At 46.8% G+C, this 70,365-nt stretch overlaps 6 protein-coding genes, 2 long non-coding RNA genes and 1 pseudogene across 8 annotated transcripts; 4 read left to right on the top strand and 5 right to left on the bottom strand.

The window, feature by feature from the left end:
• The first annotated feature begins 10,223 nt into the window (after positions 1–10,223).
• On the top strand, positions 10,224–11,390 carry LOC120658916. The gene is made up of 2 exons (XR_005668881.1): positions 10,224–11,093; positions 11,166–11,390. It is a non-coding gene; the product is annotated as an uncharacterized LOC120658916 (long non-coding RNA).
• Positions 11,391–16,592: 5,202 nt separating this feature from the next.
• On the top strand, positions 16,593–21,003 carry LOC120661206. The gene is made up of 3 exons (XM_039939947.1): positions 16,593–18,107; positions 20,293–20,340; positions 20,679–21,003. The coding sequence occupies exon 1, from the start codon at positions 16,895–16,897 to the stop codon at positions 18,071–18,073; it is 1,179 nt and encodes a 392-aa protein (XP_039795881.1). The 5' UTR covers positions 16,593–16,894; the 3' UTR covers positions 18,074–18,107; positions 20,293–20,340; positions 20,679–21,003.
• A 1,455-nt stretch (positions 21,004–22,458) lies between these two features.
• LOC120658913 lies at positions 22,459–23,384 on the bottom strand. Its single transcript, XM_039937036.1, has one exon. The coding sequence runs from the start codon at positions 23,182–23,184 to the stop codon at positions 22,624–22,626; it is 561 nt and encodes a 186-aa protein (XP_039792970.1). The 5' UTR covers positions 23,185–23,384; the 3' UTR covers positions 22,459–22,623.
• An 18,540-nt stretch (positions 23,385–41,924) lies between these two features.
• On the top strand, positions 41,925–42,718 carry LOC120661205 (annotated as a pseudogene).
• A 3,890-nt stretch (positions 42,719–46,608) lies between these two features.
• On the bottom strand, positions 46,609–48,407 carry LOC120661204. Its single transcript, XM_039939946.1, has 2 exons — positions 47,918–48,407; positions 46,609–47,593 (listed from the first exon to the last, which is right to left on the bottom strand). Exon 2 carries the CDS (start codon positions 47,432–47,434, stop codon positions 46,772–46,774), a length of 663 nt encoding a protein of 220 aa, XP_039795880.1. The 5' UTR covers positions 47,435–47,593; positions 47,918–48,407; the 3' UTR covers positions 46,609–46,771.
• A 3,182-nt stretch (positions 48,408–51,589) lies between these two features.
• LOC120661202 lies at positions 51,590–52,609 on the bottom strand. Its single transcript, XM_039939945.1, has one exon. The coding sequence runs from the start codon at positions 52,531–52,533 to the stop codon at positions 51,865–51,867; it is 669 nt and encodes a 222-aa protein (XP_039795879.1). The 5' UTR covers positions 52,534–52,609; the 3' UTR covers positions 51,590–51,864.
• A 990-nt stretch (positions 52,610–53,599) lies between these two features.
• Positions 53,600–54,632, bottom strand: LOC120662756 (translation initiation factor IF-2-like). Its single transcript, XM_039941836.1, has 2 exons — positions 54,408–54,632; positions 53,600–53,953 (listed from the first exon to the last, which is right to left on the bottom strand). The coding sequence occupies exons 1-2, from the start codon at positions 54,630–54,632 to the stop codon at positions 53,600–53,602; spliced, it is 579 nt and encodes a 192-aa protein (XP_039797770.1).
• A 2,627-nt stretch (positions 54,633–57,259) lies between these two features.
• On the bottom strand, positions 57,260–58,131 carry LOC120661201. Its single transcript, XR_005669822.1, has 2 exons — positions 57,675–58,131; positions 57,260–57,542 (listed from the first exon to the last, which is right to left on the bottom strand). It is a non-coding gene; the product is annotated as an uncharacterized LOC120661201 (long non-coding RNA).
• Positions 58,129–62,589, top strand: LOC120662755. Its single transcript, XM_039941835.1, has 14 exons — positions 58,129–58,157; positions 58,710–58,879; positions 58,976–59,188; positions 59,274–59,410; positions 59,520–59,786; positions 59,957–60,120; positions 60,657–60,700; positions 60,801–60,869; positions 60,952–61,125; positions 61,205–61,341; positions 61,421–61,705; positions 61,875–62,023; positions 62,195–62,248; positions 62,348–62,589. The coding sequence occupies exons 1-14, from the start codon at positions 58,129–58,131 to the stop codon at positions 62,436–62,438; spliced, it is 1,983 nt and encodes a 660-aa protein (XP_039797769.1). The 3' UTR covers positions 62,439–62,589.
• The last annotated feature ends 7,776 nt before the right edge of the window (positions 62,590–70,365 follow it).

Below are 70,365 nucleotides of genomic sequence, written 5' to 3'. Positions count from 1 at the left end.
CAAGAGACCTTATAGGATGGCAGCCACCGAGTTGGCAGAATTAAAGAAGCAATTAGAGGAACTGCAACGAATTGGCTTCATCAGGCCAAGTTCGTCTCCTTGGGGAGCCCCGGTTTTGTTCGTCAAGAAGAAGGACGGAAGCATGAGGCTATGTGTAGATTACCGGGCACTAAACGAGGTCACTATCAAGAATAAGTACCCCCTTCCCAGGATCGATGATCTTTTTGATCAGTTAAAAGGAGCCAGGTACTTTTCCAAGATTGACCTAAGGTCCGGATATTTTCAGCTCAAGATTAGGGAAAGCGACATCCCGAAGACAGCCTTTGTCACCCGATACGGACAATTTGAGTTCACAGTAATGTCTTTTGGACTAACAAATGCACCTGCTTATTTCATGAACCTCATGAATAAAGTTTTTATGGACGAGCTAGATAAGTTTGTCGTAGTCTTCATTGACGACATACTTATTTACTCGAAGAGCATTCAGGAGCACGAGCAGCACCTGAGGGTAGTTTTGGAAAAACTGAGAGCGCATAGGCTATACGCCAAATTCAGCAAGTGTGAATTTTGGCTGGAGAAAGTAGCCTTCCTTGGTCACATTTTGACCGCAGAAGGAGTGGCAGTAGACCCCGAGAAGGTCGAAGCAGTATCCAACTGGCAGCCGCCGACCAATGTCAGTGAGATCAGAAGCTTTCTTGGATTAGCTGGTTATTATCGGAGATTCATTGAAGGATTTTCTAAAATAGCCCGACCCATGACGGAGCTGCTCAAGAAGGAGAAGAAATTCACCTGGACGGAGTCGTGTGAAAGAAGTTTCCAGGAGTTGAAGCGAAGATTGACGACAGCCCCAGTGCTAACCCTGCCGGATATTCATCGGGAGTTTGTCATCTATTGTGATGCGTCCCGACAAGGATTGGGTTGTGTGCTGATGCAAGATGGGAAAGTCGTTGCATATGCTTCCCGTCAGCTCAGGACTCATGAGCAAAATTACCCGACTCATGATTTGGAGCTTGCTGCCGTAGTGCACGCACTTAAGATCTGGAGGCACTATTTGATTGGAAATAAGTGCGAAATCTTTACCGATCATAAAAGTCTGAAGTATATCTTCACCCAACCAGACCTAAACCTGAGGCAGAGAAGATGGCTGGAATTAGTCAAAGATTATAATTTGGAAATTCATTACCACCCAGGTAAAGCTAATGTAGTAGCCGATGCCCTAAGTCGGAAATCCTATGGGCCCAAGAATGACCATTTACAAGAGGAAATGGCACGATTAAATGTGCACATTGTCCCTCGAGGTTCCAGCCAAGTGCTGAACGTTCAATCCACTCTAGAAGAAAGAATCAGGAAAGCCCAGAGATCGGACAAGGGACTGATGGAAATCCGGAGGCAAACCGGAGAAAATAAGGCCCCAGACTTTCGAGTTGATAATAAGGGAACGTTGTGGTATAAAGACAGAATTTGTGTGCCCCTGAAAGGAGATTTCAGGCAGATGATCATGGATGAAGCCCATAACTCGGCCTACTCAATTCACCCAGGATCCACCAAAATGTACATGGACATAAAACAGAAGTATTGGTGGAATGGGATGAAGGCAGATATTGCACGATTTGTCGCCCGTTGTGATACTTGCCAGAGAATCAAAGCTGAACACCAGAAGCCGGCGGGATTAATGCAACCCCTACCCATTCCGGTGTGGAAATGGGATGAAGTAGGAATGGACTTTGTGGTGGGCTTGCCCAGAACCCAGAAAGGACATGACTCCATATGGGTAATAGTGGATCGCCTTACTAAATCAGCTCACTTCATACCCGTACGGACCAACTATGACGGGGAGAAGCTAGCTAAGCTCTATATAGAGAACATAGTGAAATTGCATGGTGTGCCCAGCCGAATCGTCTCAGATAGAGGGACCCAGTTCACCTCTAGATTTTGGAAAAGTTTGCATAAAGCCATGGGCACCAAGCTGGACTTTAGTTCCGCTTATCACCCGCAGACTGATGGTCAGACAGAAAGGGTAAATCAGATTTTGGAAGATATGTTGAGGGCATGTGTCCTCACTTATGGCAAAGATTGGGAACAAAGCTTACCCTATGCCGAGTTCTCATACAACAACGGGTACCAAGCAAGTTTGGGCATGTCACCGTTTGAAGCTCTCTACGGAAGAAAATGCAGAACCCCTTTGATGTGGTCAGAAGTTGGAGAACGAGCCCTAGTCGGCCCCGCACTCATAAAAGAAGCCGAAGAAAGAGTCGCCGAGATTCGAGAAAAGCTAAAAGCAGCCCAGTCCCGACAAAAGAACTATGCGGACAAGAAAAGACGGGAAATAAGTTTCAACCCAGGAGATTTCGTGTATCTCAAGGTATCGCCTATTCGAGGGACCCGAAGATTCCAAGTACAAGGAAAATTGGCCCCTCGGTATATTGGACCATACCGAGTTCTGAAGAAGGTTGGAGCGGTGGCGTACCGTTTGGAGCTACCAGAAGAAATGTCGGATATCCACCCAGTATTCCATGTCTCGCAGTTGAGAAGGTGTTTAAGGATACCCGAAGTAGAGCATGTGCCGGTTGAAACGATAGATCTGCAGCCAGACCTGCGATATCAGGAAATACCGGTGAAGATCCTAGACACCGTCACCAGGAGGACCAGAAACTCCGAAGTACGAATTTGCAGAGTTCAGTGGAGCAGACACGGAGTAAAAGAAGCTACGTGGGAACGCGAAGATGCTCTGAAGAAGGAATTTCCCCACCTATTTAGGAACCAGTCGAATCTCGAGGACGAGATTCATTTTAAGTGGGGTAGGTTTGTAACATCCCGAAAATTGACTAAAATAAATCATACGCTAATGTTGTGTTTCGTCGTTGAGCTCGAGATCCTTCTAAAACCCTAAACCCAAATCCCGAGATAATTTCTCCTTCCCGAACACCCGTTGTCCCATCCTCCTCTCCGCGCGACGCGCGCGTGGCCGACCGGCCGTAGACCACGCCGCGAATCCCGCCTGTACTCGTCGCACGCGACCGCCGCGCGTGGCCGGCCGGGGGCGCATCGCGTCAGCGCGATTCCCGCCCCTCCCTCTCTCCATTTTCCTTCCTTTTTCTTTTCTTCTTTTCTCTTTATCTCTTTTTTCCCATTTTTTTTCTTTTTTTTTTTCCCTCTCCCTCTCTCTCCTTCCTCCCTTCTCCTCCCTTCTTCCCGAACGCGGCAGAGCACCGGCCCGGCCCCCCTTCCCCTGCTCCGCACGGCACGGACGCGCCACCACCCCCCCCCCCTCCGCGCTGGCCGCTCCCGAGCACGCCCCGCGCACCGCTCGCCGCGCACACCAGGCGCGCACCCCGGCCTGCCCTGCCCCGTTTCCCCTCGCGCTCGCGCCCCGCTCGGCCCGGCACCCAGCTCGCCGCGCACACCACCCCCGGGCAGTGCCCACACGAGCGCCCGTGCGCACGCACGCCCCCGGGACCCTGCTCTCGCGCGCACCGCTGCTGCCCCCTCCGCTCGCACTGCCGCTGCGTGCACACTCACGCGCCCGCCCGAGCCAGCCTTGCGCGCTCACGCCACGCCGCCGACCGCCGTTGACGCCGTACAGGCGGCGGCGACCTCGGCACAGTGACGCCTGCAGCGGTCGCCGCCTGCCTGAGGCGTCACGTCGCCTCGCCGAGCTCCGACCGCCGTTGACGCCGGCCCCCACCGCCATTATTTCGGCCACCGGCCTCCGCCGCATCCCGCCAAGCCGCCACCGCCTCTCCACGGCTATAAAAGCCTCCCCACCGGCGCCGCACCCTCGCACTCGAACCGCCCTGGCCACTACCACCTCCCCTCCCCAGCGCTAGCGCCGCCGCCCCGCTTCAGTAGCGCCGCCGCCGCCGGCCCGCGTCGCCCCGCCCCTGAGCGCCGCCCCGGCCCAAGGTGAGGCCGGGAATCAACCCCGCAGGGACCCCACCTCCTTTTCCCTCTACCCCGGGCCGCCGTCGAGGTCCAGGGCGGCCGAATCGGCCGCCGCCGGCGCGCCCCTACCCCTCCCCTGTTCTGCGTCGGGGGGGGAGGAGGAAGAAAGGGCATTTTGCCCATAACCCCCTCCATTTTTTCTTTAATCAGTAAAGAGGACCCCGCCCTTTTAGCCCTTTTTCAGTTAAACCCTCACCCTTTGTTATATTTCCAAAACAAACCCCACACCTTATAAACTTAATTACAAATAAAACCCTGACCCTTTTTAAATTAACCCAAGAAACTTCCAAACTATAAACCAAGCCCCTGCCTACTTAGTCGTATTTACAATTAGGTCCCTGGACCTCTGTTTAGGGCCTAAACGCTCCCCTGACCTATTATTTTATGTACCTAACGACCCCGGCTTAACCTAAAATTTTACCCCGCCTCTCCTAACTCAGTTTTGGCCATACCATTCAGAAACCATTCAAAAATAACGATATATGCTCTATATTTCATGTGTTCCCGTTTCGAGCTCAACGACAGATCTTTACTTTCTGTATTTTGATTGTGTGCCTGTTTGTGTGCGCTGTAGACCACGGAGTGAACGAAGGAGAACCCGTTGACGAGCAGTGCTGTGAGCAGGTGAACGAGGACCCGTTCCGCGACCCCGAGCCCGAAGGACAGGACTTCCCCGAAGGCTTTGAAGACGGCAAGTTCAATCCCATCCTTTGATGCATGTTTCTGTCCTAGTTTTTATAAACACAACCCAATGGCCTGTTTTATAAAGTTGCATATGTTTTACTTGCATGAAAACACGGTTGGATAGCCACCCCTTGACTTGTGATGACCATTCCTTGACCACCTAGATTAATGTCTGATTTTGCTTGGACGTTAATCGATATTAGAACGCTCAGGACTTTACTCATAATATGATTTATTTGATAAAGAAAATGTGTGCGTGTGGGAAGGGATAAAATGTGGATTTCGAAAGATGAGTATGGACGGGATGGACGGCATTTCTGTGTGATTTGCCGATTGGAGTGCTTGTGCCTGTGTGGCAGAGCAAGGAGGGAGATATCCATCTTGTCGCATGTAAGGACCGAGTTGGTGTGTCATCTCACCTAACTCCACTATCGTGCAGACCACTCGACCGTTGTATGGGCAACGGCGTAGCATAAATCCCACTAGTTGGTGTGATAGCCATCAGGAGAGCTGAGAGCAACGGGTGACTAAGGAAAAGGGATAAGCCCAGAGTGACTTATGCCCGATTATACCTAAATGAACGGTCGGTGACCCTTGGTGCATCCCGTGATGGCTAGTCAGGCTTAGCTATGGTGGGTAATGGCTATGTTGGGATCTACACCGACACGACGGTGTTCGAGTTGTGGTATCCTACTTGTGGGTAAAGTTGCACACCTCTGCAGAGTTAAGAATCTATTCGAATAGTCCGTGCCCACGGTATTGGGCGAGTTATGGTGTGGTCACATAACTAGTGTTTCTTTGGGATGGGCTGGTGTGAGTTGTTTTGGAATTGGTTCCGGCAGTTGTGCCGTGTGCTACGTCGGACGGGGAGTCCGGTAGCAGCTTTAAAACCTGAACTCTGTGTTAATGCCAAAAAAAAACTGATTTCTAAATGGTTTTCTATAAAATAAACCCCTGCATAAAGTATCGTTTTTCGGCAAATTAAACCGTAACCTTATCCTTGATTTACCTATGCATATTATTCTGTTATAACCCCCTCCGTGGGTGTGGTTGGACTTGCTGAGTACGTTTGTACTCACCCCACTCTTACTTTTTACAGAAGAAGACCCCGACTTCGTGCCAGACGACGCCGAGTAGGGTTATCGTTCTACACCCAACCTTGCCTGTGGTACCGGCCCTGTCGAGATGCCTCCGCTGTCGCAGCACTCTGAGCCTGAGTTAGATCCCGTGTTGGTAGCACTTTGGTGTATTGTCGTAGCTTGGTTAATCCTTGTTATCATCTGTATCGAATGTCCTCCAAGGTTTGTAAGGTTTTGAACCATCTGATGTAATAAATGTGGCATCAGCCTCCTGGGACTGATGTTTTGTATCACATTTAAGTCTTCTCTTATGAGGGGACGCTTCAAGAGAGGGGCCGGTAGAAGGGAATAGAGGACGAAAGAAATGAGAGGGAGAGGTGACAAGTGGGTGCAAGGGTAAATTGGTATTTTTGCCCCTCCTTTCAACTGAAAATAGTTAGTTTATTCAATGTAATGTGTTGCGGACCAACCAACTCTTTCACGATGTGTTGAAGACTAAATTAGCTTTTACAATGTGTGTGGTACAAAACCACAGTTTCACGGTGTGTCACACACAAATTTCCCCTAAATTATTGTAGACTGGTGCTTCCTTTAGGTAATGGCAGGGCTAGCTGCAGGGCGGAAGTCAAACTTTGCAGGGAAAATATTCATTATGTTCGTAGGCTAATTTGAGGAGAAAATAAATTGATATATAAATTTTTCTGTACCATAGAAAAGAATTAATTATCAAGCAATCACTTACAAGGTCAGAGAAAACTAGAATGGCTTCCCCAAAAGCGGTATCAACAGTAGGTTGCTGCAACTAAACCAAGTGAGGGAACATATGTTAAAACCATAGAATCATATGACAACAGAAATGAGATATATATATATATATATATATGTATGATGATTTGAATAGTCGATGTGGGGTTCAAAAAAAATATAAGGAAAAATTAAACTGATTTGCCTATTCGACATAATTAAACACCCATCTCAATCTTCAATATTAACCTGGGTCTACAAAATGGCACTACTGTAGCATGCATGAGTTTGACATAGCGAATGCGTACATCAGACCACCACTGGCAAAAGAAATTCTACGAATAGTTTTACACAATAATTATGAACTTCATTACTAAATTTTGAATAGCAGTGGCCTAAATTAGTATATTGATACTTTCCCATTTTGTATGGCAGGGCGGAAAGTCAAACCTTTCGGGGAAAATAACATTCATTATATTCACATGCTAATTAAAGGAGAAAATAAATTGACAGATAAATTCCTATCTGTCATAGACAATAATTAATTATCAAGGGCTAACTTACAAGGTCAATGGGATCTTCATGTGATTCCCAGGGCACCCCGTTACCAAAATCAGAATTAGAGTCGGTAGATGGCGGGAGTGTATTTGCATTCAACCAGTTGCCTTCCTCAATATTCCGACAATTTGGGCATTGCATTGTTCCTTTTGCATTAAATGCTGGTCCATTGCAGTCTGTAAACAGAAAGGTAGGTTCACATTAGATCAACAAAACTGCGTGCAAACAATGCTCGCATTTGAGCGAGAAGTATGTCTATCTGTTTTGTGCACAAGTAAAATTTGCAGGTTGATAAATTTGTGCTGTGCAAAGTATTGAATGGCACTTGCTACAATCTACAACTACAACAGATCCATATTATTATATTCATAATTCATACTAAGACATAACTCATTCGTAAGTTTTCATCTATCATTTTAAGACATCTATGTGAAATTTCATAATGTATACAATGCTAGGTAACAGTAAAAATGAAACAGAAGTTACTGCCCAGTCTTAAATAAGATTGTAGGCAACAATTCTGTCAGATTTTCATGCATATAGATTTTCAATTATGGTCCAGATCGACCATAGGGGCAAAGTCGGAAAAAATCCATGAGGGGGCCTACATAGGTGTTATGAATCATTAGAAGGGCTAAACTTCATTTGAGTAACTTACATTGTGAAAAAAATGTGTGCACATGGTGAGTTCGTCTAGCATAGGGGTACATGTCCGCCTTTGGCCTCTAGAGCAGAACCAGCGTATAATTGACACGTCATGTAGGTGCAAAACTTCTAATTTTTCTCTAGCATACAACTATTCTACTGTTAGACAGGGTCCTGATCTTGTACGGCTTAGAGCCTGGCTTCCAGCCGGCTAGCCATGTTTAGTATGTTGATTAGAGATACGGGGAGGAGTCCTAGTCCTATACGAGGTTTCCTTTTGCCTCACGGTTCTTCTCCCCTATATATGTAAATGTATTGTCTCTCAATTAATCAATCTACTATTCTGCAATCTCTTTCATCTACCTTCTCCAAAGTGGGCTCCATAGATTATAAAAAAACCTCAAGTAACTCTTATCTCTTATCTCTCCTCTATTCTCTCACTAGGTTTGAGACTAACACTTCCTCTCAGAGGGTGCATCTCCGACTTCCAACAGAATAAGATAACTTTTTACTCGCATTTTGTCTTCACGCCCTCGCGCTCTAGCATTTAATGAAGGTGCCAGCCGTTTCTCTCATCTCATCACACCTTCTTGGAACACACGCCAGAGCTGCCCTATTGCCCTAACTGGGCATGGTGCAGTCCAACCCTAATCTTTCACTTCACTTGTCAGACGTTTTCCTCCGAATTTTTCTTTTCAATAGTGTGCATGACACTTTTGTCCCAACTCTCCTTCATCCCCACTGGCTTGCCGATGAGCTCCTCCTTTTACGTCTCCACCATCACACCAACTAGCTTTGGCAACACACATGACCACTCAGATCGGTGAAGCATGGCAGTAGGGACAGATCTAGCGTTGGGGCGGGAGCCCCCTATCCGCATGCAGCCCCCCCTCTCTGCCAACCAATTTTTAAGTATGAATGAAGAAAAGGAAGAAGAAAGGAGGAGGAAGAAGAAGAAAAAGAGAGAAGGAAGGAAGAAGAAAAGGAGGAGGAAGAAGAAAAAGAGAGAAAAAAGAAAGAAGAGGAGGAAGATAAGCCCACTAGATGTACATACTGGATCCGCCATGTTCCGCCGATGCATGGCACCTCTGTCATTGCCGACCGCCCGGCCCCAGGCCTCCCCCTTCAGCCGGCAGCCCTCGAATCCCAACCCTAATGACCCAAACCCTAACCTGAATCTAACACTAGCCGTTGCTGGAGATGAAGCGACTTGCTGGAAATAGTCTCCCGCTGCTAAGTATGAAAATTCAATGGGTTAAAAAATGTGTCGCCAGATGTGTAGCACAATTCTTGAAAAAGAACTAGCTCTCGGATCCGTAGAAGCTTTACCTGAAGTATGAACTGAACATCAGCCGTAGGTCAGCTTAAGAAGTTCAGGATTGCGTTGTGATCCGATCGAGAGAATTATCCAACCTAAAACCATCTCGCTAACACTAAGCAGCAGTGCCCACAGAGAGAGATCTGACCTACGATGGTAGCAATCGGTACCCGTAGCTACAACTAGGCCCCCCCCCCCACGAACCCCAAACCTACCCTCGAGCGACTGCGTAGGGAGAGGTTCCCCGGTGGCGCGAGCTCAAAGCCTCAAACTTCCCAGCAGAAGCACGGACCAATCGATCCCAGAAAGCGCGCGATCCGCGTGCTACGCGAGGATCAGATCAGGAGGTGGAACTGGACGCGAGAAGGGAGAGGGAAGGGTGCCTGACTGACCTAGGTGGAACTTGTGGCCGCACTGTAGCAGCGCGATGGACCTCGCGCCGGGGGATGGCGCCGCCGCCACCGGGTCCAGGCAGATCGAGCACAGCTCCGCCTCCGGCGACGCCGGGGCGTCCAGGTCCATCGCCACTGCCATATCCCCCCTGGCTGTCCCGACGATGACGATTCGGGCACGCCGCGCTTCCCCCTGGAGACTGGAGTAGCAGCTAGCGCGGTGGAGGTCTTAGTGACCTAAGTAGCAAAGGAGACCGGCACGCGGTTTACTTGCATGGGCTCGACTACCCAGTACCCAGTATCATGGAATACAAAACCGCTCGATAATCGCGATTATCGGTGAAATTTATCGTTACCGATGCTAGCTGAAAACGTAAACCGACTGGAATTTCGGTGGATTTCAATGGAAAATTAAAAAATTTAAAAAAATCATAAAAAGTAGAGAACTTATTTTTATAAAAAACTAGACCTTCTCTTGATTCTAGAGTGTTGTCACATGTTGAATGCAACAATTGTTTGCTTAGGGAAATAATATTTTTATCTAACTACCCGTTACCATCCACTAACCCGTTAACCTGTTAACTCTTTCACCACTCATATTTGTCCGTGGCCTCACGAGGACCACAACCACTCTCTCTCCCAGGCCCCAGCTCACTTTCCCCCAACCTGCCTGTCCCTTTCCTCACACGCGCAAGCACAAAGCAAGAGAGTGGGCGATTTCAGCTCCGTTCACCGATTTTCGTGCGATTAAGGCCGATAATCGATATATATGTGGCGATTATCGATGATGCTGCAACTGGGAGCGAGGGAGCTGTGATCGTGGCATCGATAATCGAGGTAAATCATTGATTATCGATTTGTATCGGATGATTTTCAGTTCAGGTCAGCTTCTTTTGTATTTCTACTCACCGATTTGGCCAAATATACTACATTGGTATACAGTATTCCTTAGATGGTTGGTTGTATCACAGATCTAAAATCTAGGCTATAGTTTTAGATATTAGTCTCGGAGAAAAGTTTATTGTTGTACAATATGCTATGTTAAATAGGAAAACAAGGTGCATGCCTTTACTTTATATTGTATGCCTAAATGGTACAAATTAAGAGTGAGTATCATTTATTCGTAGCATAATTTTGACACAGACATGGTTCGATTTCCCTCTTGCAGGTGAATGTCTGATAATCAGGACTTAGTTTGGGAACATGGAGAGAAGATTGGCATTGGCTTCAAGTGCAAGTATTGTCGTGTTGAAAAGGGTGGAGGAGGGGCAACACGGCTAAAGGAGCATTTGGCACACCGAGAGAAGAATGTGAGGTGGTGATGATGAAGGCAACACCGACGATGATGATGACAATGATGATGGAGGGAGTGGTTATCGTGTATCTAGTCAAGCTGGTGGAAGGAATGATCGTAGTATGTCGCCTATTAGATTTACCGGGGAGACAGATTTCACCCATGCCACACAAGATCAAGATCATGGTCAACCCATGTCACAATGGAGGACGACAAGCAACCGACATCGATATGATCCTCGGGAAGGTGATAGCTCCAGTTCAGTGAGTTCAACCTTTAGCTATCCACGTCCACCCTCCTACCCATATCCATAACCACAACCATGCCCATATCTGTACCCACAGCCATATTCACACCCACCACCATATCCAAGCCACTTCATTCAACTACCGGTACATCTTGGCATGAGCACTAATGGTCAGATTGGTGAATTACAGGTATGTATGTACCTATATTACAATTTTATCATTATGTGTTCCCCTCTTATTTGAGTTCATTTCAATATTTAGGAATATTATTATGGATATCACACGTACCAGCAAGAAGAGACCGAAGAATGATTAAATTGATATGCCGAATGCCTTCATGTATGGACTATGTGCTTGCTAGTTTGTATATGGCTTGTATACACTATGTACTCTTGTTTTCTATGCACTATGAGGTTTGTATGAACTATGCACTCTTTTGTTTATGTGAACTATGAAGTTTGTATGGACTATGCACTCGTTTGTTTATATGGACTATGCACTTTATGGTTTGTATACATGTGCAAATTCATGTGCTTTATGCAATTTCATGGGCAAAATATATAAACATGTTTATTTCTTAGGCAATTTCATATGCAAAATTGTGCATATATGTGTAATTTATCTAATATAATACAATACATAACCTAAAAAATTAAATGATATCAAACCTTTATATTTTTTTCCACTGCCAAAACATATTTTCAGTAGGCGAAGTGATAAATCGTTCGGTTTGCATCGATTATTGACGATAAATTGTTGATTTTTGTTTTTTGAATTTGGGTCCCTTTACCGATCGGTTTTGGCGATTTTTCACCGATTTTCAACCGATTATCGTTACCGGAGCTCACTGATAAATGTTGTATCGCCGGTAATGTAATCCTTGCCCAGTAGTGAGTGATTAGGCCCATTTAATTTGCTCCCCCATGTAAGCGATGGGGCCCACAATTACCACGAACTCAATTGTATAGTTTGAAAACAAAGATGGGCCTAATTGCGGACCTGGCAGACACCGGTACAGAAACGGAATTTAATTGTGATTGGCAACCCGTTTTAGTCATGATTGCATTGGAACCAAAAACGGAGAGTATCTAATTGGTGGCTCCAACCAAAACTAAAGAGTCATCCCACCTTCTAATTATGGGACTTAGGATTAATGCCTAGATTAGTTCCGAATCAACTGTAGCTAGGATAAATATAAAAGATGATGTGCTGTTGTATATAGTTGAGACCGTCATCGGGTTGTCGTCGTAGTCGACTGGTCGGTGGAGTGAACAGTGATCAGCGAGCCCCAACTGCGACATGCATGGTTGGACGAACCAGCTCTATAGGAGCCTAACTGATGCTACGCCTACCTCGTATGCAAACGGCCGCGCTAGCGGCCATCCCGTTAGAGGTAGGAGGGGGCATCTATCGAACACTTTAAGCGATTCCTACCGATTTAATCGCAGAAGCTTTCGGACCACTGCCGGTCATCTTCTTCCTCCTTCCTCCGTCCGCCTCCACCCCGCCCTCTCGTCCTCCGCCCCGGCCGACGGCTCTCGCCGCGGCCCGCCCACGAACCAGCCACCGCCGCTTTCCACCTTCGCCTTCTCCTCGCCCCTGCCGCCGACCACCACCCACCGGTGTCCGACCCCGGCCGGCTGGCGGCGCGGCCTTTGCTGTCGTCGCCGGCTCCTCCTCTAAGGCTGGTGGCCATTGAAGTTCCGGAAACCCAAAATCCTAAAGCTCTACCGCCTCGACCATCACTCTGACCGCTGGCGACCTCGTCGACGTCCGCATCCCCCCCCCACTTTCACCCCCTCGCCGGCCGTCACTCCACCCCCACCCCCTCCCCCTCTCCCCTAGCTCGCCAGCCACCACTCCCCACTTGGGGGAAGAAGATGAACATAGGCTTCTACAATAGCATCGCAGCTAGTAGCACGCGATAAATAGACTTTGCCGGGTAGGAGAGGCATTGGCACGATGGCAGCTAGTTTCTTTTGCATACAACCTACCTGTCTCGATCCCTGTCCAGTGAACTTTCTCGCCTCTACTATAAAAAAAACTTTCTCGCATCGGTGTGCTCTGCAGATCTACTACTTCTGTGACACTTTCTAGTTCAGTTCCTCCGTCCGAAGCAACACTTAGGTGTCATGCACGCAACGCGCCAATGCCTGAACGTTTGCATCGTCACATACTCACATACGATTTGCAAGAACTGAAATAGTTGCGCGACTAGGAGGCCACAAAGCGAGGAAGAAAACCCTAAAAAGACAAGAGCACTATCTAGCAGGTCAGTATGGACGGAATATAAAAAGATTTATTACAAAACATGTTTATACCATCTATGCAATTTTACAATGGTTGAAATAAATAGGGACAGTCCATCAGGCTAAAATCGACAGCTGAGATATAAGAGGTACCAAGCAGTACATAGAAAAATGTACCAATCGGTATCAAAGTAGGTGGAACCCATACCGAAATAGGAAAGATACCTTCTAGTACCTCTCGGTGCCTCCTGTTACCTTACCAAAATAGAAAAGCTACCTCCCAGTACCTTCTAATACCTTTCCAATCACCAGAAGATGCCTTGATTGATATATATATATAATGTTTATTAGTGGCCTAAAAAATCAACATTGGCAACTTAGAGTGTGACTTACGATCTTTAAAAAAAATGTTTGTTATGGATCACACAAATTTTTTCAATATAAGGACTATTGGAGATGTATTGCTTTCTCAAACATTAGCGATATACATTTATCAAAATGTTTGCATAACTCGCCATATAATATATAAAATGGGGAAGAGGAGACCCAAACCTTGGCACCTAAAAGACTACGTACGTTTCACTTAAAGTTTGTCATCGGCGAAAGGGCATGTATAGCTTAGTGGTTACAAGAGCCTTAGCAGCACCTTAGATTCTAGATACGATTCGACTTCACGTGGGAGTGAATATTCTAGGATTTTCAGTGGTAGCCGACATTCCTGTCGATAGCGAGATGTCTGTGGCGACTTTGTCAACCTTAAGGATTTGCCGGCTCAGTCTTCGAAGATACTCATAGGGGTAGGTAGAAACCATGGTAGTATGCATTTGCTTAAGCAATTTAACATGTTTTTATGAATTGGGAGCCATCGGATGCTGAGAAGATCAAGTTGAAATGTGCCTTGGTCTGTAGTTGTGATGAGTGATTGACTAGATGATTTGAGGCTTTTCCATGTTAGTTCACATTTCCTATGTGCTTGATTGTGTTAATGACTAATTGGAGGTGTTGTGTTGTGTACATTGTGTTGTGATGTGATGTGATGTGTGTATGCACAATGTACCTCATGTGTTGTATCTCTTGGCTCGTGATGTGCAGGTGTAGGATGTGACGTGATGACCGACGACATGGGGTGAAGATCAAGCACAAGGTTCATGCCAATGAACCAAGGGTGGTGAATAATGAATGTGAGTAGACTTGAACTACGAGGTCCGAGGAGTCAGGACGGAGTCATGGGCGATCCCCATGGGGCACAGAAGAGCAAGAGTACATGGACGTGATGAAAATGATGTCAGCCGAGTCAAGCGGGATAGAGGTGTCAAAGGCTTGGTAGAGGCCGGACACATGTTGACGATGGGGGTCACGTGGCGCCCAAGTGGATATGAACGATTTGGATGGTTTGGATCTCAAAACCACCATGCAGTCAAGTTTACCGGTTTGGGCCTCAAAACTGAAGGCATGTCCGCTATCCAGTGCGGGCGGATGGCGATGGTGGATGGTACGTGGCGTCATCACGAAGTTTTCATCGAGGCAAAGAAAAATCAGGAAGGCCGTGTGTCCGTTCGGTGCTTCGAGAAAAACTTGGACGGTTTATGTGAGGGGTATTTGGGTTGTGTAATTCATGTAAGGGTGTTTTGGACATTTGCCAGGCGCCTATATATATGAGGATGGTTTGTTAGGTCAGCAATTTCTTTGGGGTGGTTCTCTCATTTTGTTTATGAGAGAAATTTGGTTAGGGCTTGAGTGAGGGAGGGAGGAGTGGCTCTTTGATTTTTTGACATTCTAGCTTTGATTAGGTCTATAAGTGTCTTGTAACTGAAAATATTGATGTAATCCAAGTATCAAATATGTAGAAGATTGTTCTCCTCCTTCTAGATCTCGATTTGTTATTTTCCTTACGTTCAAAAATATTTTTATGTGATTTTTCAATCTTACTATTCATGGGGTTTTGGTATGATTTCTTTGGACAAATCGAAGCTAGGATGATCCTCTTGCAAATCCTTGCACGAGCTTGTCGGATGTAGAGTTTATTTCCAAATTTTGAGTTCATGTGTTCTTGATTGAAATCCACAAAATCCATGGCAAAGGTTTAGTTTTTTGAGGAAATCTTTTGAGTAAAGACTCGTAAAGTTGTTTCTAAGCTATGGCTAAAATTTCGTGTAAACTGAAGTTCGTTTGATCCACTTTTGGGTTGTTGATTTTGTTTCATGGGATGTTTTTCTATGCACTTCGGCACAAAATCGGTTGAATCTGGTCATGTCGGCCGTGCCGAGTTGCGCTCTCGATTTTGACACAGGCTAAGCCGAGGTACATAGCTACACATTCTTGATCTTGCTAGATAAGAAATTTTGAGGCTCCTATTCACCCTCTAATCACCATTCGGACCCTTCAAATGCAAGCACTTAAATATGTTTGACTCGACTAGCTTGCTATGAAGTGTCTACATCAGTGAAAACGGGTTGACTCAAAGAATGCTGCCCATAGTGGAGTGATTTTTGCTTTTTTCTTTATCTTTTAGACGCATCGTCCCAAATCACAAGCACAAGTGTGCAGCTGTTCCTCAATTTTTTCTTTATCTTTTAGGCGCAAAACTATTTAGTATCGATCAGTGTTACCGACCAGTACTAAATGACCCCTTTATTTAATACTAGACGTTTAGTACCAACCACGTAGTACCGATGAGCCGTCCTTTCCTAAAAGAGGCTGCTGACCGATACCAGAGATGAGTTCTCTACGTGTGGTAGCCGATTGAGAGGTAGCTAATTTTAGCCGGGTGATTCAAGTGGAGTCACGCCAGCTAATACCAGGTTATCCTTTTAGTTGGATAGTAAAACTATCCAATTATAATTGGCTACCTTGGGTAAATCCAAACCAGCCCACGTTACTAAAGGGAAATGGAATCGTCACAAGGGTTACATGGGCTAGAGTGGCAAGTGATTAGCCCCACAAACAGCATGGCCCAATCGTAAAAACTTAAGCACGCGGTGCTCCCCAACTGGAAAACTGATTTCGGTCCTCGGAAGTTCATGAGTCCCACTCGCGTAAAACTGGGGAGCAGTAAACAAGCAAGCCGAAAGAATGAAAGATCATTTTCCAACGAAATGGAGCAGTAATGGCCGCCGCCCTCCTCGGCGCCGCTTGGAGTTCCATCTCCTCGATACAGCAGCAGACGATGGGTTTAAATGTACGAGAGACCACTCACAGCATTCTCTCGGCTCCGATGCCTCAAATGGAAAAAGTCCACATTATCCCTCTAAACTCAGTCCAAAGTCTAAAACTCAACCCTCGTATTCCAAACCGACTAATTTACAACCTCATTCTCCTAAAACCAAACACAAACACCCCTTCCGCCCAAACCAAACTGGTTTTGATCCAACTGGACTGCACGTTGGCAAGGGGAGCTATTAATAAACTTCTCTTTCTCTCTCTGTCGGTGGCTCCTTTTCTTCCCCCCTCTCTCTGTTTCTCTCAGCAGGGACTCGTTCGAGCGCGTGCTGGCCAGCGGGCTCAAGAAGCTGCCGTCGCAGTCTCCGCCGCCGGACTCGGTCCTGGCGTCCACGGCGCTGATCAAGGCCATCCGCCGCGCGCAGTCCGCGCAGAAGAAGCGCGGGGACTCCCACCTCGCCGTCGACCAGCTGCTGCTCGGCCTGCTCGAGGACTCGCAGATCTCCGACTGCCTCAAGGAGGCCGGCGTGTCCGCGGCGCGGGTGCGCGCCGAGCTCGAGAAGCCGTGCACACCGGACGGCAATGGCGCCGGATTGGTCGTCGCTCCCGGGGGACCTCATCAACCGCGTCGCCGAACGCCTCCTGGCCACCGACGACCTCGACTACTACATGGACTTCCGCGCCGTCTGCCGCAGCTGGCGCTCCTCCACGACCGACCCAAGGAGCAACCCGCGTGACCCGCGCTTCCTGCCGCGCCAGTGGGTCATGCTCGACGACGACGAGGTCCACCAGGAGACCGATGCGCGCCTCTTCGTCAACGTCGCCACCGGCCGCTTCGTCCGCAGGGACCTGCCACTGCTCCGCAGGTATTTCGTCATCTCTGGCGCCGCCGGCGGCTCGATCGTTCTCGCCAAGATAGCCTTCCCGCACGCTGCCCGCGTCCTCAACCCTTTCACGGGCTCCTTGCTCCGGTTCGAGGCGCCTATGCCTTACCAGATGATGGCCGCTGCTCCAGTCATCATCGGCTCTTCGCCGCCGACGCTCGTCCTGATCTCCGAGTATGCGGAATCTGGTTCGATCACATGTGCTGATCCTGACAGCGAACGTTTCATCGAGTTCAAGGAAGAACGCTACATTTATCCTCCAATCAAGTTGGCCGTCCGAGGCGCCATATACGTTGCCGCACATGAGGGTGGATCGTTGCCGTCGCTTCTTGTTCCTACGGTCAACAAGATCCTTGATGTAGCATCTAAGCCGATCAGGGACTATTTTCCTGGACCAGAAGCAACCGAGAACCGTTGCTTCTTTGTAGAATCTGCAGGAGAAATGCTGATGGTCTTCAAGATGCCTCATCGTATCGAGGTCTTCAAGTTCGACGCCAGGATCGATAAGCTCGAACCATTGAAGGATTTGGGCTGTCGTGCCCTCTTCGTAGGGGATCGCAGGTGCCTGGCTGTCGATGCTGAAAAGCTCCCTTCTGTTGAAGCCAACTGCATCTACTACGTCTTCGTCGATGACGAAGAACCATGGTACGAGTACCCGACAGCCTTGTACAAGATCTACAGCCTCAAGGATGAGATTGAAGTGTGGTCCAGTGAAGTCATGGACTCCCCGAAGGGTTCTCCACCTTTCACGGTCGTTCAGCTCCTCTGCAGCTACACCTTGGACGCCCGGGGCTCTGAACTTATGAACTCCCCGAAGACGCGTCTTGCTCGCCTGGAGGAATTTCTTGCCTATGATTCCAAATCAGAATATAATTGAGACGTCGTCGTTCAGTAATCTACGCCTTGTTGAGGTACGGACCAGGTGCTGTTGATCAATCATATTATGTGCGTGTTCTGAATTTAAAAAGTAAACTATATGTCTGCGTACTTTCAGACTTTCAGTTAGCTGTGGTGCTATGTTTGCATGTACAGACTACTAGGGGTTGGAAATGTTGTCTCTACTTTAATTTCTCATTAGATCATATTTCTATGTTTCTTGAATACGCAGAAGAGTTGTGTATATCGTTAGGTTAAGAATAGAGAAATGAAGTGACACACCCCACACAACACCTTTGAAAGTTACATACTCACGGCGAAATAAAAGCAATCGAGCAAAAGCTCAACTAGTTAAGTACTCAACTCTCCCGAGCCTAAACTTCCTAATTTGCCAAGGGATGACAGGTTGCATACAGGCATGGCCACACGCCCGCACGAGCTTTTTTGTTGGCCAAGTGTCAGGTTTGTTAGACTGGAGCTGTAATAGGATTACACATTGATGCGGCCTAAATCATTAATATCTTATTGTACTCCTGATACACAAGTACATGTCGTTTCTTATTTGGCCGTGTGCTTTGTCTAGTATAGATGTGCCATTTATGTTGTTCAAGCATCAACTTTGTTGTGCCTTTCTTTTTTTACTTTTGCTACAATCTCTCTGTACTTGACTTCAAGTGGTTTTATACACTTACAAGATGATTGGTTCTCCATCATGTTGTGCCATAGAAAATATAGGAAAATTAGGCAAACTGTTGTGGCCACAACAAAACTTGTCCTTATTTTTCTTTTAAAAAAGCTTGACCTAAGGTTGTGGCCCTAATCTCTAGAAATCATATATAGGTTCACCATTGGCTGCAACAAATAAACTATTAGTCCTATCTAAGGATGCAATTGGGTACCCAATAGTGTTTTTTGAATTGGCTAATTAATTACGATGGCATGCCGCCCTGGTTCATTTCTCCTCTCAAATTATTTATGTAGAACTAGTTTAATTTATCAACTTTCTGAGTTGACCCAATAACCCAAAATATATGTAACTTTGCATCCCTAGTCCTGTCCATACCCCCGAAGGCAGGTTTTCCACACCAGCTATGCTTAGAACCTTCTACCATTTGGTGATGCATCGATGCGAAGACAATAATTAAATGATCAAACATTTTTTATTAAGCTTTATTTAATTAACAATTTATCCCAGTTTCCCTTTGACCGTATGCCAATGAGCATGCACAATTGTTCCTTGCTATAATAGCAGCGCACTACTAGAAAAATCATTTTATCCACTAGTTAAATTGGTATGCGGAAATGTGCCATTTTCACAGGAAGCCATGCAAAGGGAGACATATTTCTAGTGCCATGTGCGAAAGCTGATTGTTAATTAATGGACAACCTCTGGGTAGCGAAGTTAAGAGAACCGTCTCTAGAATTAGTTGTAAATTTGAATGGTACCCACCAATTGATATTAAATACTCCCTCCATATTTCTTTACTTGTCGTTAGGACAAAAAAACTTAGTTCATTCAGTATAAATTTATTGTCTGAATTTTGAAACGACAACTAAAAGGATATGGAGGGAGTATTAAATTTTTATTCTAGCCACTCTCAGAGGTAGCATATATTTGACTATTTGTGTAACGGCGATTCAATATAAACAACCTTGCCATCACAATCTTATGTGTCAATGAACATTACAAGACACTAATGTTCATCACATATACATATAGTACACATGTGACAATTAGTTTTTAAGATCATAGGCAACTGCAACAAAAACATGTTAAAAGATTTACAGATGCTCCAAGTGAAAACATGTGACACTTAGGTGTTAGTTCCATCCCACTATTGACCCTAAGGAAAACATCCCACTATTGACCCTAAGGAAATACCCTTATTTTCTAAGGCATGGTCCCAGACCATTAGTCCCTATGGTAGGTTGTCATTTCCAACCACTTGTGCAGGCAAAAAAGGAAGGAGTCTTTAAAATCATTCTTGTAGTAATGTTTGTGCACTATTGCAGACGAGCAATATAGGGCAAGCCTTCACCTTGTCAGGGCCGCTGTGCCCAATGGCCACTTCAGGCACACTGCGCACACATGCCACCGGATAAATATAATCCACACTCAGCAGTCAAATAGCGCTTCTTGCTTGCATGTTTCGATTCCTTCTTTTTTCCAATTAATAACAGAGCATCAACATGATATCATACATATATTTTATATTTCAGGTCAGGACCTTGCCATGATATAGTGATTGCTGCTGGTGCTACTTACAGGTATGCTTTCTCCAATAGAATGTCTTATGTTCATTAACTGAAGAGCTTTGTTTATAGCCTATTGCTTTTCCTGTTGGTAAAGTACTAAATTTTGTTGAACCTAGATGCTTCTGCTGAACCCAACATATTTTACAGAATTCATCATACAATTAATTTGGTCACCACATCCATGGTGTTGTCTGTCTGTGATTGGATTACTTACATACCAAGTACATCTTGTGATAACCAAATAACCAATAATCTCCATAGCGAAAAGATGTGTCATCATTTTTTTCCTTTTCCATATCAGTTATTAGTATCCGTATGTTGTATTAATTTTAGTACTTTTCAACTTGCAGTGTCTCTTGTGACAGTTGATGCAAATGGGTTGGCTGCTCCTTTCTACCAAAGATCCAGCTATGGCATTGTCGCCGTGCCTTTATCGACATATATTTAGATCTATAACTAACGGCTTGTATGCCAAAGACCTTATTTGCAGTATTTTGGCTAATGCCAGTTAATGGTTTTTCAAGAACTACTGTAGTGCTTAATTGTGTCCATTGTCATCGTGCTATGTGTCATCAGGTTTTGTGTTCGATGTTGCCTCAACATAAATTGTTCGTTTGCTAGATATTACCATGAACTATGTTGCTTAAAGTCGCTATATGTTTCAGTAGGATCTAATGGGTAATGGCTGAATCAGTACATCTATATGGTTCATGTATGAACTGGCTAGCTAAATTATTAACTCTATATAACATATCAATTATTTGTAGCCAGCGGGCTAAATTATGCGACATGCTCTAAGTAGTTGCATTAGGAGGCCTCGACACGGTCGCTAAGCATCGCAGTATCTCGCCAGTGATCTTGCAGTCCTGTGGTGTTAGATTTGTTTTGAAATTCTGAGGTGTGTCATGCATGCGAACGTAAGTGGGAAACTTTGTTGTCAATCGCGTCGTCGCTACTTGGAAAGAGTACATGAAAAACCTGGGCGGCCAGTGGCAATCACTGCACCAATGCAAAGCCGTTTTGTGCAACATAGGCACAGATCTTTTGCCCAGAAAAAAGAACAGATAACTGCAGATCGAGTTTATTTGTTGTTTGTAACTTTATTATCCTGCACATGATGACAGTGGTCTTTCAGCTTTAATCCCTGTCTAGAACGTTTCCTTGACAGAAACAAGGATTTCATAAGAAAAATAGTACTATCCACCTGGAGTTTGCTTTTGATACTTACTTGTACGGCGACCCCTTACTACTTTGATTTCAGTTACTATAATATGGCGGCCTAACATTTGAAAGATGAACTGCTGCAAGAAAAATGACGTCGCCATCTCCAAAAATGCATCTGGAAAATCTGAATGCCGTGTGTTTGACATGTTTTATGGTTCTGATGGGACATTAAGTGCAGTATGGTCATGGGTATATACTGCTCTTAGTTGAAGAACTTTCGGTCACCATAAATATAGTGCTAAATCTCTTTTCATAATTGTCCCCTTTAGTGCTAATCGTCGGTGTAATGCTCCATTGTTTCACATTAATCTTTATAAGCCCTTTTGAACTAAATAAGCGAATGATTGGAGCAACATACCTATCACCACATTAGTGTGTCAAGCACTTCCTGCTTGGGGATGATTTGCAGTACCATCATGGGGTCACTGGAAGTTTAAAGGCAGTACCATCATGGGGTCACTGGAAGTTTAAAGCTGACCAAGCAGTCAAATCAGCCTGTTAAAGTACATACATTTCAGTACAGCTTTATCAAAGTACATACATTAAAGCGAACGAGCGGAATTATGTTTTTTTTAGCAAAGAGCGGAATTATGTTTTGTCAAATGGCTGAAATGAAAATGAGCCGCATATTTTGCCTAAAGCTTAATGTATATCTCTCCAAAGATTGAAGGCAGTTTTCACATGCAATTCATGTACAAAGAGGCCATTATTATGTGGAAATCCACAAATATGAAACATCGAAGAACTAGACACGGTAAAATAATGAAGTAATAATCAGTGAAGAAAGAAGCTAGATGGACTGATACATCAGTTACTGTAAACTAAAATACAACCCTTAATCATATTATTATATCTCATTTTTTTCTGCATTGTTCTTGTGTGGTTCCAGGTATTGAATCAGAGATAAAGTGAGGTGAGGTAGGAGACCCCGACAGCTTAATTAATATTTTTTATTTTTTCTGGTAGTACAACTATTGTCACTCAATGAGACAGTATATATTTCACCCACCTACTGTCACTCCATTTGTCAACAGCAATCTTTTCATTCTTACAGAAAATTAAACAAGATCACTAAAAGCTCCTATTCATCCGCTTCCGGAATCTCCTTATGAACATGTCACAAGCTTGATCAATCTCATCATCCATGTTGAACTCCAAACCTTCCACCTCCCGGTTGCTCCTGATGACATCCATGACGGAGGGCTCGCCGAGCACATCAAGAACACCATTACCATCATGACATTCGTCATCCTCGTCGTCGTTATAACCGTCGTCATTGAACAGTGAGTGCGTCCAGTCAGGGTAACCATGATCATCTTCCTCGAACATCGCCACCACAGATAGATTAATGACGCCATCGTCATGTCCATGATCAGCTTGCTCCTGGAGGATCCCTGTCGCCACCTTGCGCAAGACGAGTGCCCCGTCTCCGTACTCCAACCTAGCCTGCTTCTCCCGGCCCGACGACACCAGCGCATGGATCCGGTGAGAAATCGCACGGACCACCGCCATCTTGCGGCGGAGCGAGGCCAGGACGACGAGCTTCGTCCTTAGGGCTTCAGTCTTGCTCTTGAACACGGTCGCCGCCTTCTTCAGCAGCTCGGGGGCCTTGCACATCCTCATCTTAGACATGATGAGAGCCGATGAAGGTGCTTATCAAGGATGATTTCTGATGATCTGCTGCAGTGGCTCAAGCTTGGCATGAGTAGATCCTAAGGTGCAGCAGGAGTTACTGGTGTAGTGATGAGAGATCAGAGATCAGTAGGTTTCGGGGGTATAGCCCTTGACTTGAAGCAGCATGAAGGTATATATATAGGCATCAGGAGCTAGCTAGGTGTGGGCACTAAACACTTACACTGAACTGTGCAGCTTTATTTAATCATGTCAAGATCAAGCTTTTAGCAGCTCAAAAAAGCAGCAGGAATTAGAACACTTTGGAGAAATCAATTGCTATGTCGAGTAAGTGAGGGACCGAAACTGGCAACCAGAGGGGGGTGAATGGGAGCCGATCAAAATTTATCGCAATCTGAAGCTCGGCTGAAGATCCCAAGTGCGCACCCAACTCTCACTTCTAGAGTGTGCAAGTGTAGCTATAGCAGAGCTAGACACCAAGCAAAAACTCTACAAACAAGCTGCGAAAAGATCGGATCAAGAGCGAAGAATAAGCACAAAAAACAACACGGTATACTAACACCGGTTAAACCGACGTAAGAAGAAATACTCCACTGGTTCAACCGACGTCACCGAGCCGGCAGCAGAGAAGAAGCACTCACCGGTTAAACCGACGCTATGGTTCAAGCGTCGGTTCAACCGACAATAACACACCGGATAAACCGACAAAATCCAAAGCGAACACCGGTGCAGTTGTCCAGAGAGACCTCAAAATGGACTAATGAGCACCGGTTGATCCGACGAGCTCAACTCCAATGCGCCGGTGCAGCTGTCTAGAGGAGCGGCTAAATGAATCCAGCAATGCACCGGATGAACCGACGCTATGAATTTTCTATACGCCGGTCAAACGAGTTAAACAACACGTGGGGAAAGCTGATGAGGCTTCACCGGTTGAACCGATGCCCGTGGATAGCTAAAGCACCGGTGCAACAGACGAATCAGCAGAAAACCCTAATGCATGAATAAACCACTCACCGGTTGATCCGACGCAAAAGAACGCAAACGTCGGTTCAACCGGCGATAACAAAAGAAACCCAACACGAGCAGAACTGGAATTTCGCAGCCCGCATGCTCAAATTTTGCAGCCACGATCACAAAGACCTTATGAACATACCCACCAAAGTAATCGACGAATCACTCCATGGTTTGGGAGAAATCGAAGAAATTCCGAGCAAGAACGGGGTTTTCTTTAGAACTCAAAATCGTCGATTCGAAAGAACTCGTGAATCCAACGAGATTTGTACTAAGCAATAGAGCATGGATTCACACAAAGAGCTCAGAGAACCACCACAAATTCGTTCACCAAGGACACACAAACGGAAATAAAAAATCCATCACAAAGAGCTCATGAGACGTACCGAATTGAATGAAAACAAACGCCCCGAGGGCACAAGGAGGGAAGGGCCTCCTTTCCCAGTCAATTCACGTACAAAAACTCAACAATCCATGGCTAAAATCCCTAACTCTTGAGAGGAGATGAGAGGGACAGGGAGGAGAAGAGAAGGGCGCCAGGGAGGTGGCGTGCTATCCAGGCAAAAAGGAGAGGGAGAGAGGGAGAGGGGGTGAGGGGGTTTTTAACCCCAACAACTCTCAACCCAAAAGACTAAACTGCCCCTAGACTCAATTAGACACTAGAAAGCCCGTAGGGGCAAAACCGGAAAAAGAGACAAGGACTCATCCGACGGTCGAGGTTCTTTCTTCGAGTCGAAGCCTTTTCCACGATGCCGCCATGTCGATGAAGATCCGGTTCGCGGTTTTGGGGGGTCCGCGAAACCCGGGTAGGTGACCGGTTTCGAGAAAACCGCCAAAACTCCACGCGCGAGAATATTCCCGCCTCCACGCCGTGGCCCTAGACGCCGTTCCCGCCTCGGCCTTCTGACGGCCCTAGACGCCGCCCGATGCCCATCATCTCCTCGCCCGCAGCGAGGCCCTAGACGCCGTCGACGCCCGTCGCCTCCGTCAGTCCCAAGACCGACGCCCGTGCCTCCACGACTTGGCGTCTTCAACCGCCGTCCGCCTCCTTGGTTTTGTGCCGCAAACCAAGAAACCCACCTTCCGGCGCCGCTTGCGCCCTCGATCTAGGAGTGGATGCCACAACTGCCGCCCGGCACGAGCTCCGGTCCCGGCTGCCCTTCACCGCCATCCACCGCAATGTCCATTGGCCATAGCACCTCCACGGCAGCTCACCGTCGATACCTGACGCCCGTGTACCTGCAATCCAAAGACCAAGCACACGATCACACCGCACGGTTGACAATTCACTCATCACAAGTAGGATAGAGTACTCAACATTCCTCAATCTCCCCCTTGATGAGTGCATTGTCAACACACCACAAACGAACCAAGATTGAAACAAAAACAGTGAAGAACAAAGAAGCAAGAGAAAACTTGAACAAGTGACAAAAGCTCGAAAGAAGCAAGAACAAGTCACTTGACCAAGCAAAAATAGATTCCCTCAGACAAGGGCAACGGCTCGACACAATCGATCAAACACGGGCATGACTCCTCAAAGACAGAGGCAAGGCTTGACACAGTCATGCCAGAAGCGAAAGGAAAACCAGGGGCTAAACAAAGCAGAAACTCCATGCATTTCCCCCTTACCAGTGCAACTCTCACCACATGCATGCACTCTCAAATCCCTGTGCACAACAAGTTTCCCTCTTGTTCGATCACTAACTTCTCCCCCCTTGTTGGCACATGCACACATCAAGGCTTAGACCTAAAGCTCCCCCTGAAATTGAGAATCCCCCTGAACATATGCTATGCAATGAATGCAATGCAGGAGGTGTAAGTGAAAGCATTCAGGGATACAAGGATATGAGCACAAATTAGTCACAAGCACGTGTGCATCCATAAACAAAACCTGCATCTAGCTCAACAGGGTATATCAAATCAGTCTAGAGCTAGGCGAGTTCCAGTTTAGGAGAAATAAAAGCTTCACCCTTGATCTAGCACTAACAAGTAGAGAATGAAAGACAGTGCTAATCAAAATCATACAGGTGAGCCAAAATAGCCAGAGCATGTTGGAAACATTCATTTTGCTATCAAATTAAATCAAGCAATTGTTAATGCCAGGGGTTGAAAGCTTGTCATGCTTTACTTAGCAACGAGGTCAAACCTATGCCAAAGGCAGTCAGAAGCTTAAGACACTCGTTTTAGTCATGCACAGCCTTGCCCGGGTTCTCACAAGTGCAAAGTGAGCCGTCCCGAAAGCTCGATCAATGTGACAAGCAATCCCACCTGAATCTTTCCATTCCCTTTCAAGCACAATTCAAACAATTTTATCAATTTTAGATCATATCAAGTATGAATTGCTGAACGAAAGGCTACACTAGCATGAATGAGATAGCAAAGCATATCAACACGCCCTAACATGCTAGTAGCCAAGACAGGGTGACCATGTTTTCAAATTTTCAAATCAAAATAGCTTAACTCAGATGAAGTCATATACACAGTGGAGCAAGCTATACATGATCACATTTATAAACTCACACTAGCAAGCACTAGGAGATCATAGCAAAGTATACAAGAATGCTAGTGCAAGTGAAGCAATGCAAAATGCATAAATGTACAATGCAAATGCACAAAGCAACTACCAAACCTAGAAAATGAAGAGAAAAACAAACAAGACCTACAAAGCTAACCAAGGAAAAGTCAGCGATCAAAAGGGGTAACAAACCCCAAGCTCCCCTCGCAAGCGAGCAAAGGTGTCCTGCTCAAGTGGTTTGGTGAGGATATCTGTAGTTTGCCTCTCTGAAGGGACATGGTTCAATTCTATGTGGCCTCTCTCAAGATTGTCTCGCAGGAAGTGGAACCGGATATCTATGTGTTTGGTTCTGGAGTGTAGGACAGGGTTCTTTGCAAAGCTAATAGCGGACATGTTGTCTACAAAGATGGGAACCCTATCAAAACTCAGTCCATAATCCTGCAAGGTTTGTTTCATCCAAAGGATCTGCGAGCAACAACTAGCAGCGGCAACATACTCAGCTTCTGTGGAAGAAAGCGCTACGCTAACCTGCTTGCGAGAAGACCAAGATAACAAAGATGTACCGAGAAATTGACAAGAGAATGTCGACTTGCGATCCAACCGACACCCACCGAAATCAGCATCAGAAAAGCCAACCAAAACCAGAGAAGAATCCGCAGAGTACCAGAGACCAAACTCAGGGGTGAATTTCAGATACCTGAAGATGTGTTTCACCACCTGCCTGTGGAAGGTGCGCGGAGAAGCCTGGTACCGCACACAAAGGCCGACGCCGAACTGAATGTCCGGCCGCGTCGCCGTCTGGTACAGGAGGGAGCCGATCATGCTCCTGTACTCCGTTTGGTCCACCGCCTCGCCATCCAAGTCCTCATCAAGCGCCGTCGAAGTGCTGATCGGAGTCGGCTGAGGTGACAAGTCACTCATGTCGAACTTCCGCAGCAAGTCCCTGATGTATTTGGCTTGATGGACGAACGTGCCCTGAGGAGTTTACTTGATCTGCAGCCCGAGGAAGAACTGCAGCTCACCCATCATGCTCCTCTCGAACTCCCTGAACATCTGCTCAGAAAACTTGGAGACAAGAGCGTGAGAAGAGCCACCAATGATAATATCATCCACGTATATCTGAACTAATAGAAAATCAGTGCCAGACCGCATGAGGAACAAAGTTTTATCCACACATCCCATTTTAAAACCCTGAGCCAGCAAAAATGTTTTCAGTCTGTCATACCAAGCTCTAGGTGCCTGTTTCAAACCATAAAGTGCTTTCTGAAGTTTATAAACACGATTTGGAAACTTGAGATTTTCGAAACCGGGGGGTTGTTTCACATAAAACTCTTCTTCGATAAAACCATTTAAGAAGGCAGATTTAACGTCCATTTGGAAAACTTTAAAACCCTTAGAAGCAGCAAATGCAAGAAAGATTCGAATCGCCTCAAAGCGTGCTACCGGGGCAAAAGTTTCCTCATAATCAATCCCTTCTTTTTGGAAAAACCCCTGGGCAACAAGACGAGCCTTGTTTCGAACAACCAACCCATCCTCACCCTGCTTGTTTTTGAAAACCCATTCTCGTTCCGATGGGATTACAAGCAGGTGGAGGCTCGACTAAAACCCAAACTTGGTTTTTTTCAAAATTTTCGAGTTCCTCATGCATGGCATTGACCCAATTAGAATCAGAAAGAGCGTATCCAATATCTTTGGTCTCAAAAGAGGCAACAAACGCTGAATGAGTAAAGCCAGCGATACTTGTTACCTTGAACCGTGTGGCTCTCTCGTTGAGGTCACCTAGCATCTGTTGAGGTGGGTGACGACACTGAATGTGTCGCGGTGCTTCCCTTGTCGAAGTCGCCTCCTCCTCAACCAAAGGTGGTGCCTCCTCAGGTGCAGCTGGTGAAGGCTGAGTCACCTGCTCGACTAGCCCCCGGGAAGTAGACGTAGTAGGATCGGGGCCGTCATCATCGTCCGAGCTCGTAGTGGAGGCGACTGGGTCCACAGCACGCGTGGTAGCCTCAGCATCACCCTCCGCAGCTTCTTTCTCCTCATCTTCAAAGATGGAGGTGCCGAGCTCATCATCTCCTGCAACCTCAAAGACAGAAGAATTGCACGGTGCAGTCTCGTCGAAAATGACTTCACAAGTCTCTCTGACGATGTTAGTATCAATAATCAGCACATGGTAAGCTCTAGAGTGAGAAGCATAGCCGATAAAAATGCCGTCAGACGAGCGAGATTCAAACTTATCAAGATTTCCTTCCTTCAGCACAAAGCATCGGCAACCGAAAACTCTGAGATGATCAACACGGGGTTGGCGTCCAAATCGCAACTCATAAGAAGTCTTGTGTATGAAAGCACGCAAGAATATACGATTGGACACATAACAAGCGGTGTTAACCGCCTCAGCCCAGTACTTTCTAGGAGTCCTATGCTCATCGAGCATCGTCCTAGCCATCTCAACCAACATCCGATTCTTCTGCTCTACAACCCCATTCTGCTATGGAGTGTAAGGGGAAGAATACTGGTGTTCAAGACCTTGATCACTGCAAAAGGTGTCAAAACGAGCATTTTTGAATTCTGTGCCATTGTCACTGCGAATCGCTCTCATGGTCTGGGGTAGCTCGTTTTTCAACCTCAAGATCAAGTCTCGAACAAACTCGAAAGCCTCATCCTTGGTTCTCATGAAAAAGACCCAAGAATAGCGAGAAAAGTCGTTCACGATCACAAGAACGTACCACTTCCCACCAACCGACATCACCCGAGAAGGACCGACTGTGTCCATGTGTAGCAACTCTCCAGGGTGAGTGGTCATCACCTGATTAACAGGTGGATGGGAGATGGCAACCATCTTCCCGTGGCGACATGTGTGGCAAACAAGGTCTTTTTCAAACATCAATTTGGGCAATCCTCGGATCAGGCCAAGTGAGCTAAGTCTCGACAACAAGTCAAAGCTCAAATGTCCAAGTCTCCTATGCCACTTCTACAGATCAGAAGAAGGACCAGCCGACAAGCAACAAGAAGGGCCAAAAGGAGTTCCAGAGAAATCGACCAAGAAAACTGGGTCACGAGGAACGATACGGCAAACTAGGTCTCCTCTTGAATCCAAAACTCGAGAACAACCCTCCTTGAAGCGAACTTCAAACCCCGCATCAAGAAGTTGCGAAACAGAGAGCAAATTAAAGCCAAGATTCGAAACCAAAGCAACCTCTCTCAGGGTGAAGCGATCAGAAACTCTAACGGTGCCAACACCACATACCTTGCCCTTACCATTATCCCCAAATATGATGTATTCTTTGTGGCGCGTTGGGGTGAGGCTGGAGAACCATTTGTCATTCCCGGTCATGTGGCGCGAACAACCGGAGTCCATGATCCACCTGTTCTCCAAGCCTCCGACCTGCACATCAGTAGTGAGACAAAGGGTGAGCAAATGTCTCAACACTGGGGTTAGCAAAGTGTGAAGCAAACCAGTGTCGAGCCATTTTCTCTATAGAGGGGTTAGCAAAATTAGGCAAAGCATATCCCCTGTCCCGTCTACCGCGACGCTGACGACCACCACCGCGAGGAAAGCGTGGTGCATCATAACCTCCTCCAAAGCCTCAGTCCCGTGGTCCATAGCCGTACTGAGGACGACCAGGAGCACGACCGGCAAAGCGACCACCCGCTGGAGCACGGTAACCTCCACCGTCTCCCTGTCCTCCACCTACACGGCGCGCCCTAGCATCTTGCCTACCACCACGCCGAGGAGGACCATGCACCCGAGCAGAGTACATGTCCGGGTTGCGTCTCTCCTGCTCACGCCTCACAGCCCGCTTCGTCCTGAAGCAAAACTCCTCCAGGTGACCCTCTCTGTCACAGTACTCGCAGTGGTACATCACCTCTCTCATGGGAGGTGGAGGCCTCGCCTACGGACGGGGAGGAGGAGCCCCTTCTTCTGGGCAACCTGGGCTGCGGCAGCAGGGAGCGTATCGAGGGGATTCCTCAGCTCATTGGGCTTTGGAACCCAAATCTGCTTCTGTGGAGGTGCTTTCGATGGTTCTTTAAGCACACCATCCACGGGGTCAAAAAGCGAAGGCTGCGTGCTTGTGCTAGCAGTGTTTAGAGCACTTGGAGCTCCAGCAGCCTTGCCGATCTTACCATATAGTTTGTCAAAGTCTGACTTCGTGTATGTGTAACCGACCCCAAAACCATCACCACGCTTAAACTGCTTGATCATCATGCCCAACTGCTGCTCACTGCTAGAAACCCAACTCAGAATCGCCCTAAGATAAGTATTCTCATTCTCCAAGTTGGCTTTCTCTACCGCAAAATTATCCAAATCAGAAATCAAACCAGGGCAAACAGGACACTCAATAGGTGGGCTAGACTCCCCGACCTAAGCATGGGACAAAGCTTACCTGCACCAAGCAGAACAGGCCTAGATCTAAGCTCCTCTAGCTCACAAACAACGTGGAAAACTTAGACTGCAAAGAAGCTAGATCAGACTTAAAAATGGGACACTCATCGCATTCAAGCACATCACTAACGATGGGAGCGTCCTTAGCCAGTTCAAGCTCATGCTTGGCCTTAGCTAGCTCATGAGACACGTCAGCAAGCGAAGTCTTGGCAACATTCAAGTTCGCAACGTTCTCATCATGCTTGGCACGGAGAGCACCAAGATCATTCATGTGAGATATGCAGCCAGCGCACTCATCCTCACCAGATTTCTCTCTAGCGCAAGCCAGCTCAGCCCTAAGCTTTCTACGCTCTCTAGCTGCTTCCTTAAGCAGCCTCTTCTGGTTGTCGAGAGCGGCATACAACTCCCTAACCTCAGTATCAAGCAGGTCCATAGTGGAGTTTACCTCTGAATCACTCTCGAATCTAGGAGAAGAGACGTCGTGCGTCGGTGTAGCATGTCCACCTGGAGACGCACGAGCACCATTGGCCTCACCAGCCATGGTGCAGAAACTCTTGCGCCGACCGATCGCCAAGCAAAGGCCAATGAAGCTGGTGGCATCCTTGTCCCGCATCTTCTTTTTCTTGTCGTCGTTGTCAAAGGTCGGTGAAGAAGAGCGGTCGGAGTCAGAGCTCTTGTCGAGGTCGCTGAGCTGCGCCAGGAAAGCCTTCTCCCGCTTCTTGGCCTTGTACTGGAAGCGCTTATTGAGCCACTCCTTGTCGAAGCGTCCTCCCCGGTCACGACTGCGGTGCTTGTGGCGCCGATGCTCATTGTTGGAGCCCCCCTCGTCGCGGTGGCGGTGGCGGTAGTAGTCGAAGTTGTTGTTCTGGACACCACCGGACTTCTTGGGGCAGTCGGCTATGAAGTGGTTCAGATCGCCGCAGTGGTAGCACCCGGGGTTCTTCTTCCTCTGCCTGTTGTGGTAGACACACTGGAACTTGCTGATGAGGAGGCACAAGTCATCGTCGCCCAGCGTCTCTAGCTGCTCATCTGTAACAGAAGGCAAAGAGGCAAGAGACAAGCCAAGAGCAGAGTTAGCGTTAGAGCTCGATCCACCTGGGCCAGTCACAAGAGCGATGCTCTTGGAAGGAGGGGCACCATTGAGCTTGGCTCGTGTCTGGTTATCCACCTTCGTGGCCTTGAGCTTGCTGAAAAGCTCATTCACGGTCAGAGTCTCATAGCCTGCAAACTCGATGATCGTGTTCACCTTGAGATCCCACACAGAGCGGTCAAATGCGTAGAGCAACTTGAGAGCCTTCTCATGCTCTGTGTACTCAAGGTCATCAGCAGATCTGTTCACATTGACTTTGTTCACAATCGATTGAAACCGACTGAACATGTCGCCAATGCTCTCACCCGGCCCTTGTGTGAAATTCTCATATTCACGCCGGTGAGTCTCGAACAGTTTGGCCTTGACCTGAGGTGTGCCCTCGTGGTAGTTCTCAAGACACGTCAACTCTGATACCAATTGAGGGACCGAAACTGGCGACCAGAGGGGGGTGAATGGGAGCCGATCAAAATTTATCGCAATCTGAAGCTCGGCTTAAGATCCCAAGTGCGCACCCAACCCTCACTTCTAGAGTGTGCAAGTGTAGCTATAGCAGAGCTAGACACCAAGAAAAAACTCTAGAAACAAACTGCGAAAAAGATCGGATCAAGAGCGAAGAATAAGCACCAAAAACAGCACGGTATACTAACACCGGTTAAATCGACGTGGGAAGAAATACTCCACCGGTTCAACCAACGTCACCGAACCGGCAGCAGAGAAGAAGCACTCACCTGTTAAATCGACGCTATGGTTCAAACAGTGTCGGTTCAACCGACGATAGCACATCGGATAAACCGACAAAATCCAAAGCGAACACCGGTGTAGTTGTCCAGAGAGACCTCAAAATGAACTAATGAGCACCGATTGATCCGGTTCGCGGTTTTGGGGGGTCCGCGAAACCCGGGTAGGTGACAGGTTTTAAGAAAACCGCCAAAACTCCACGCGTGGGAAGATTCCCGCCTCCACGCCGTGGCCCTAGACACCGTTCCCGCCTCGGCCTTCTGACGGCCCTAGACGCCGCCCGACGCCCGTCACCTCCTCTCCCGCAGCGAGGCCCTAGATGCCGTCGACGCCCGTCGCCTCCGTCAGTCCCGAGACCGACGCCCGTGCCTCCACGACTTGGCGTCTTCAGCCGCCATCCGCCTCCTTGGTTTTGTGGTGCAAACCAAGAAACCCGCCTTCCATCGCCGCTTGCGCCCTCGATCCAGGAGTGGACGCCACAGCTGCCGCCCGGCATGAGCTCCGGTCCCGGCTGCCCTTCACCGTCGTCCACCGCACGGTCCATTGGCCACAGCACCTCCACGGCAGCTCACCGTCGACACTTGACGCCCGTGTACCTGCAATCCAAAGACCAAGCACACGATCACACCGCACAGTTGACAATTCACTCATCACAAGCAGGATAGAGTACTCAACATTCCTCAGTAAGCATCACTCCAAGAGTCCAATTAAGAACAGAGCTTTTAGGAGTGGAAGCAAACCAAAAGGCTCTCTTTGCACGGCAAGAAAAGATGGAAAAGGATACGGAGAAAGCTAAGCATTTCATCCAGTTAGACTATCTCCAACAACGGACCCATCAGGTTACCCAAACCCATTTTACCTACTCCACAGCAAAAGCAAGGGGTCCAATAGATGACTCAAACGGAGAACCCATTTTGGGTGAGGTGCAATGCGGAAGGCAAATTTGGGTCACCTCTCTCCTCAGACCCAAATATGTGGCGCAGCGACATGGTGGGCCTGTGACCCAGTGGCACCGCAGGATCGGGGTGATGGGTCTCGGTTTTGGGTTGGCTGTTGGAGAACGCAAGATTTAGGTGGGGGACTTTTTTACTGTGCGTGACTCAAATACGGGAATAGGTCTCCTTTTTAGGTTTGTGCTGTTGGAGATAGTCTTAGGTAAGTAAGTTCTATCTGAATAAGAACTCCAGCCAACCAGGCAACAAGGAGCACCTGCCCCAGGGTGAAGATTGGCTCCCCCGGATCCCAAGTTCCAAATCCTGCCCTAGCTAGTACTAACCGGTAGTGGTGGCACCACCGTTAACAACCAAAGCGGCTGAAGGCATACGTGGCTTTTGTTTTGTTCCGTGTGATTCATACCCGATCCCATGGGCTCGATCGCGGTGCCCTTTCCTGGTTTATTTTTGCTTCTCTGTGTGCGCGGGAACTTCGGCTTTGCTGATCGTCTCTCGTCAGCACGAATTCAGAGCGAATCACACGTGCTCCCCGTGCTGCTGGGGCAACACGGCGTGCCTTTGAGGATTGCTGCTTTCTCTTTTTGACGCCGGGAGATCTTGCTCTCAATCGCCCCGATCGATGATGGTCTGTCTGCCGAGCTAGGGAAGAGGAGATGATAGCTTGTCCAGATCCCCGTTTTCGGAACGAGATCCTCTAACGTTTGGTTCTCAGCGGCAGAGGGACATCCGGTTGCTCTGGAACGTAGGATGGCCATCCAACAGCGCACGCGTACAGTAAAGAAGTCCATGACGGCCCACAACTCAGCCCAATATCATCAGTCCAGTTGCCTGCACACAAGAAGGTACACACCCTTCCTTCCTTCCTCACACAGGAAAAAATGGAGCGGCCGACAGCGGCGTCGCCGCCACCGTGCCGGCGCCATGCCGCCGGGTGATGCGGCTCTCTTGTCTCCGTCTACCACCGCCGAGTGCCGTGCTTTGCTCTTCACTGGCCATCGAGATTAGATGCTAGATGCAGTGTGACGCTTGTCCCCATCACCTTGGCCATCGCGGAGCTGTTCTGCTCGGTCGTCGCCGCCGCCAAGGGGCCCGGCCACGCTTTGGAGTTGGGACTGGCGAGGGCGTTCGTGCATGAGGGGTAGCACCTCCACGAGAAGAGCCAACAGTGCTGTCGAGTCCAAACAATCGCGGAGGAAGGGCGACCACCTCACAGGAGGGAAAATGAAGCAAGCCGAGAAGTCAGACACCTCACAGGAGGGCAAATGAAATAAGAAGAGAAGTCAGGCTTTCAGATAGTGGCACACATGTAAACTGAAATTGTTACCTAATATTGAATGTGATTACTGAATGTGTTTGGCAATTTGAGCCTTATTATTGAGTCAATTTGAGAGTATAATTATTGTAATTGTGTTAATCAATTGCTATCAATTCAGGATGGCAAATTGAGAATGTGATTATTTTTTCTGTAAAATGTATTTTAGCACAGCTATAAAGACAGAATGCACTCATGAATCGTTACAGTTGTGAAACTTATTTTCAGGGGGCACATCACTTCAGTGCTGTCAGTTTGAGATAGTAAGCATTTCAATTCAGTTCATGCTTTTAGGACTAATATGGCAAAAGTGGCAATGTACATAGACCAAGGATTGCTCAAAAACAAAAGTACTTCACCAGCATCTACCAAAAAAGATCATCTCTGATTGGTTCCTGTAATAAATTAAATGAAGAAGTAAGATTTTCTAAATTGTCGAATCTAAATTTGTAAACTAACTATATGAGCAACATTACCATTAGCATTTCTGTGAATCTAAGATCACCCATGTAATCTTCAGAAACAGTACCATCTACTTGAGCTTGTGCTTGTGCTTATACTGGTGGATCACATCTACCTGCCTCTTCCCCACTCTCCTGTATCTGCAAAATTGGAGGGTTTTGAGAAACAATGGACAAAATTGTATTTGGCAAAATTGTTAGTTAGCAACAAACTACTAAAATATTTGGCACATGTGCATGTGCAGCATCATTATTTGTCTCTTTCCCAAACTGTGATGTTGCTTTGTTTCCTCTCTTTTTTCTACCCTTGTGCAGCTTATCAATCCAAGTTTTTCTTCGTTTTGAAGTTTTTGTTTCGACCTCCTTTTTCTTTAGGCGTGCATTACTCAACACATCATCCGGTCGAGTAGCAGTTGTGGGAACTACAGATGGACTCACATAAGTGCTTGGACATGCAATTATCATCTCTTCAATTTGCTTACAAAGAGTGTCAAGTGTGTTGTCCACTAACATAGTGCATTGAGGAAAGTTGGCTGCTCGATATGCCAAATTAAGAAATTTGTTAGACATATATCTGCATCGAAGCAAAGCATCCATATTTGGATTTTCGATTATATTTCTTCCCTGCCTATCTTGTATAGTTCCACTCCGTGCTTCTCGTGTCCATCGCTTTAACACATATTGTGGTGGTAATAACTTAATACTCATCAAATCAAGAACTTTAAGAGCATGGTAACACAATATCCCAACTCTATCAAATTGCTGGCAGCTGCAGTCAACTGTTTGCTTCAAAGGATCGCAGCATTAGGTACAAAACTAAGCAGCATATCTCTGTAATTCAAAATATATGAGAAGGCGCTCATGCAATTACACAGAACAAGCAAGAAATAACATGGGATTGGGACAGCTAAAATCAATTTGATGTCACATAAAAAATAACAAAGTGGGCTTGTATTACTTACAAAGCATGATGCTCTTTGTTAGCCTCTTCCTCCATGTCAACGATACCTAGGAAAGTTTCAGCCGAGTGCTTCTTTCATGAGAAAAGGGAAAGTTCCATTCACTCGGTTCGTCAGCTCCAGCAGCCTCCAGCCCAACAGTGTTTTCTTCTCACACCGCTCCAGTACCAGCTTCCAGCCACTAGCCAGCCAACAATATTTTTCTCTCACACCACTTCAGCCACCAGCTCCAGCTCCAGCCCAGCGAACAGAGTCATTGAGTTCAAACAATCTTCGATGAGCCTATCATGTTAAAGATGGCAGGAAAAGGTAGATTAAAACTTACAAGGTTGAAGACCAGAGTAGCTCTTCTCTCCGGAAATCAACTTCTTCACACCCTGTCCTCCTCGCGCCCTTTGCCGTCCGCCTGGCGTCCTTTTCCATTGGCCTCACGGCGTTTTTCTCATCTGACTGGGCCGCATCTAGCTATTGGGCCAACGGGTCCACTCTGTTTTTTGGGGGCGTTGCTTCTTACCATCTGATGCACAATCGACATTCCAGAGCAGCCGGACGTCCCTCTTGAAAGTGATCGGGTGCTCTAGTCTAAGAGGGGGAGAGGGTGAATTAGGCACTAATAAAAACTTTGACATATGGCTCCAACTAGTTTGCACAAAACTTAAACTAAAACATGCTATCTAGATGTGCAATTAGGTTATTCTAGTGTGAAACCCCTATCCCAAAAGAGTTTAGTAACCTATAGCCTTTCCTATCAAGAAACTATTCTATGAAAGTAAAGGAACACAAATTGCTAGTATGAAATGCGGAAGCTTAAAGAGCAGAATAGGAGATAGCAAACTCTTGATGCGGGTGTTTATCCCGTGGTTCGGTTAGCCACAAAGGCACACCTACATCCACGTTGTTGTAGCACTCACTAAGAGTATTGCTACTCGGTCACCAAGTCTCTTCTGTGAACACAATCACGGTCACCTTGGCCCCGGGTTCCACTAAGGATCTTCTCCACAAAGGATGGGGGTCTCCACGTCCCCCGCACAAAGATGTCGTCGCCGCTCCACACCAAGTCGGAGGGTCGATGACGTTGCCGGCGAGCTTCACGCTCCAAGGTGCCGGCGCACCAAGCTCTTGTTTTGGTTCGCTAATGAACCACAGCACAAAGGCTTGAAGCCTTGCAATCTCACTCACTAAGAGCTAATCCTTTACACAGCACTCTCAAAGTGTGCTAAGGGCTAAGGATATGATCTTGATGCTTTTGTATGGCTTGGAGATATTCTTGGGTGTGTGTGGGATGTCCAGCAACTCCAGCAATCTTTAAATGGCCGGGGTGAGGCGTATATATAGGCCACCAAGTCTTGTAGCCGTTGCTCCAACGGTCAGCAGAAAATCTACGTATCACCGGAAGAACCGATGCCTCTGGCGGGGTAGCGTCGGTTCTTCCGGTCACTCATAAACTGAAGTAGCCGTTGAACTCCTGACGGCTGACACAGTGACCACCGGTTGAACCGATGCTTTGTTCCGATGCATCATCGGTTCATCCGGTGCTTAAGGATCTTCTCCTGACAGCTGACGTCATTACACCGATGGTATGCACCGATGCTTCACCGGTTCAACCGGTGCTGGAGAATCTTCTCCGCCGGCCCACACCTGACCGCGCCGCCGGCTGCGCCTCCCGGAGCTGGCCGGAACGCCGCCGCCCTCGACCACCGGAGAAGAAGAAGAAGGTAAGATTGGGATGGGCCTTAGTGGGCCGGAAGTTTCAACTCTTATCTATAGGAACTCCCCTCCCCTGACGGCCTCTCCAGTCACAACTCACAATTCCTGGCGCCTGAGCGCCGGTTAGGGTTCCAATCCCTGGCGCCGGCGCCCCCTTTTTTCTGGCGACTCTTGCTCAGCCGACCTCGTCGCCTACGGTCGTGTGCGCCTCCGGGGAGTGAAACGTTGTAATGGATCCCATTGAGGGACGGAAGGAGAAAAGCAACAAATTGTTTTCTACAAAAAAGAGGAGAAACAAGAAGAAACGGGCTTCACTTCAAGGCGCGTTTTTCTTTTTACCGAACATTTGCTTAAAGAATATTATTCTGTGTGCCAAATTACTCGGATTTGGTAATGGATTTTGGTTCCCGCATACCGACCTTCAGCTCTCTATTTAGCATATTTGTATGCTCGTGGTCATTATAGTTAGGTTTCCTGCGACCTACTGTTAATAAATACTTGTGCTGATTTCAGGAGGCGGAAATTTGCGGCTGTCTGTTTGGTACCTGTCGAAGTTTAAGCTTATGAGGTTCTTTTATCACCGGGAGATGCTCATTCTTCTTCGTAGAAAGAGTAAAAAGGAGCAGCAGAAGAGGGAGGGCTTGGTTAAAAATACTGCTAGGATGAAGGAGCAGGAGGGGCGTAAGTAACCTTATTATATGCTTGCTTTCCTTCTTTCCACATTTTAAAAATGAATTTCATGAAACATCATAACTATAAAACTGAAACTGCATCTAGCCAAGAAATACGTGCTTTAACTATTACCACACAACACAGCATTCTTTTTTTTTTTGTGTGTGTGGCAAAGTTACTATTTAAAGTACTAATATGTGTGGATCAATTTTTACATACTACATGCAGGTGTAGTGTATTTGTGTGGGCTATTGGGATGATAGTAATTATTGATGACAGGGCAGCTTATTCAAACATTATGGAGCTTAAACTAATGCATGGATTCCTTTTCTTAGGATAATGTAAGGTTGACTATGTTTCACAATTAGCTCATGCCTTATGGTCTTTGGCCCAAATTCTTTTCACTAAGTGCTGTTTTTCTTATTCCTTTCAAATCCCTTCTGAAACTTCTCAAACTAATCACCTCAAAAGGGGATAGAATCAATCAAGGGAGCTAGTTGCTGCCATTAAAAGCAGGACAAAACAGCCATGCTTTAAACATTGAAGCATCCAGGGCCAATGCAAAAGCATCTCGTAGTTAGTAAGGTTACTATGCCAAGTAAGTGCAAGATAGATCACAGAATCAAAACAAGAAATAGATGTTCTATTTGTTCTGTGTTATGTTACGGCATAGTATATCCGCTGAAGTAGGCAAGAAGAAATACTCATATCCTCAATCTGCTTGCAATTAGCACTCTTGTTTGTTCATCCCAATACATGATGGTACCCTTGGACCCATGCCGTATGGCCATATTCTGCATGGTAGCTATCCCAATCCCATTTTAAATAGAAGTTTGCGCCAGGGATATGGGTGGTGGAGATTTACCTTATATATGGACTCCAGCCTCTATATATATCATAAAGCTCCGATAAGGAAAAGGGCTAGTATACATGGTTCTTAAGGCGTCGCCTAGTCGTCCAGGCGAAAAAAAATGCTGGGCGTCCATGGACGCCTTACCATAACAGCAGCAAAGTGAGAGAGGGAGGGAGGGAGAAGGGGGAGGAAGAGGAGAAACAGCTTCCTGCTAGCTCTGGCGTCGATCCAACGGACAGCAGCCATCTGGAGAGCGTGAGGAAGGGAGGGAGAAGGGAGAGGAAGGGAAGGCTTCCCTGCTGGCTCTGGTGGCTGGCGCCGATCCAGCAGGTAGCGGCTCATCTGGAGAACTTGAGGGAGGGAGAAGGGAGAGGGAGAGGAGGGGGAAGCTTCCTGCTAGCTCCGGTGAGGGAGGGAGAAGGAGGGAGAGGGCGAGGGCGAGGAGGGAGCGGAGCGGAAGGCAGCCGCCGCCGCCGGCAGTGACTCGCGAGCGAAGGGTGGGCGCGTTTGAGAGTGTTCGGGAGAGGGGAGCTAGGTCAGGCCTGGTGGGGATGTGGGGTGGTGCTTGGGCTTTTAGTGGGCTGGGCCAAGTTGTCTCCTTTCTCTTATTCTTTTTCCTTTTCTCCCTTCTCCTTCCTTCTCTTTTTTCTTTTTCTCCCTACATCCTGCTGCTATAAGGCGTCGCCTTGCTCGCCTAGGCGTCCGCCTAGGCGTCGCCTCGCCATGCCGACGGGGTCGCTCGCCGTGCCTCGCCTTAACGCCTTAAGAACAATGCTAGTATATCAACATGCACACTATTATATCCATGGCGCATGCATGCATGCATGTATGCAAATAATCTCTGTAAGTGCTAATGAGTGTTGACCACCTAAATATGTAGCGCATGGAAAAGAAACAAATATTTACATATTTACAATATGCATGTGCTCGCTGTGCTTATTGCAGAGCATTGCTGTAAGAATCGATACCATTGTTCATTTTATCTTGTAGTAGTGACTATGATATGGTGAGGATAGATTAGCTTTATTGATCGAGGTTTGAGGAAAACAAGGCAGATTTAACCCTAGTCGACCTCCGAAGAGGCTCTAAGTTTGTTGAGAACTTGAGATTAATTTCTGCTTACCAAATCTAAACAATCACTTGGCTTATATACTGCCGAGCTAACCAATCCGAACTAACCAGCTCATGGATAACCACAAGCCCAACTAATGCTAATCTCCTGCAACTAACTGAAACTCTTCCCTAAGCTTTCAGCGCCTACTCTGGTTTATTGCTGCGCTTCCTGCGCTGGTATGTGTGGCCCACAAAGGAGTCCACAACAGACTACATGACTTAACTGCCCATTTATGTAATAACCAATCAGAGCGGCAGACCCCACAACTCTTGTATTGGCCTTGTGTACCCATTTCAGCACTATTTGGATATATTACTGTGGCCGATAAATCTTTCCCTATTTCTAAAAAGCTGTCTGATTCTGTGGTACTTTGACTTGTGGTATGCCATCTGTCCTTGACAGGTGGCCCACTCGTGCTCCTATGGCTCGATCCCAGTCTGCGAGTCTCCCCTGGTATCTCGCTCCGTCCGTCAGTCCGTCACTACCTCCCCCTCGCCTTGGAAGCAAACCTCCGCGCCACACCGTTCCCTTGCTTGATTACATAGGTGTCCATAGGTGCGGCGTGGATGCTAGTACCGTGAAGATAAACTTGGTCGGTGGTGGAAACCTCCAGCGGCATTGACCTGCGCTCGTGCTTTGCAATGTCGGCCTGAGGCTGTAACGCCAGACTTTGCCGCGCTGGCGGTCCAAAGGCTCCTGCTGATCTCATTTAGCTGTGACTTAGAGAATGAACTGTGAGAGAGAGAGAGCACAAAGGAGGAGAGCTGGTAGATAAGCCAGTCAATATGGGCCTATTGGGCCTGTAGAGTATATGGCACATACTTAACATCATCTTCAAACTCAAGGCGGAGGTGGAGGGTCTGAAGCATTGAGTTTGAGCAAATGAAGCCTATGTTACTTAACACCCCCCTTCAAACTTGAAATGATATTTAAAATTTGGGACGGAGGGAGTAACTTTTTCCTTGTGACATATATGATATGAATATATCTCGCGCCATAAATTTTTTTACCACCTGTCCTTTTATTGTATACTAATAATTCTGGATACAGGTGTCTCCACATGCTTTTGGAGGGATCCAGATGCAAAATTTTGCATCGTCTGTGGAGACGACCAGGAAAGGCATTTGGAGCTTATGTTCCCTGCAGAGTTCACCAGATGCGTATGTTCCCTGCAGAGTGCGGCATGCCCTTTGGGGCAATTACACAACCACGCTACGTTACAAGTGCCTGAGGCATAAAGAGGAAGAGCAAAGAGAACCCCCCACGCATGATGAAATGAACTCGAGGTGCCTCGGGTTCCTGCAGTGCCTTGTGCGTGTGAACAACTTGCCGGAGCGCTGCCACCCAGAGCAACTTGCCATGCTGTTCAGCCAATTTGGGCCACTGCGGATGTGGCATGTAGCCATGTGCAGCTCTGGGGCCTGAAAGGGATATGGTTGTGTCATCTTCCACCACCATGAGCATGCTGATGCAGCCATCGAGGTGCTCAACTGCTATGAATTTGGTAAGCGTAAGCTGCGAGTTGATTGGGCTTACCCTTGTCTAAACAAGTTGTGGAAGATGCCACCTTTGCTGGAAGGTGCGTTCTTTCTTTTGACGAACCTTTTGCTTAATCTTCTCTGAATCTGTGTATTTTGCCAAATTGTCTCGCCGTTGGCGATCGATTTTGGTTTATAGTAGCAATCATCAGACGTCTATTCCTCTATCTAGCTTTTCAGCATGCCTATCTTTCTCTTCCTTGCTCTATTTATCAAGGAAACATGTTTTGCAATAGAATTTTACAACTTACGCATTTTGTCTGTAGCATTGTCTTGCAAGTTTGTTTAACACCCGTCTGTTTACTCTTTAAATCCACTTTCTTTGGAGTCAAACTCACAATGTATCACTTAAATTGTACTCAGGAGTTTTTGTGCAGTCGCTCCTTGTGAAACAGAAATAAATTCCAGTGGGCAGAAATTTATATAATAAGAAAAAACAAAGCAAAGCTGAAGCATAATGCGGTAGCTAAACAGATTGTTTGCTTTTCTTTGCTTTATTATGCTATACGGACTATTGATTGAACTAGTATTTTTAACATGTAGCCACTTTGATTAAGACGAACTCTAATATAAATATCTATGTTTGTGCTGACAACAGCGCCAAAATTTAGATTTGGCACGTTTAGGTTCAGGTTCAGTATCAAGGCGTACCCCAGGTCTTCAGATCAATTCAATTGTTACATATGTGGACTGGAAGACCATGTCGAAATCTCGTGCCCCTACAACTATATCTTTGGGCGATTTGACTCTCGTTCTTGCAGAGGAGAATGCCCTCCTGGCTCTGGACAGCACAGAATCACCTCCCTGGCTCATGGCAGGTTCCTGCGACACTTCGTACGTGTGAGCAACCTGCCATCAGGCTTCTGAAAGTAATCGGGTGCTCTACCCTAATAGGGGGAGGGGGTGAATTAGCCTCTTTAAAACCTTAACCTATGGCTCCAACTAGTTTGCACAAAATTTAAACTAAAATAAACTATCTAGATGTGCATCTACGATTCTTCTAGTGTGAAACCCTCATCCCAAAAGAGTTTAGCAACCTATAGCTAATCCTATCAAGATACTACTCTTATGAAGATAAAAATACAAAGATTACAATATGAAATACGGAAACTTAAAGAGAGATGAGAGAAAGCAAACTCTCGACGCGAGGATATATCCTGTGGTTCGGATTGCCACAAAGGCGCCCCTATATCCACATTGTTGAAGCACTCACGAAGAGTATCGCTTTCCGGCAATCAAGTTTCTTCCGTGAACACAATCACGGTCACATTGATCCCGATTTTCACTAAGGGAGATTGCCCACGAAGGAGGGGTCTCCGTCCCCCGCACAATGTTGTCGACGCCGCTCCACACCAAGCCGGAGGGTCGTTGACGTGCCGGCGAGCCACAAATGCTCCAAGGAGGCCGGCGCACCGAAGTACAAGTTTGATTTACTCTAGAACTAGCCATAAGGATCACAACCTTACTTGTTCACTCTCTCAAGAGCTAATCTAGCACTCACACTTACAAAGCTAGTGCTAAAACCTAAGTATATGATCAATATACACTTGGGTTGGCTTGGATGTGTTCTTCAATGTGTATGGGGTCTCTCTAGTCTCCAGCTAACTAGCATTGGTCTAACCGGTGCCTAGTCATCGGTTTAACCGGTCACTAATAGCTCGAACTAGCCGTTGGCCCTTTCTGATGAGTTCTGCAGCTGAAATATGGTACCATCAGAATATCCGATGGTAGCATCGGTTTATCTGGTGCTAAAAAAAACTTCCTGGGGCCCAAAACATGCTCTCTGGACAATAGTACGGGCATTGCACCGATGCCTTTTTTTTGTAGCATCGGAATTTCCGGTGTTTATAGAAATCAGCTTCAAGGTGCTTTGTATTTTGGCCATAACTTTTTACTCCGAACTCCGATTTGGGTGATCTTGTACTCTTTGGAAAGCTTATGAAATTCTCTACAAGATTCTGCTAAAGTCCATCTCATTTGACCAAATTTTGAGCATCGGAATAACTGATGATGACATCGGTTTAACCGGTGCTACACAGAAATCAGCTTCTCTGTGTTTTGACCATAACTTTTTACTCCGAACTCCGATTTCGATGATCTTGTACTCTTTGGAAATCTTGTGAAATTGTCTACAAGATTCTGCTGAAGTCCATCTCATTTGAATAAGTTTTGGGTGTCGGTTAAACCGATGCTTGTTGGAAGGTTTGGTGCAGGGTCATAGGAAGAATCGGTGCTACTGATTTTTTGCATAACTCGTCCAATTCAGTATTTCTTTGAGTTTTTTCTTCATGTTTTGCTTTGCTAACTTTTTTTAATACATTTTTGGGATCTAGAAAGATTCATTTGACAAACTAATTAGTCCCATTGATTGTGTTGTCATACCATTACTAAAATCACAAACAATGGCCTAAATGGATCCTGTTCCTTACAGCTTCACATTGTTGGACTTTCAGGAGCTCTTCGGTCCATTTGGACCGATGCCGATGTGGGATGTTCCAATGTTTAGGAATTACAAATGTTGCTGCATTTCTGAAATCCGCATGAGATTCGGTGTTGTGGTGTTCAAGAATCGTTCGGATGGAGAGAGGGCAATCAACTATCTCAATGGCTATGAGGCTGGTGGTTGTAAACTTCGAGTTGACTGGGCGTATCCTTCTGTCGTGTAGCTGATCAAACTCTCCCATGCTCCTGAATCTTTGCTGGGGAGAACTATGTCAAATGATGGCTTATGTTTTGCAATAAAAAAATTCGTGTCTTTCGAGAGCATGTTTTTTTTCATCTTTTTTAAGCCTTACGCATATGGGCATGTTGGCTACTATTTTCTTTTCATAGCACTCAGATGAGACCACATTCTGAGTTTATTTTCAATAATTATAATTATCTATCTCACGCTCTTTTTATCTATTAATATTCTAACATATACTCTAAAATATATATTTATCATTATTTAGTTATAATAGATTTCATTTTGTGCACCTCCATATGCATTCAATATATGTTTAGTTGAACTATTTGTTTATGAATTTGTATTCTTATCTCTTTCATTATACATAAATATATGGTGACATATATCGTGTGTAGTATTTATATAAATAATATATTAATAATGATAGAAATAGTATTTTTAGAATTTTATATTGGTATTTAATATATCATTATAATTATATAATTTAGATTAAGATTTATGAGTAATTTAACTTATAATAATGACATAATTGGATAATTTATATGCAAATTTAAGGAGGTATTTGTATTTTTTTAATGGCATAGGTCGGTAATTTACACAAAGATTAGGGGGTTACTTTAGAATTTTGTATAATGACAGAGGTGGGTAATTTAGATACATATTTAGGGGGTTACTTTAGTATATTTTCATAATGGTAGAGGCGGATAATTTATTATAAAAAATAACAGATCCGATATTTATTATTAGGGTCAGTTGGATCCATGCCACTCCAATTTCTTGAAATTGGATCTCATGTTGAAATCCATGCCATTGAGTGGCATGATTTTCAACATGACACCCAATTTCACGGAGTTGTGGTGGCATGAATCGAATTTTCCCTTATTATTATTAGAGTTGTTGGATTGATGGCGGGATATTTCTGATTTTTGTGAGAATTTATAAGATTTCTCTATTTTTTCAGAGTGACCACTTAGGATCTTAAGTGGCTTCACATAGAGGCTCCTTGAAGCCTCCAATTAGTAATAGTAAGATACTACAGTAAAAAATTCTGTTTTTAGTCCAATGATAAACTTTCACGTAGAAAGCCTAGCACTCCCTCTATTTTTGAATTTTGAGTTGTCCAACGAATAACGATCAAGATAAGCCCTGCACTCCCTCTATTTTTAAAATATATACGTTTTGCAGCAAAATTTGCAGCAGGTCCCGGTGCTGAGGTGCAAATTGAGCACCTAAAGCTGAAGACTGAAACACCTCTTGCTTTCTCGCCCATCACTCTTGCTTTGCTGTGCCTGTGGTGCTGCGCGCGGCCACGTACTGCGTCGAGAGAGGATTTCTATTTAATCTTGCTTGTTGGGCTAGCTTCGGTTAGATCCAGGCATATATATGATGAAGCAGCTAGTCTACCGTACCTGCACAAAAACTTCGATCGCCATGTAATGACAGATGAAAATAGGTGATTCTTATGCGTCGTGCCTTGTCATAGTTTTTACCATACTTCTATACCGTCGCTCATCAGTTTGTCAGTGCTATAGACTCTTAATTTCTTTGCAGTTCATCCTCGGAACATTCACGTAAACTACATACACAACTATACGCAGGATCAGTAAAGGCTAAGGTTCATCTGGCTGCGACATCTCCTGATGAACATGTCACAAGCCTCGTCAATCACGTCGTCCATGTTGAACTCGAGACCTTGGGCCTCCCGGTTGCTCCTGATGATCTCGATGACCGAGGGCCCATCGAGCGCATCATCAACAACGTCAAGCTCCTCGTTCTCGTCGTCGCCGTCATGGCCGCCATCCTCCTCATCGTTGTAACAATGGTCATCGTCGAACAGGGAAAGGGTCCAGTCAGGGTAGCCATGGTAACCTTCCTCGAACACCGCCACCTCAAACATGCCAAGAGGAGCCCTGCCATCATGGTCACCAGCAGCTGGCTCCTCGCCCGCCGCCGCCGCTTTGTGCGTCGTGATGAGAGCCTTGCTGCCGTGCTCCACCCTGGCCTGCTTCTCTGCCTGGCCGTTCAACTTGGAGAGCGCGTGGATCTGGCGAGACATCGCGCCGACCATCGCCAGCCTTCGGCGTAGCGAGGCCACGAAGACAAGCTTCGTTCTCAGGGCGTCGGTCTTGCTCTTGACCGACGTCGCCGCCTTCTTCAGGAGGTTGGGGGCGCTCTTGCTGATCCTCATCTTTGACGTGGAGAGCTTGTGGAGCTGCTTGTCAAGAAGATTCACGAAGGAGTTGTTGTACTCCAAGCTTGGCATGAGCAGTGACTAGTGAGTGAGTAGTAGCTGAGTGAGCTTAGCTTGTAGGTTGAGAGGCATGGGCCTTGTATTGAAGCCCCACGAGGGTATTTATAGCCAGGGTAGAGCTAGCCTTGCTTGCACTGAACCGCCCTGTGCGCCCTTGCAACTTTCTTTTTCCTGTGCGCGTGTCAAGATCAAGCTTTTGTTAGCTTTTCTTAAAAAAATAGAAATCTTTGAGGTGCCTCAAAGCATGAAAGAAACATTTGAAGATAACAGTTCTTTTTAAAAATTTGAAAATCTTTTCTAGTACCTCAGGCTCAAAGCATGAGAGAAACAGTTGAAGAAAAAGAATGGGCATGTGGAGTAAGCACCACAACCAGGAACCGACGAACTTTGAGAGTGGAAGCGAAACTACTAAAAAGTTGTGGCAAGGGGATAGTCGTAGCAAAGTGGGAGAAAATGATACGGTAAAAGAAATCTCAACTAGGTAGAGGATGACACCTGCCCTAGCGTGAAGATTGGCTCCTCCGGATTTCCCCGTCGTCTTCTCCGTTGCCGGTGATGGCTGCTCCACCATCTCCTGGATCTCTAACTTTCCTCGGCCGCTTCCGTGTGGTTCATGCGGCCACGCGCAGTGGTGGGGCTCCCGGCTCCAGGTCGGCCGGGTAGCCAATCGTGATCTCGCTTGTTGGCTCGCCGCCGCATGCAGTGCCCTCGGCTTTCCGGTGCTTGCTTTTCTGCTACGACTTGCATCGCAGTGCCGTGCTTTCTCTCCACTGTCTCCTACCGGAGCCTCTCTTTTTTTTTTCCTCTGTGGGCGCGATCGCTTCTTTGCCTCTCGTCAACACGAAAAGGCCGGCGCGATCGCGCGATTTTGTCACTGGCATCGCCGGCCGGGACGCCGGCGGCGCCGTTGCTTCGTGCCCATGCGTGTGGGCCGCTGTGGAGTGGCGGAGGGGAGTGGTGGGAGAACCAGAACCGCACGTGCTCCCCGTGCGCGAGCTGTGGCGACTGAACGCGCGCAACACGGTGTGGCTTTCAGAGTTGTTGTTCGTGACCAATCATGGCTCGACGAGTAAACGAAAAATATAGATGGTCTCTGGTGGAGAACTCCATTATTGGCAGGAAAGAAGAGGCAGGGGACGACCAGTACAATACTCTATGTAAGGCAGCCAGGCGGCCACGGAGCGATCCAAGGGAGCGTGAAGCGTGGGTGTCATGACCATGGAGAAGTCAGAAGACATTTGCAGTTGCCTTTTTTCGCACCGCAGAGTGTACAGGAACGAGCAAGAAAACATGCAAAAGGCGAGAGAGGGGCCCGGGGGGCAGTTTGAAATAGAAAGGGTTAAGATTAATTTTTTTAGAAATTTATATGTTGAAAATTGCATATACACATACTTTGTGCATATAGTACAGCGGACGGAGAGCCCAATAATATTTCTATAGTCGACCGGACTCAAGCGAGCCCACGGTCGACTGACCGCCCGTAGAGGGGCAACGTACGTGGTGGGTTCCACGCCCATGTGATTATCTACTCCCATCCTCTTCTAGCGGCCAGTCCTCTCCATTCTCTTTCCTCTTCGCCTCTCTTCTCTTTTTGCTCTAGATCTAACAGCTCCATGAGCTTCGCCCCAAGGGGTGATCGGCACGATGGATTGGTGTGGCGGGTCGGCGACGAGGAGGCTCGCCGCGGCGGCACGCTTCCTGGGGTGATGACGTCTTCGGCTGGAGCTCACAAGCTTCGTGCACAAGGGCGAGCGGCACAGCACGACGACAGGCTTCCCAGGGTGAGCTCCGCACACATGTATCGCTTGCTCCCCGGGCGCTCACCGACGGCGGCGGCAGGGAACCCCCCCCCCCCCCCTCCGGCACTCGCGGGGCGAGCGCCACGTGGTAGCAGCATTTTTTCTTTTTATACTCGGATGCAAGAGTTTTTTGTCAAGTTTTTTTCAATCTTTCTCAAAACTCTCTTTCAATTTTTTTCTCATCAAAGTTTTTTCATTTTCTCTCCAAAGTATTTTTCATGAAATTTTTTACCCGCCGACCTCCATTGGACCCCAAAAAACAATCAGCCCAATAGAACCCACCTAACAATCCTAAGTATATAACAAAAAAAATTCTATAACACCACACCCACCCATCAGCCGTCAAGTCCCTCCTCTCCCTTTGACCCTCACGACCGCCTCACTCCTCACCACACCCATCCTGGTGGCCGCCAGGCACCCACCTGGCCTGCTGGCCACCCGCCAGCCCCGGTCCCGGTCCCGCTCCCACACCCAGGCCCTAGCGAGGCAGCGAGTGCATAGAGGCCGCCCGCGGGCCGCCGTGCAGAGGCTGCCTGCGCCCCGCACACCACAGGCCGCGCCGCTGCTGCTCGTACCTGTGCTGACCGCGCCGCTTGCTGGTTTGTAAAAAAATTCGGGTTTCAGATTAATGTTAGGTTTCGAGTATCCGCGGATTCCGATTTTGAGCATGAAATCTCACCCGAATAGAAATTCGAGTCGGGATCGGATTTTAAGTTCGGATTTCAATTTTGGGTGCCCAGACACTCCATCCGAACTGAACCTGATTCATTGCCATCGACCTTATTTGAAGAAGGATTGACGTTAGTGCAACATATAGGATGCAATCGGTTCTTGAAAATGACGGAAAATGACGGCGACGACAATTTACGATGACTGCATTATCTTGTGAAACGGATTCAACAACATATCTATTGAGCATTGTAATAGGGAGGCCAATTAGGTAGCTTATATTACAAGTTTGCTAGGAAAGGTATATTTGTATCTATAGAATCCTAAACCGTGCCCTTTTTTTTAGCTGGTCCAAATTTTCAACCTCGTGTAGTCGTGTTCGAGCTGCCACCGAGAAATCGCCTTTGCTTCCTGCCGTGTTCTTGGCACGGAGAGGGTAGGATGGGATCGTCCGGACATGGACACTTGTCGCTCGCTCGCTCCCTCGCGTCCGTGCGCGCGCCGAACGGCTGAAGGCCACGGCGCCGCGCGGTGCAAGGCGGGCGGGCGCCCACGCGCGCGCCTGCCCGCTTGCTGCGGGCGCCGGGCGCCGCCGGGGGCGTTGTACGTAACAGGAGAGATCGAGCAGGGCGTGGGCGGGCTTCTGGACCAAACTGGCTTTGCGTGCATGCACCGTACCCTCTTCACCGGCTGTAGCCATGTTAAATCGCACTAATAATGCCATCACAGATTTTGCAAAATGGAAAAAAAAATCTATTTTTCAACCGTGAATCATCACGATTCTTGAACTATGAAACCGGGCATTCTACACCTACAACTGCTGAAACCTGCTGAAACCGTTCGAAAAAACCAACCCGGCACTCAACCTAAGACGGGTTTGCTACAGTATAATTTTTGAATTTCTAGAATTTTACACATCTCTCAATTAAATAATGGAGAAAGCATAGTTGATATTGTATAAAAAATCGTGATATTTTGCTGAGAGGTAGCACAAGAGATAAAGAATCAATTTCAGCTAGATGTGCTACTTTAGACATAAAGGAATTTGAATTATAAAATTTTACACATTTGTAGAATTCAAAATTCCTTGAATTTTTAGGACAGCTAAAAATTTGCTTAAAATGCATTAAAGACATGATAATTCATACCTTTTTATTTAGTTTAATAATATATTTTTATTGTTCCATTTTTTGTTGAAATTATTTGAATTCCTTCACAATGCTCAAATTTGAATAAAATTTGATTATTTAAAATTCTAATTTGATAACTTTTATAGAACTTGGGCCAACAAAAAATAATTTGTTAAATTAAATAAAAAGGTTGAATTATCTTATTTTTAAGGCATTTTAGTAAAGGTTTAACAAGCCTAAAAATTCAAGAAATTTTGAATTCTACCAATTTTTAAAATTTTATAATTCAAATTTATTTACATATAATATCGCACATCTAGCCAAAATAGATTCCTTGCCTTTTTTGGTACCTCCCAGCAAAATATCATAAATTTTAGATAATATAAACTATACTTTCTCCATTATTTAGTTGAGAGAGGTGTAAAATCCTAGAAATTGAGAAATTATACTGTAGCAACCCGCCTTAGGTTGAGTTCATGTTGTTTTTCGAACGGTTTCGGCAGTTAAAGGTGTAGGATGTCCGATTTTATAGTTCAAGGATAAAAACAGACGATCGTGATAGCTTAAGGTTGAAAAATGGACTTTTTTTCCTTTGCAAAATTACTATGCAGTGCATGTGTCAAGCAAGCAATGTGCAGAACACTTTGTTGCCACGCCACATAATAAAGTGGTCATATTATGCTTCCATCAAAACAAGTTCTTCATGTCCTCCAATCCCTAGCTGCGTGCTACCAAAATCTTAGCATCTCTCACACACGTACACCTTATGTTGTCTCTCAACTCGTCAGTACTAATAGTATCTTCATGCTTACATCACTCGAGCAAACTACAAAAACCGAGATCACTAGAAACTAAGGTTCATCCGGCTGCGACATCTCCTGATGAACATATCGCAAGCCTCGTCGATGTCATCTTCAATGCTGAACTCCAACCCTTGAGCCTCCCGGTTGCTCCTGATGATGTCGATGACCGAGGTCTCGTCGAACGCATCGAGATCAAGATCATCCTGCTCGTCGTCGTCGTGGGCATCCTCCTCCTCACGGTTGCAAGCATCGTCATCGTCAAAGAGGGAGGTGGTCCAGTCAGGGTAGTAGCCATGGTGATCTTCCTCAAACACTGCCACCTCAAACAGACCAAGACGAGGAGTCTCGCCGGCGCCGCCATGATCACCAGCTGCCTCTTCGCCCGCCGCCTCCGCCGCCGCCGCCTTGCGCGGAGCGAGAGCCTTGCCGCCGTGCTCCACCGCGGCCTGCCTATTATCCCGGCCACCCGATGCGGCGAGCGCGTGGATCTGGCGAGACACTGCGCGGATCATCGCCATCCTGCGGCGCAGCGAGGCCAGGATGATGAGCTTCGTTCTTAGAGCGTCCGTCTTGCTCTTGAACGACGTCACGGCCTTCTTCAGGAGGTTGGGGGCGCTCTTGCTGATCTTCATCATCTTTGATGTGGGGAGCTGGTGAAGCTGCTTGTCGATCAGATTCACTAAGGAGCTGCTGTGCCTCAGGCTAGGCATGAGTTTGTAATTAAGGCCAGTGAGCTCCGGTCTCTGGATCGAGATGAGAGATGGCTAGTAGGCTTGAGGGGCATGGGCCATGTCCGGAAGCCCCATGAGGGTACTTATAGCCGGCCAGGAACCAGGAGCACTGAACTGTTCAAGTTGCAATTTTGCTCGTGTCAAGATCAAGCTTTCTTTCGTGGTATCTTTACTTAGAAAAATGGAAGTGCCTTTGGTGGTTAGCTCAAAGCATGAAAGGTTTTCTTTTTCATGGCAGCTTTACTTAGAAAAATATATGGAAGTGTCTTGGTTAGCTCAAAGCTTGAAAGACGCAGTTGGGGGAACAGCATTGGGCATGTGGAGAAAGCACTACAATTTAAGAAGAGAGACAGAGTAATGTTGAGAATTGAAGCCCCGACGCAAGAAAAGGAAGCAAAGTGCGAGAAAATAATGATATTTATACAATTAGGTAGAAAGTAAAGGAGAATTGAAGGTTGGCTCCTGCGGATCCCTATAGTTTGTCGTTAACTACGACGCGTTCGGATAGCCGTGAACCGGGATGGCATGGCTGCTCCCACCATCAACCAAAGAGAAGAAGAGACCACTTCTTGCGACCATAACGCACAAAGAACGCCGAGTGGGGCGGGGGGGGGGGGGGGGGGGTGCTTTCCTTGGCAGTTTCCGAGCGATCCATGCGCCCAGTTGCCCAATGGGGCAGGATGGAAGCCTTAAAGTTCTTCCAGCACCCCAGATGATCGTGCGTTCCCACGGCGAGCAGCAATGCCATCCTCGTCCTCAGTTTCCGATGCTTTTTTACAGCATCTCCAGCCGGATGACTAAATGGACATCTATCTCTTTTTTTAGTCTCCCATGTAAAAAAACTAACTCCAGTCGGGCCCCTAAACGGGCTACCATTTTGTGGAGACTACCAAATTTTGGCCCAGGGCCACTAGAACTAGAGGCCCTCTATTTCCACCTGACATGTGGGCTCCACTTCTTTTTTTCCTCTTTCCCCTCTCCTCTGGTTCGCTCGGAGAGGCGCTCGCGGCTCCCACGCCGGCCGCCGCCGCCATCCGGCCTGCTCCTATCCCGGGGCGCTCGCGGCCGGCCTCGCCGTCGCCGTGCTCCTGTGCTGCGGCGCCACGGCGGCGGCAGTCCCGCGCGCCGCGGCCTCGCTCCTGCCGCTGGCGGCGTCGACCGCCCTCTGGTGCGCGGCGGCGGGGCTCTTCGCGGCCGAGGAGCAGCGGGGCGCTGCGGACGCCGTGGAAGCCGTGGTGCTCGTGGGCGGCCGCCGCTGCCGGGGCAAGCCCGAGGCCGGGCTGGTGCAGGTGATCGGCGAGGCCAACGCGAGCGCGTACGCGGCCACCGGCGGGGGCGTCCAGGTGGGGTGCTTCCTGCGCAGTTCGGCGTGGCGCGGCGTGGACGACGAGGAGGTCGTCTTCGCCGGCGATGGACGAGGCGGTCGCCACCCCCAAATCTCTCGTCGATGGCCCGGCCGTCCCCTATTATGTGCCGCCCCTCCGCGGCGCGGCACCCGCTGCTGCTCCGCGCCCGCGCGCCTCGCGTTGATGGAGCGGCGCTCGGCCTGCGGCGGGCGCTGCCGCCGACGAGGGAGCCGTTGGTCGCGACGCGGGGGATCGTGGCGGCGGCGGCGGAGCCGTGGTCGTCGGCGCGGGTGCGGGTGTGGCCCAGCAGGAGCAGGAGGGAGGCGCCGCCGAGGTGCGCGGCGGCGGGGCAGCTGGCGGGGCGCACTGGCGTCAGGAGGGGTGCCGGCATGGAGGTCGCCCTCGCCAGCGCCGCGGTCGTTCGCCATGGGGCACGGGGAACCGCGTCCTCTACAAGCTCGCGCTCGTGCCGCTCCGGGACCGGGCCTCGTGCACAGAGAAAAGGACCAGGGCGGCGAGCCCGGCGGAGAGCAGGGCGGCGGCGACGGCCACGGGGTGCGCTTCGTAGAAGTGGCGGAACCGCATCGCGACGGTGGCCTCGAGGTGCGGGTTCTTGGGCTTGCGGCCCTTGCGGGAGATCCCGGCCACGAGGTCGAAGTCGCCGCCGTTGACGGCTCTGGTGGGGTAGCGGAAGGACTTGGGGCTCCCCGGACCAAACCCCTGGCCGCTCATCCCGCGCAAAAACTCGGCCGCTCGAGATCACTTGGGCAGCATGCAGGGGAGGACCGACCCAGATCCGGATAGGGTGCTACGTTTCGCCCAGCAGGAAGGGAAGGGGAGGGAACACCTAGCGGCGCTCGTCGCAGGCGAAGACGTGGCGGATGGCGCCGCCGCTCGCCCAGTGGTCGCCGGCTCGCCGCGAGGAGAGAGGGCCAGGAGGAGAGGTAGAGACCAGGGAAGGGAGTGGTGGGAGCCGGTAGAGTTTCGCTGACAGCTGAGTCCTACTAGTCAGATTGATTTAGGGGCCATCATTTGGTCGGGCTGACTGGAGTCCGGAGAGGATTTCAAGCCCCTAAATTTTATGGGCCGGCCCAAAAATATAAAATAGAGGCCTGTATTTGGGGAGCCGGCTGGAGATGCTCTTAGCCCCCCTGATCTTCTCGTCTTTTGGTCTTTTGGCATCCAAGATGGAGATGGTCGCTCGCGTCCGCCGACCCACCGCGTTGCTTCGCGCCCTTGCACTTGGGCGCTGCGGCGGAGTAGCCGATCAGGATCCGCTAGCTGCTGCCGCGCGCCTTGAACCGCACGTGCCCCCCGTGCGCGTGCTGTTGCAACTGACGACAACACGGCGCGCCTGCTGGCTTCCAAAGTCGCCGCTGTTTTTGCTCGTGATCATGCATGCCCCCACGAGTAATAAAGGGAAATCATAGCCTCTGGTGGAGAACTCCATTACTGGACTGGGTGGGGGGCGTAAGAAAAGGCAGGCGGCCGCGGTACAGACGGATGCCCGATATAGGCCGGCGTGGAGCACGAGTTTCATCCACGGCTACGGGAGAAGCCACTAGATCTTTATTTGCAGCTCGTAAACAACGGGGGAAAAAATCAGTGCACCCTGGGCGCACGGGCTTCTCCGTGCGCCCCCACCTCTCATGTCACCACCTGTACCATATCTACCATGCATCTAATGGTTCCTGTGCTTCCTGTAATTTTTTTCCACTTAACTTTTTTCGCCTAATCACACACCATCAGTCCCTAATCACCCTCTGAATACCAGCAGATGCACACGTAGTGAGCATCAGGGGCACACGGAGGAGCCGTGCGCCCGGGGTGCACTCGATTTTTTTCCTAAACAATGGGGTTTAGAGTGTACCTTAGCTTTCGGGTGACACGAGTAACGCTCGCTGTTTTCTGGTCGGTCCAGCTTTACTTTGAGCCTGGCGTTCGATTCTTCACAGCAAAAAAAAAACAAGAAAAACAAAAAATAAAACAAAATAAAAAATAAAAACGCCCGTTTGCCACTGTGTGTGGGGTGGAGGCTTCGCGCCGGAGTCGATCCGCATCTACCGCCGTAGCCGTAGGCACGGACAGGTAAACTCTGAACTGACGGGCGGCGTGCCGGGGTTGGCTACCGCGATGCGCCCCGACAGGCAGGCCGCAGGCGGCGGAACAGAGACGAGCGCCGCCGGCGGTGGGGCACGACGCCGTGGATGTTAGGGGCTGGTTTAGTTGCTTCCGTAAATTTTTTTAAATGACATTTTTTTATATTTGAGATATTAAATATAGACTAATTATAAAATTAATTACAGAACTCGTCTGTAAACTACGAGACAAATTTATAAAAACTAATTAATCTATCATTAGTACATGTGTACTGTAGTAATCAATGTAGCAATTTAGTGTCTAATTATAGTCTAATTAGGCTCATTAGATTCGTCTTGTATTTTATAAGAAAACCATGCAATTTATTTTTTATTTCATCTAAATTTAATATTTCATACATGTAAAATTCTTTTTTAATATGATAGTTTTGGAATTTTAAACTTCCCAACTAGCTAGGTCCGGCGCGTGCGTGCTGGTCAGGACGGCTGGAGAGTGGAGACCTGGACTGGACGATGAATGAAGCGGCGGCCGTCGAGGACCCGGCCCAAGCGAGGCTCGAACGGCCTGTGAAGGCCGTCTCGTTTGGGCTGAAGCTGCGAATTGGGCCGAAGAGTTTGGGGCAGTTTACGCTGGCGTCATCACCGGGCCGGCCCCTTTTCGCCTGGCGGGTTTTTCCAAGGAAACTCAATTATCACGGGCGAAGGGCATCTCGGTTGGCGGCGACTCCTGTCTGTCCCAACCAGCGGCGGCGTCCCCAATTCGCCTGTTTAATCGGGGGCAGGTTGCGCGATCGATGTGAGTGTCTATTTATTCGTTTGCTTACTGTTCTAGTGGTATTGCTAACCGAGCGGCTTGAATTGAGTTCCTACAATCCTACTCTGCACTAGAAAGACGGCGCGGCATTGCCGCGCCCTGCCTTGTAGGCCAGTGCTATGTGTACATGGTAGAAGAGCTGTTTTTAGGCATTTGAATGGCCTGTCGGAAAAGTGTTTGACATTTTTTTTCTTAAATGATTGAATCGAGGCTATATTTTAAAACATAAAAATAGCAGGCATATTCCTCCAATCAGTTAAATGATATACAAAAGTATATTCATATCATGATATACGGTGGAAGAATTTGAGGTTAAGCATGTTCAGTGATGGTTTTCAGTTAGCAGAAGAAATCTTTCATAGTGCAGATTGCTTGCACATAATTGAGAAGTTCCATCCCTCATAGATCAGGCAACGGTCCAGTGAGCTGGTTGTTGGCTAAGTTGCTGAAATATACCAATACGGTCTTAAGTATGACTGAATGCTCCCATACATAGTCACAAATGCAATGGTACTAAACAACTTACAGCTCACTAACGTTGGTGAGGTTCTTTAGATTAGAAGGAACTGGCCCAGAGGGAGAATTTCTGTCCAGCCGGCTGTTCAAATAACATGCAGAGTAGAGGATTGTCTGTCCCAATGGTACTAAACAACTTACAGCTCAGTTACGTTGGTGAGGTTCTTCAGATTAGAAGGAACAGGCCCAGAGGGAGAATTTCTGTCCAGCCGGCTGTTCAAACAACATGCAGAGTAGAGGATTGTCTGTCAATTTTATACTTGTTACAGCAGTAAAATAAAGCAGGAAATTACGCATAGGAAATAAAACAGGAAATCCTTTTATTTTAGCAAAAGGAAAACTTACACAGCTTCAAGTGTACTAACGGCATTGTGTCGAGCACCTGCTAGGCGAATGTGAAGCGGACGTCGAGGTCAAAGCAGCGCAGGTGTGAACACGGGAGAGAGGACCTGCTTGTTGCCGGCCTGACCGGCTGCTCGGCCGTGCTGAGCCTAGGGCTGCTAGCCCCGTGGTCGGACGGTCATGGCGAGCTGGCCGCACTGCGTGGCCCCGTGGTCGGCAGGCCATGGCGGCTGCGCCTGGCCGCGTGACGCCGCGGTCACCTCGCAGCTGGCCGGGCCTCCCCGGCATTGGCTGCCACCGGTCACCGGCCTGCTGGCCCCCGCGCTGCGCTCCTGGCCGCGCTCGCTCCCATGGCCGTTGGATGGTCCGATCGTTCGCTTGTTGTGTTTTCGGGCGACGTGGCGCAACGAGGAGTCAGAGAATGGCCCGGGGCGGGACGCGCTTTCGTGTTTAGAAGATGGTTGAGTTATGTTTGGCTTTGAACATGTAACAGCAGGTAGGTTACTTCTTTAACTGATTTTGGATGGGGCTCTATATGAGTCTGTAAATAACCTTTTTATGATAACACATAATCGCTCATACACAAAGTAGGCTTTTTCCCTGCTTCATTCCGGCTTCTTTCTGCAAACAACTTTTATTGGAATTGCCCTCCTGATCCGTAGTCGTGGGAGTGGTTCTGCTGTCTTTGAGTCTTTTGTATCGTGCCCTCTGTGGCAATCTTTGCCAGCTGCTAGGAAGTTTCTGCCTAGATTTCACCACTTTCTGATTTGTCCACGCACAACACAAAGGTCTCCTTAAACTGGAGCCTTCTATATTTATATGCAAAGAATCAAGTCATTTTGATGCTGATCTAGAGCACATGTTGCTTCGTAGCATTATGATTGTCAGTATTCCCATTTATCAATGAACCTGAGAATAAAATGTTAGAAGGTAGTGTACTGTTTTAGTTTTCCAATTGGTGTTGGCGCATTATGATCAAACCTTACAACAAGGGCCTTAGTGGCTCTGCTAAGCATTTGCATTGACTTCCTGCTTCAGGACTGGAAAGACACTACAAAACAAGGGGCAGATTGATTGCACAAGAGGTGTGAGTAGGGAGCAGAGAGCCATCAATAGAAGGAACAAACTTGAGTCATTGCTTTCAAGGGGAGGTGATGGTCCAAAACGGAAGACACGCTTCAGGCACTTAGCAGAACAGATAAGAAAATGTGAGTCGTTTAACTTTGAAGTCTGGTTCTACCGGTTGCGGCATATATTGCTCAATAAAGCACCCACTGTTGTGGTGTATCATGTTTGTTAATCAGATGAAGAGTGTCGGGTGGCGATGGAAAATTTGGAGAAGAATCGATGTGCTATTGAGGAGGAACTTTTTGGTGAAGTTCTTTATGATGGAGAAGTCCCGACTTTTGTAGAGAAATCATTTGGTTATCGTGTGGGTCCTGGTGAAGTTCTTTATCGAACCAGTGATAATGTTAGAGATTTGTCTTCCATTGTTGTCTCTCTAGCTTTGTTTGATGGTAATTGTGCTGATGCTTATGCATTTTCGTAATTTGTATTTTGTTGTCATGTGTTAATTATTTTATAATTCATGATCTTGTCCAGGAGATAAGATGATATTTGCATGCTCGGGGATACCTTTACCACGCGGGACAGCTAGACTACACCTAACAAGATTTGTGACTTCGGCACATTTGGTTAGAGAGTTCAAGCGTTATAGGAACAGATATGATAAATTGAGGGTTGGTGCTGCTAATCATTGTGTCCTCCATTTTGCTTTGTCTATTTAGGCTTCATTGTGTCCTCCATTTTGGTTTGTTTATTAAAGCTTGTTAGCTTTTATCTGTACAGGTTGCAGTGCGCCTTTATGATAAAACTACTGATGGGTTCTTGGGACTATATGATGGTGATATTGCTATTGTCACGTGCTTGGGCCTCCTGGATGTTGATCCTATAGATCTGAATTTTATGGCAACACCTGAAACATATGCGCCTCCCGATGATAGTGTGCTAGCTGCTGGGCGTGCCTACATTGTTCCCAGTGTGATGGCCATGCATGGGTCCCCATGTAGAGTATGCGTCAACACCTGGATTCCTGATCATCAACATATGAATACAGTATGCTAGCGCTGTTGATCTGTTTGTTGCTTTTTGGCATCATGGAAAACTTTAGATAAATAAATGCAATGATATCATATTGGTGATCTTAAAGTATCACTGTTTGTATCAAAGTAAAAAAATGCAATTTTCCTTTATAATTAAATCCTACCACTTTGCCTTTACTATAGGCTGTACTTGGAGGGCCACTTCTACAAGATGCAAGATTTCTTGGGATGATCTATGAATTTTATGATCATGGTGATACAATTGTGAGATATCGCTTCCTACCACTGGAATTACTTCGTGAGCGCTTGGAACATTTTGGAACATTTTGTAATGCTTATTTATATTTGTTCCACTTAGCTTATTTATATTTGTTCCAAATCTGGTCTCCTATTCTACTTCCCTGTTTAAGGTAAGACAGTTTTTATACTAGCTGCAATGGTGCCTCAACAGTTTCACAAAGTAATACTTTTAGCAGCACAGCCTTCGGAGCTTTCACACGGTAATGTTTGGATTGAAAACAATTTGGTTCTTGATGCCCAACCTTATGTTAATCAGCGTCAATACCTCGTCTACTGTTACTAAATTAGTTCCATGATTATTCTATTTGTCTAAATGAGGAAGATTTTAAAAGATAAATCGATCTGGCAATATGGACAGTGCAACCTATATTTGTTACATTAGAATTTGCTCCATCCTCTCATGTCATCTGTTGAATATTTTTTGTCCTGATTTCCTAATCCCTTTTTCATATTTGGTGCCTTTCATACAATTCGGTTCATGTATTGGTACGACTGTTTTTGCTATTGGGCTAGTTCATGTGTGTTTATTTTTTTTTTACAAGTATACTGTGTTCTATTGCAGTCCTAAACAACCCGACTTCAGTGAATATAAGTTGCCTGAAGGTGTATCAAGCGTAGTCCCATCAGGTGTGAAGCCATCATTTCAACGTTAACTGTTTGATCATTGCGCACAGAATATTATGTGAATAATGCCATCTGAGTACTAATGATGATCGTATTGCATCAGGGTTTATGAAAACTATTAACAGGATAAAAGCTCGTGGCTATCCCATGCCACCACCACTTGTGCTTGAATGTAAGCCATTTATTTTAGTATTGTTGTTATCCCCTTGTGCGCTTCTTTATACTTAATTTATGATCATGTTTTTTCTAAAAAGTCAATGGGCGATTGCTTAATCAATTTGAAGAACGCTTTGGTGAATTACTCGCTTGGAAAGGGTTTCCTTATGGTCATCAAACAAGTTTTCCTTTGGAGCGTGTCTGGGACCGACTTCCAAAAAAAGTTGTGAAAGATATATCTCGTTGTGTTGTCTCACTTACTTCATTCAAAGGTTTGTTTTTTTATAGCGGCATGCTCATTACTTTTCAATTCTAGCATTCTATCGTCGCTAATTAAGTTGTAATGTGTAGGGAATGTGAGGTCTTTTGTATGCACAGGCTTGCTTATAAAGTGGCATGGAAGCAAAGCTACGCGCACTGTCATCCTGACTTCAGCCAGTTTGGTTAGAGATCATCATAACGAAGATGTCATTGATAAAACCCTGACGGTTGGTGCCCCAACAAATATCTTGGTCTTTTAGGTTATACGATACACTATGGATATCTGAGTTCACTTCGTCATTGCAGATTGAGGTGTTTCTCCCACCGAATCAACGTGGCAGTGGGACATTGGAATTCTATAATTTAAGCTATAATATTGCTATTGTCAGTGTCAAGAAGAATTTCAATGCTGTTCGCAAAGAAGACATTTTCAGTAAAACAGCACAAAAGCCATCTGAAAAAGTAGTAGCGATAGGACGTGATGCTCTGTATGGACCATTGATGGCCACGATTGGTGAAGTGAAGCGGACCAGCAAGGGCAGCAATGTTGTTTGCAAAGGTATTTGGGTGTCCACTTGTAAAATCAAGAAGGTAATGTGGTGAACTTCTCTTCCTGTTTTATTGCATAGTAGCCCATATAGTTATAAAATCAAGAATGTACTGTGGTGAACTTCTCTTTCTATTTTATTGCATAGTAGGCCATATAGTTACATTGGAATCAGAGTTATCTTCCCAATATATTGGCCTTTTTTTGTACTAGGCTGGGATTGGAGGTCCTCTTATTAATTTTGATGGGGGTTTTGTTGGCATGAACTTTTATGATGGAACTGAAGTAACTCCTCTCTTGCCGAAGCATAAGATTGTTCAAGTTTTAAGAGGAGTGATTAATTTCCCGCTACCATCTGAAAGGTACCCTTTTTGCCCTTTTAGTCTCGATGCTTGCTGGACTGGCATAGCAATACTTCTTATTCTATGAACTTGCATTAAAAAAAAGTGTTGGTATATAAATATCTGGATACTAAGAAAGGCATACTACTTATTCTGCAAATTTGCATTGAAAAATATATTTTTGGATAACAGTGAATGTGACCATCCTGAACTCATAGATGTTGGTGGGGCGACCAAGGAAAACAGGTATTTATTCTCTCTTTCCTCATGGTAATTTGTTTGTTGTAGCTTAGCCCATTTTATTCAACAACCAGCTTATATTGGGAAAAAAATATTGGATGACAGGTGGCCCGTGGCAAAGCTATATTGGTATCATGGTGACCTTGACGTGAGTAGGTACCATGTGCCCGAGCTTATTGGAAGGCAACTGCATTAGTCGTCTCATGTTGTTGGCAGTCTCTTGGAGTATCAAGTTTTCATAGTTATGGTCATTTTGCAAGTAATATCTAGCGGACCTCTATTGTTATTCTAAACTATCTAGCAAGTAATTGTCAGACCTGTCTAGAAAATATGCAAGTCTGACTGGAGTTTTTTTCGCGACCGTGCATGAGCACGTTTTTCATTAAGAAGGAAGAAAAGAAGTTACAACGACCTCTAGGTCGGTTACAGAGGAGGGAACCAACCCTTCAAAACACACTCGTTAAGCGTTTGGAAAGGAACTCACTAGGCGACCCAAAAACCCATTTGTAACAACGGCTGCCACCTGTAGACTCTTGAAGCCGCCTTGAATCCACATGACAATTTCATTACCCACTGCGGCCTGAAACTCTCGTGCTGACCGCGCCCGACGATCAAAAGTCCTATTGTTTCGTTCTTTCCAAAGGAGCCAAGATACTAAGACCACAAGAGAGTCAAAACCCTTGCGAGAACTCCTGGGGAAACGCTTCCTTGCCGCAGTCCACCAATCCGCAAAGTTAACAGCTTGAGTGCCGGGTGTTACCTCACCCCAGCCGAACCAACTCAAGACACCAAACCAAATGTCTCGAGAAAAGGAACACTGAAGCAGTAGGTGATCAATGTGCTCTGGCTCCTGATTGCAGAGGATGCAAGTATCATCGTCCTGGAGACCATGTCGCTTTCGGCGTGCTGCCGTCCAGCAACGATCATGCAAAGCCAACCATAGGAGGAACTTGCATTTCCCAGGCGCCCTTGTTTTGCTGAGAACTTTTGCGCCGTTAACATGAGATTGCCCAACATAAAACGCTCTGTAAGCCGAGGAGCAAGTGAATATTTTGTCCGGGGTCCAAAACCAGCACACTCGGTCCTCCAAACTGTCATTAAGGTGTACCTCACTCAATAAGTCCCAGATCATCAGATATTCTACGATTACTTGCACGGTCAGGGCGCCCGAAATGTCTAAAGTCCATCGATTATTGGTCAGTGCTTCGGCTACCGTACGCTCCCTTTTGGCCCTGCTGCCAACTGCCTTAGAAAGGCACGGCGCTATGCGCGAAATGGAGCGCCCCTGTAACCATCGATCCGTCCAAAAACACGCTTTGCGACCGTTACCAACCTCCACGTAAATTGAAGCCTCAAACATTGCCTCCACAATCCTGTCTTTCTCATCAGGCAGATTATGCCAAGGGCGAGCATCTTCAGAGCGTCTTTGCCACAGCCATTTCATGCGAAGAGCGCGCCCAAAAAGGTGAAGATCAATAACACCCAAGCCTCCCATGTCTGGGGGGCGACAAACACTCGGCCAAGCAAGTAAGCAGTGGCCACCTCTAGCTTCCCCCGCCCCCCGCCACAGAAAATTGCGTCTATAGCTGTCAATTTTGCTGATCACCCATGGTGAGAGTTTGACAACAAAAGATGTATGAATTGGAATGGCAGAGAGAGTACTCTTAATCAGAACTGTGTGACCTGCCCTTGTCATCATTCCAGCCTTCCATCGCGGAAGTCGATTGGCGACTTTATCCACTAGGGGCTGAAGATCCGATTTGCGAAGCTTAAGGATCCCAAGTGGAATACCCAAATATTTGATTGGGAAAGGATCAATCTTGCCAGGAAAATTTGCGACCAGATTGGCTGTGGCCTGCAGGTCACATTGTATTGGGGAGATGTGGCACTTGTTTGGATTCACTTTGAGACCAGAAGCACATCCAAAAATCTCCAGAATGATCCTAATAAGCATTAGGTCATGCTGCTCAGTAGAAGAGAAGATGATAACATCGTCTGCATATAGGAAAATCCTTTTGCCGATCTTCGGGTGTAGTTTGTCCAGCAACTCGTGTTCATCAGCTAGATGCAACAAAGCATTCAAGACTTCCATGACTAGCACAAATAAAAGGGGCGATAGAGGATCACCCTGCCGAAGACCTCTAGCATGGCAAATCCTCCGTCCCGGGCTGCCATTTAAAATTATCCTTGTGCTTGCCGAAGAAAGCAAGATGGAAATCCAATTTACCCAACGTCTGGAGAAACCAAAATGTTGTAGTAGCTCTAGCAAGAACACCCAGTTCACCGTATCAAACGCTTTTGCAATGTCAATCTTGAGCAGTGAGCTTGGGACTTTGCTACGGTGCAGAAACTTGGCTGTTAAATGGACCGCCTTGTAGTTTTCATGGATAACACGAGTCCGAATGAAAGCACTCTGATTCGGTCTAACCAAACTGCACATGTGGGGGGCCAAACGTCGGGCAAGGACCTTGGTGAAGAGCTTCGCAAAACTGTGGACCAAACTGATGGGCCTAAAGTCCCCGATTTCATCTGCTTCATTTTTCTTGCGAAGGAGAACCATGTAGGCCTGGTTAACCAAGAAGAAGCTCCGAGCGTCTAGCGACCAGATGGCCTAGAATGCCCTCATGATGTCCGCCTTAACGATCGACCATGCGGTTTTATAAAACAAGCCGGTGAAACCGTCTGGCCCTGGAGCTTTGTCAACAGGCATGTCGTTGATCGCCTCCCAGATTTCCTCCTCAGAAAAGCAGTGGTCGAAGCAGGAGTCACCGAGCGCTGGCAAGAGCAAGCTGTCAAAGTCCACCTTGAGTTCCTGGGAGCCTGGCGTCCCCAGGATAGAATCGAAGTGATCAAAGATGGCCTGAGCCATCTCATTGTCTTTGAAAATGAAAGCATCAGGAGTACGAATCTTCGTGATGTAATTTTTGCGACTTCTATGACAAGCCTGTAAGTGAAAGAACTTAGTGTTTGCGTCGCCTTCGGCGAGGTAAGTGATACGGGAACGCTGGCGCACGATCATCCTTTGGAAAGAGGCGAGTCCCAGAGAACACAGCTTGGCCTTTCTTCTCAGGGTGAGCTCATGCGGTGCGAGAGTTCTGTGATCTTGAGCAGCATCTAATCTAAGCACTATTTCCTTTGCGATTGCGAGCTGCAGACGCACAGAGCCAATGTGCCTCGCACTCCAGCTTTTGAGAGCCTTAGCTGTGTGCCTGAGTTTGAAATCAAGGCACCTGAAAGCATCGACCACACTTGGCGACCAAGGCAACGGCGTGTTCCAGGCCTCCTGAACTACCTGAAGATACCCATCACACTTTGGCCAAAAGTTCTCGAAACGGAAGCGCTTGCAGTGGGGGAGAACAGAGTCTGTTCGAAGCAGTAGAGGAGCGTGGTCGCTGCATTCAGATGCTAGGGCCGATAGCTCATGGTCTGGGAAAGCAGAGAACCAATCCTCTGAAGCAAAAACACGATCCAGGCGTTCAAGTGTTGGATTGTTACGTTCGTTAGACCAGGTGAACAAACGGCCTTTGAGGTGTAATTCTTGTAGCTCAACCTCGCCTAGAAAATCTCTGAAGGAATTCATTAGTCGTCGATTCAGCCTGCGGTTGTTTTTGTCAGCCGCTTGATAGATTAGGTTGAAATCCCCCCACACGACCCAAGCGTCCAGGCATGAACTCCTAATAAGCTGCAACTCATCCAGGAACATCAGCTTTTCTTGATCCCCTTGCGGCCCGTAAACAGACGTCCACCACCAAGTTTCATTTTTGTGAAGTAAAGTGACCTTTGCAGTCAAAGAATATGACCGGATCAGAGGGTTTGTGACCAACCACACATCATTTCTCAAAGAAATCCCCCCCGATTGTTTGACTGGAGTTGTTGTAGGGATTTCTATGTGATTGACTGTTGCAATTAGTAAGTTCGCTTAAGTATTTGATGCATCGGTAATCAACTGTTGGACTGTTGGAGTATCCAATGTACCTCTGATCTAGCAGGTAGCTAACTATATATATTTCTATCGTTATTCTTGTTCTGTTCATCTAGCATCTTTTTGACATACGTCTAGAATAGTTTTGACTGTTATTACTAAATACAGATCCCGAATGGGACTAACTTTTTGAATATAGAAGTTTGCTCAAAATTTGACTTTGAGTTGTTGGCGCCGTTTTGTTTCTCTGTGATGGGTGATGTATTTACTTACAAATCTGAACATGTTTTTAGAATGAGATGTGTCAGCTCTATGGCCCGTAAGATGAATGTTGTAAGCCCGTGCGATGATAGGGGCACACAAAATTTGAACAAAGTAACAGTAATAAGAAAGCACAAACACATGAAGTTTCTAATCGATCAAGTATATCCAAGTACAGAAAGTATAAGATCCTTGGCAAATGGATCCCCCAAATTTTCAGGGATTAGGATCTGATGAAGCACAAGCACAATGTCTACGAATACAATTCCATGTCACACGAAAAAAAAAAGATGAGCAAAGATTCAAATACAAGTCACCTGTAGTCTCCTGACAGCATCAATTAATTAAATAAAGCCTACTTATCATCTTCCTCCAACATTTTCCAGCGCTCCAAGCTGCAAGTATCAAGCATATTAGCACATGATCAGGATCGATAACACTACCCAAAGCTTATGACAAGTCAATAAAAATATCTCCACAAGAATTTGCTTGCATGTTCAGTTCGGTTCACGAGTGTACGTTCAACAAGTCTATCATTACAATTCAGTGGCAGCTTCAGATTTCGATCTTCAGAAACAAGGAGAGATCTGAAAATTACAGCATGGTAGTGCGGATTGGCATAAAAAGTTGTTGCCAACTCCTACTGTCAGAGTCCATGTTCAGTTCAGGAGCAAGCAAAATCTATGCACCTAAAAATAGGGACACAACTGCAACTCTTAAGTTGGTAAATTGAATAATACATAACACTTCCTCTCGCAAGAACAATACATCGTCCAAGATGCTGATACTGAAACAAGCACACTGCAGCCACAACCTACACCGAGCAAGCCAGCTAGCTATACATTCCAAGTTAGCAGTTAACAATGCATCCAGTGCTGCTTAGTAAACCAAAGACATCAATTTTTTTTCCTCAGAATCTTTTGGGCCCTTTGAAACACATTTGTAATCTGAACCAGGTATATAGACCTCGTACAGAAATTTTTCATAACTGTACTCGTCTACAGTGTTTTGCCTATTTTATTGCTGTACAATTCTCATTATGCTCCTCTATATATCTATGCATATGTACATCTTGTTGACGCCAAAATATGCCGCGCCAAATACCGAGCACTGAACGTGCAGCATGCAGCAGCGCACCTTGCAGCACCGCCACACCAACCGATCAGACCGGTATGATAGACCGATCAGACCGATCTCATCGGGGCAGCCTAACGAGGATCCAATAAATGCCTATACGGGAGGGATCCCGTCGGGCAGACACACCTTGGGTTGCCCTAGGCTTGGAAAAGATTAGGGCAAAGATTAGGGCATGTAGATGAAGGAAGAACAACATGGAGATGAAGGTAAAGATTAGGGCAAAGAAAAAGGTAAAAATAATAAAAAAAGTATTTGATCGATTGGATGCACTCAATCGGTCATGGCCCTTTATATTTATAGGGTGGGGAGCTCTTGTCCTGCAAGGAAGCTCTTTACATATTTAAAACACACAAATTACCTTAATTACATTCGAACTCTATTTGGATCGGTCAAACCGGTCGGCTCGACCGGTCAGACCGATCGGCCTCGGCACATGCCATGTCTGTCGGGCTTATACACGGAGTATCTGGGCTAACGATCGGACGTCCCAACAGATGTACGAAGTATCCAGCATTTACCTGAAGTCTCTGTGTTTGCTGCCAATTTTGATCGTCAGCATATGCCCCGCTATTTTTTGGCGATGCTTGCATGCAAAAAATATTCTTCTGGACTAAAATTATCTAAGAACGATGATGATTAATACACCGGCCATATATTTGTGCCAAGGGCGATAAAATTTATCGGCCATAACTTGCTCTACTTCAAGCTGATGATGAAACAACTTGCTTCGACCGTCATACTTTCTTCGTAGTTGCTGATCTCATTGGCTCGATCTCCGCTTGTTGCTCCATCGATTCCTGCTTGCGCATGTGTTGCAGCCTTTTCTTTTGAGTGTGAGATAAGCCTGAGGGGCACCACCCCGGCTGTGTATACTTAGAATCTTGCTTGTTGCTATTCTCACATTGTTTAATATTAGTACATGCTTTAACTTTACTATTGCAAGCAATCGGTTGTTGTAGTGCACCATAATTTGGATATGAAATCATGTATGGTTGCATGTATATACTACTATAGTCACTCGATGCACAATAATAAGGATATAACAAAGACAATGGCATATGTGACCCAACAAAATAATATGGTGTGGTAGCACAGCTACCTTGTTGTTGACTAGATCTTTGTTGCCCTCGATGCCTTGATGGTGAGTTTGCATCTCTAATACTACATGGCTGATTCTTTTGCTTATGAACAACTGCTTTCTTCTCATACTTGACTAGAAGTTCCTCAAAACTCGGCCTCATCATCTTCTTGTCTTTGGAATAACTTCCAGACTTGCTAGATACACCTATCAGACCGGTATGTTAGACCGGTCTGTGCACCGGTCAGAGCAATATGAGAACCGGTTAGACTGGTTGGTGTGTTGTCGGTCTTCTTTTTCTTACCTTTGTCCCAGCCGAACTTGATTGTTGTTCAGCTATATCATTTGAAGTGTGGTCTCCATTAGGAACAATCTGATTAACAGAACTAGCCAAAGTTTTTCCAGCGATCGGCTTTTTTTATCTAGTGTCAAATCTGATTTTTTTTATTTAATCTACCATCTCTCTTGACACGACAGACTTGTTTGATCACCTTATATTTCTTTTTTGCGTAGACCGATTTCTATGATGGAAATGGTCATTATTTGCAGTGATGACTCATTAATTACTGGCTCCTTATAGGTAATATAATCTGGACAAAAATATTTAAGAGGAAACGACATCCATGAATTATAAGAACATGGTGGATAGAAATAAGGCATGCTAAAATAATGTTCATATGGCATATGCATATGCGATTCATATGACGAGGTCCGCGTTGATGTAGAAAAATTATTTAATTGCCGATCCCAATCATTGAATCGCTATCTTGGCGGTGATTTTGCTTGTTTGGAACTTTTAGGCCGACTTGCATAATTACTTTTTTTTGGACTTAGCTGGAAGCTTTTCAAGAACGGGCTTTTCCTTTTGATGCTTGCAATGGCCTTTGGATTGGTGTGTTTAGATCCAAAAAATTACAAAAAAATGTCACATCGAACGTTTTGACACATGCATTGAGTATTAAATAAAATTTATAATTGTAATTCGCGAGATGAATCTAATGTGTTTAAAGTAATCATCCGCTAATTATAAATTAATTATGGATTAATTAGACTCATCCGTTAAAAGGTTTTGTAAATAGATTTTATTTAATACTCCTAATTAGCAAGATTTCTTTTCAAAAAAATTGCCAAAAACACGGCAACGGTTTTCCAAACAATCAGATTGTCCGCCTGGCAGGCTAGCAGTCGTTCACAACTTGGAACTAAAAGCATCTCCAAAAGATTCTCTAAGAATCCTAGCTAAATGACTAGGTAAAAGAAATTTAGCTAGCTAAAAGTGAGAGATCCAATGGCTTCTCCATCCATCCCCTCCTCCAGTTGCAAGAAAACTACTCTGCTCGGTGGACCCCACACGTCATACTCTCGCTCCATCACAAGTGGGCTTGCTGTTCATGTAGCATGGGCTAGTCGTGCTTCTCTTGGGCTTTCCGCACTGGACCAAGCCCACAAAGGGAGGGGAGCAGGGGGTCGATCACCGCGTCGGCCATTAGCGCTGCCGTTTTCTCGCCTGAAGCTCGCCGGAGGGTCGTTGGAGAGGCGTTCCGGTCACTGTTTTCAACGGGGGTCGCAGAGAGAGAGAGGGGGGGTGGGGATTCCATTTTAGGGCTTTTGGTGGCGCGAGGTGGGATGAGGAAGGCTCGCGACGGGCTGCTATTGCTGCTGTCCCGGAGATTGTGGGAGCTAGAGACATGGGCGCGGCTTGGGGAAGGTGGATAAGATTGTGGG

The sequence above is a fragment of the Panicum virgatum genome, chromosome 2N (assembly GCF_016808335.1).
Source record: "Panicum virgatum strain AP13 chromosome 2N, P.virgatum_v5, whole genome shotgun sequence".
NCBI lineage: Eukaryota > Viridiplantae > Streptophyta > Magnoliopsida > Poales > Poaceae > Panicum > Panicum virgatum.
Note: the sequence above shows the minus strand (reverse complement) of the source record. Positions and strands in the feature narration are given on the sequence as shown.

Bases quoted from the DNA above. Each gene is read 5' to 3' on its own strand.
- LOC120662756 (XM_039941836.1), bottom strand. From the start codon at position 54,632: ATGAGCGGCCAGGGGTTTGGTCCGGGGAGCCCCAAGTCCTTCCGCTAC. The intron at 53,954-54,407 runs GTCCTTTTCTCT...TCGCCGGCGAAG, and splicing joins CCGCCGGGCTCGCCGCCCTG to ACGACCTCCTCGTCGTCCAC.
- LOC120661206 (XM_039939947.1), top strand. From the start codon at position 16,895: ATGGCGCCGGATTGGTCGTCGCTCCCGGGGGACCTCATCAACCGCGTC.
- LOC120661202 (XM_039939945.1), bottom strand. From the start codon at position 52,533: ATGCCTAGCCTGAGGCACAGCAGCTCCTTAGTGAATCTGATCGACAAG.
- LOC120658913 (XM_039937036.1), bottom strand. From the start codon at position 23,184: ATGTCTAAGATGAGGATGTGCAAGGCCCCCGAGCTGCTGAAGAAGGCG.
- LOC120661204 (XM_039939946.1), bottom strand. From the start codon at position 47,434: ATGCCAAGCTTGGAGTACAACAACTCCTTCGTGAATCTTCTTGACAAG.
- LOC120662755 (XM_039941835.1), top strand. From the start codon at position 58,129: ATGGTTGAGTTATGTTTGGCTTTGAACAT. The intron at 60,121-60,656 runs GTTCCACTTAGC...ACCCGACTTCAG, and splicing joins TGTAATGCTTATTTATATTT to TGAATATAAGTTGCCTGAAG. The intron at 62,249-62,347 runs GTATTTATTCTC...ATTGGATGACAG, and splicing joins GGGGCGACCAAGGAAAACAG to GTGGCCCGTGGCAAAGCTAT.